This window comes from Azolla caroliniana, unplaced genomic scaffold (assembly GCF_043228905.1).
Source record: "Azolla caroliniana isolate FFs.n. ecotype wild unplaced genomic scaffold, voAzoCaro1.0.p SCAF_10, whole genome shotgun sequence".
In the NCBI taxonomy this organism is placed as follows: Eukaryota; Viridiplantae; Streptophyta; class Polypodiopsida; order Salviniales; family Salviniaceae; genus Azolla; species Azolla caroliniana.
Genome location: NW_028230445.1, coordinates 665,335 through 718,082, shown reverse-complemented (window position 1 = coordinate 718,082; position 52,748 = coordinate 665,335). Strand labels below are relative to the sequence as shown.

At 39.2% G+C, this 52,748-nt stretch overlaps 5 protein-coding genes across 8 annotated transcripts; 3 read left to right on the top strand and 2 right to left on the bottom strand.

Annotated features, from left to right (window-relative positions):
• Positions 1–14,041: 14,041 nt before the first annotated feature.
• Positions 14,042–20,689, top strand: LOC147858576 (uncharacterized). 2 transcript variants are annotated; one of them, XM_087325935.1, is made up of 6 exons: positions 14,042–14,160; positions 14,258–14,367; positions 14,491–14,575; positions 14,663–14,724; positions 14,803–14,894; positions 19,202–20,689. In XM_087325935.1, exons 1-6 carry the CDS (start codon positions 14,158–14,160, stop codon positions 20,248–20,250), a joined length of 1,401 nt encoding a protein of 466 aa, XP_087182061.1. In that variant the 5' UTR covers positions 14,042–14,157; the 3' UTR covers positions 20,251–20,689. The 2 variants fall into 2 exon arrangements, with proteins under 2 accessions (XP_087182061.1, XP_087182060.1); XM_087325934.1 differs by having other exon boundaries at positions 14,488–14,575.
• A 1,801-nt stretch (positions 20,690–22,490) lies between these two features.
• Positions 22,491–28,987, bottom strand: LOC147858575 (Peptidyl-tRNA hydrolase II (PTH2) family protein). Of its 2 annotated transcripts, XM_087325735.1 has the most exons (8): positions 28,873–28,987; positions 28,527–28,748; positions 24,738–24,798; positions 24,557–24,593; positions 23,152–23,229; positions 23,015–23,087; positions 22,892–22,931; positions 22,491–22,699 (listed from the first exon to the last, which is right to left on the bottom strand). In XM_087325735.1, exons 1-8 carry the CDS (start codon positions 28,897–28,899, stop codon positions 22,650–22,652), a joined length of 588 nt encoding a protein of 195 aa, XP_087181861.1. In that variant the 5' UTR covers positions 28,900–28,987; the 3' UTR covers positions 22,491–22,649. The 2 variants fall into 2 exon arrangements, with proteins under 2 accessions (XP_087181861.1, XP_087181862.1); XM_087325736.1 differs by lacking the exons at positions 24,557–24,593; positions 24,738–24,798 and adding an exon at positions 25,113–25,189.
• Positions 28,988–32,081: 3,094 nt separating this feature from the next.
• On the top strand, positions 32,082–41,014 carry LOC147858574 (histidine-containing phosphotransfer protein 1-like). Its single transcript, XM_087326117.1, has 6 exons — positions 32,082–32,209; positions 38,263–38,393; positions 38,473–38,541; positions 40,272–40,343; positions 40,440–40,512; positions 40,758–41,014. Exons 1-6 carry the CDS (start codon positions 32,150–32,152, stop codon positions 40,806–40,808), a joined length of 456 nt encoding a protein of 151 aa, XP_087182243.1. The 5' UTR covers positions 32,082–32,149; the 3' UTR covers positions 40,809–41,014.
• Positions 41,015–43,186: 2,172 nt separating this feature from the next.
• Positions 43,187–46,355, bottom strand: LOC147858573 (pentatricopeptide repeat-containing protein At5g27110-like). Its single transcript, XM_087326165.1, has one exon. It carries the CDS (start codon positions 46,337–46,339, stop codon positions 43,970–43,972), a length of 2,370 nt encoding a protein of 789 aa, XP_087182291.1. The 5' UTR covers positions 46,340–46,355; the 3' UTR covers positions 43,187–43,969.
• Positions 46,356–49,074: 2,719 nt separating this feature from the next.
• LOC147858572 (vacuolar histidine transporter YPQ3-like) lies at positions 49,075–52,360 on the top strand. 2 transcript variants are annotated; one of them, XM_087326497.1, is made up of 12 exons: positions 49,075–49,343; positions 49,450–49,492; positions 49,628–49,654; positions 50,137–50,298; positions 50,382–50,521; positions 50,843–51,065; positions 51,195–51,323; positions 51,424–51,528; positions 51,622–51,642; positions 51,714–51,772; positions 51,875–51,965; positions 52,108–52,360. In XM_087326497.1, the coding sequence occupies exons 1-12, from the start codon at positions 49,090–49,092 to the stop codon at positions 52,192–52,194; spliced, it is 1,341 nt and encodes a 446-aa protein (XP_087182623.1). In that variant the 5' UTR covers positions 49,075–49,089; the 3' UTR covers positions 52,195–52,360. The 2 variants fall into 2 exon arrangements, with proteins under 2 accessions (XP_087182623.1, XP_087182624.1); XM_087326498.1 differs by lacking the exon at positions 49,628–49,654.
• Positions 52,361–52,748: the final 388 nt, after the last annotated feature.

Here is a 52,748-nt window from a genome sequence, read left to right as displayed (position 1 = left end):
ACACCGATAATCGGCTACAACCGATTGGGCATTAACGTCTTATAACTGAATTTAGGTAGGAAAGATAGCTAGAAATGAGACAGATACAGAGAGTGACCCACAAGTATATATGTATTCGATTACCAACATACAATCAAAGGATAGTACAATAACCCAGTAGAATCGGTATCGCTCATTCACTCCGCACTAGTCTAGATCTAAGCTTAGTCGGTTCCAAGACCATTAATATATATTCTGATATATAGCTTCCTTCCCGCTCAGCGCGTTCCAACTACTTCCTCATGATAATCAACTTCTACCTTGGGCTGCATTGATTGGTTACTTTCTTCGATTGTTAGTGCTTGGCTTCTTTACATGTTTTCACACTTGTCCTATGTGTCCCTTTCGTATTTGTCCTTCATCCCTTTCACACTTTGTTCCTTTTGTCCCACGGATAACACCTGGCATGCCCGTGGGACAGTGCCTTGCACGTCTAACTTGAAAATTGACCAAAAATCCCAAAACTGGTACATATTGCGACTTGAAAAAATTGAAAGAGTTGAAAAAAAAATTATAGTACATTATTCCTCCTCCAAAATGGATGTGATGCCCTCCGCCTATTCCAACTCATCTGGTTTGAGGTTGGCTGAGAGATCGGCCCTTTGCTCGCGTACTTCATTCTCCGGGATGGTCACTTGTGCTGATTCGTCCTGTTGTGGGGCTTCCTTGTCTTGCCGAACATTTTCCTCCTTAGATTCCCTTTTCTTATGCCAACCCTGTCCCTTGCTCTGGCTCTTTCTTTTGTTCTGTCACCGACTCTTTCTTGGAAGGCTTCATTGTTGACCTCAACTGAGGCTTCGAATACCGTTTCTTCTTGGAGTCGCTCCCACTCATACCGCTCTAGATCGAGGGCGACCTGTAGCTACTCATCCTCAAATTCCTGTAGTAATTGTTTGGTCGCCTCGCTATGTGTCTAGGTGAGTGTTGAGATATCAAGCTCAACTTAGTTTAGCCATTTAGTTAACCACGTAACTTAGTAGTTAATATCTCTAAGATTGCATGTGTTCTCAAATGCATAATATGCTCGCTTACCCGCCTCTAGGCGGTGTGTCGCACATTCATTTCATCTATGATTTGAAGGAAGAATAAATCATTGGAATATTTTAGTGTGGCCCAAGTTTGGGTCATTTTGCCACATATTATCAAATGATAAGAGATGTTATTATGAATCATTAGAATCTTTAGTAAGGCCCAACTTTGGGTCATTTTGCCACATATTATCATACTTTTATAGTTCCTCATTATGGAGAGACCCATATTGGATGAGAAATTTACTTGCATGTTGAAACTAGATTTTGTATAGATTCCTTTTGATCACTTGAAACAACTCATGCATGCAAAATTGTCCATATAACCTACTCATGCAATCTACTTGATGGGTTTGAACACACTTTATGATGTTAATGCCTATCACATCTAACCATAATATAAACGGCTTAATTTTCAATATGTTCTATACTTAATGTAAAGATTATATTTAGAAAGATCCCAATCCAAGTCAAAGTTCGAATTGGTGCCGGTAAATGTGATAAGAATTAGTATAAGTTTATATAGTACATAGAGTCATAGTACAAATATGGACATTCTCATTGGCAAAGTTTTTGATAAGGTGCGGATATACGTAGAGATTCTGCAAAAACCATAACATTTAATGAAAAATTGACAATTGTCTTAGTCTATCTCTTAGTCTTCATAGTCCATCTCATTGTTCGTGTGTGCATAGTCCTAATTACAAGGTTCATTAAATCAACCTAGAATGACCATCAATAATAATTTGAAAGGAAGTCCCATAGCCATCTCTCTTTCTGTTCTCATGCTATACCATCTTCATGAATATACTCAATTCTTTCATAGTAATCTTTTAGATGCCACTATCCACATCCCATGAGTGCCCATATATTATTAAGATCTCTGAAATATAGAGTGCTTGAACATGAATGAAGTAGGCATCGATACTTGGTAGTACTAGATGGATACTTAGAATCATGATCATATTATTTGAGCGTTATTACACATTGAAGGCCAATATGGTATGTTGACGACGATGGTGAGATCCACTAAGACAACTTCCACATTCCATGAATTCAGAGATTGTCACACTCTAACACTTTCCACATTTCACACTAATGTTACCTTTAATGCACTTAGCCAAAAGAGATAGACACTACTCTAATGAAGAACCTAAGAAAGGTCAGCCCACTTTTAAAAGCAAAGGGTAAGAATAATTAGGGATCATGTTGTGGGACTTGTGTTAGAGATGGAACCAGCTCGTAATTGGGATTATGGGCTAGTTGGGTTTCTGTGTGTGGAGCTTTCACACAACTAACTAACTAACTAACCACTTCACTTCTCTTAGAATCTAGGGGTAGGAGAGGGGCTCGAAATAAATAGCCCTTTTTAAGACGGAGAAAAGAGGGTAGGTCTCGTGGACATGATTAGATAACGATTCCATCTTGGGATGGCAAATGCCAAAGCCCCCGAAACAAAAAGCTAAGAAACGAGTGTACAAATTCAGCCAAACCTCTTCCAAGTTTTCTTTCCCATCACCACTTCAAAACCAAAGGAAACACGCGCGCGCACACACACCACACTTCTTCCCTTCCGCTTCAGCTGCCTATACCTAGAGGTAGACTGTAGAACCAAAAATAATAATATATATATATGGCTTTATTTACATATAAAAATCTATCTACTTATCAATCCTCCTCCACCTTAAACAACGTTTATATCTCATCGAAGGACATGTCAGTCATTCATTCAAAATTTGGCTTTTCTTTTCAAGATGAAACCATCAATCAATCAATCAATCAATCAATCATCCAATGTGGACCGCCAGTACTTTTGAATCGAGCTGATGTTATCCTACTACGCCACACACCCAAGCAAACTGAATGTCGATTATTAAAAAGAACCAGTACTCCTACACATATATACATAAGAATACTACTGACTGCTACCTCTACTGCTACACACACGCACGCACGCATATTCGTTAGTAAGAGTAGCTATGGCTCTGGCGAATAACTCGCAGAGTTGTTTTATGTAATTAATCCGAAGGTTGATTTCAACGGATATATATACATATATATATACCAGCAATAGGTTAGGCAACTATAAACACTGCACATCAACAATATACATTCACAGATGATATTATTATGTGGAAAAAGGATCTGATGGATGGATAGACCGATCAGTGACAGTGGGGCGCGCATTAGGAGGTGGAAGTGGGGAATTAATGATTTACCTGAGATTACTAATATATTATACCAGATTTAGGGAATTACAATGTAATTATCGCCCTGTGCTACATATTTAGCTATACAGAGCGAGAAAGAGACAGAGGCGGCACGGCTGCAAAGAGTACAGTTATACTGATCTTATATTGAGCTTTATTTGCTAGCATCTCTACATAACTCTCTCTCTATATATATGTATGTATAATGTATGTATGTATATATTTATTAAATAGAAGCGTCAGTCAGTCCGGACTCCGGATAGATCAGAGTTAGCACACCACCAGCATTACTACACGTAGTGGTAGTTGAGTGATCAGTCAATAAAAGAATATATCTCTTTTTTCTTAAATTAGTATTTGGTTTCTGCTACTAGTATTCTATACATATATTTAGGGCATATAGAGAGGAATGACCCTGCTTAGATACGAGGGCAGGGTACCCCCTCCCCCAATATTCCAGTAGCCTTACAAGTCTTAGTGTGTAATTAATTTAGTGGGGGTTTGAGAGAAAATAGCCCGCACGGGGGGACGTAGCGGCCTACTCTCTCGTTTCACACTTGGTGTCGAGGACGGATCTCTGCGGCAGCTCCTCCTCTATATTTATTTATTCTATCTATATTTCTTCTAAATTATAGTATCTAAAAGAGGAAGACCGTCCCACCCAACCTAAGCTGGTTAACCCAAAAGTTACCCCCCCCTGCCCCCTTCAAAACAAATATATATATATACATATGTATGTATGTATATATGGGTGTTGAGTGGTACAAAAAATCCTTGCACGTGCTCATGAAACCCAACTTCAAAAGGAAGGAAAAGGGTCCATCAAACGCCCAAATATCCTCCCTTCCCCAATACATTGCTTGTCATAGCCCCCCCCCCCCCCCCCCCCGCACACACCTTGCACTGAAGAAACCCACAGATCATATAAGAAACAATACCCTCAGCAGTTTAGTGTGGTTTCTTGAGTGCGTTCTTTAGCCTCATTGTGCACCCACAACACTCATCCAAGAAAGACACACACGCGCACACGCACGAAGCAGAGAGAGAGAGAGAGAGAGAGAAAGAGAGGGATGGCGCGTGCACAGCGATACCGAGGTGTACGTCAGCGCCACTGGGGCTCGTGGGTTTCTGAAATTCGCCACCCCATTCTGTATGCTCCTCCCCATTCCCCCACCAATTGCTTCATTACTACCGCAAGTGTTCCATGATCTAGTTAGCAGTCCTGCAGTCATTCATATTCCTAATTCTAATTACCTCCTCCTTGTGTGTGTGTGTGTGGTGATGCAGGAAAACGAGAGTATGGTTAGGGACATTCGAGACGGCGGAAGATGCTGCACGAGCGTATGATGAGGCGGCGCGGCTGATGTCCGGCCCCAATGCTCGCACCAACTTCCCACTGTCCTCCACCACCACCACAACAACTGCTGCTCATCAATATCATGATGAGCGTGGTGGGCCGGCATCCAGTGGCAAGAGCAGTAGAAAGGCCCCCCTTCTGTCTCCAGCTCTCATAGCTAAGCTCCAGCGCTGCCAACAGCTTTCCGCTAATAATACTCGATATAGCGGCACATACTCCTCCGCAAAACTCGGCGCTCAGAGCAGGACTTGCACCGATACTGCAACTGCAACTGCAACGTCCGAACCTCCTCCCCAGGATCCGACCACTGTATCTACCGCAAGCAGGTTCAGAATGTCTCAGCTCTACCAACCTGATGCCTTGCTGGATACTCAGAGCACTTCCAGTAGTAATAGTAGCAGCGGTAGTTGTAGCAGTACTTCATATATGATAAGCAACGCCTGTAACAGTACTACCACGGCCTTTTCCGGAGGTGTAACCGTGCAGGGGAATATGTTGGATGGCCGAGGTGTCTGTTATAATAAAAAACAACCTCAGGGAGTCGTGGGGGATGCATGTAATGGAAAGGCTAATATTCAATCTCGCCAATCTCTTACCTGCCTCCGCTTGTCCAACTCCTCCGGAGAGTCAGATGAGCTTGGAATTTGGCACATGTCAATGGAGGCAGTTCCAGGTGGTCACGACTTCGCCAGTATTCCTTCTACAAGCTGCAATAGGCTCCTTTCTACTCTCCGGCTAGGTCATAAGCCGCGCCAGTCAGATGAAACGTCGAGTATGTTGAACTCGAATAGTACACATGATGGTCTAGTTGCCCTTCAAAGACAGCAGCTACCGAAACGTCGTGCAGGTGATCCCATCAGCACAATGTTTGCAGGAAATGCGGCAGGGTCAACTGAAAATCCACATGAGATGCAGCCTTGTACGACCTCCTCCATTTCGAAATGCGATGATAATCAGTCCAGTAGTGTACAGCTGCCTGTCTACAATATTAAGAATGATCAGTCTAACAATTCATTGACAAAATGTTTAGTGACTGCTACGCCCCATGATGGAAGCACCTTTTATACAGGGCTTCAGGCTCTGCAAGATGGTGATATCAAACATATGTCCCTCCCCAGCAAACTGGACAGCTCGAGAACCTTTCTTATGGATGACTACAGGGGTATTGTATCTCAGCGTCCTGATTATGTATACGCAGATCCAGATGTTGGATCCATTTATTCGTCACGTATGAATGCTTGTGGTCAGGAAATTCTGGACATATGTTCTGTTGAATGGCACAGGTCGCCTGGGATTTATGGTAACTGTTCCTTGAATAGAGTTGAAGTGGCTGGCACTGGTCAGGATATGGACATACTGGTCCGAGATGACAATCGTGGCGTTCATGTTGATGTTAATGTTAATGAGTTTCCTTGCAGCGGTACTTCTCATTTGATGATAGATCAGGACACTGTGATGGCTTCTCAAATGATCGAGGAACTTCTCCAGCGCGATACAGTCGTTTGTAATGTTTCACTGCCACTGCCAACCACTATGATGGCTACCCCCCATGTGGTTGCCACTGGTCCGGCTTGCTCTTCATCCTGTGCGTGTGATTCCAAGCTGGGGAGGGGCAGTATCTATGGTGCGCATGCAGATAACGGGCACGGCAGTGGTGATTACAGTGCGAATTCTACAGAGAACAGCTGCAGCAGCTCAAGTGTTGAGAGTAAGAACTTCTCAGCTGGCATACGTGACCCCATTTTACATGATCATCAATATTTTGTGCCGTCAATGTTTTGGGGTGCGATGTCTAGTTCGCCCATCTCAACTGACAGTAGCTTAAATCTCATAAGCTGCAGGTGCGATTGTAGTGCGATCCTTAGTGAAGGTGCGGTAACAGCTCCTTCTGGGCAGTGTCAATCAGTAGCTGCACCCTTTATAATGTCTGATATGGATAACGTAAAGAGTATTGACACTTATGGTCATCAGCCACCGTGCACCTCGGCAAGTCCATGTGCTATTATATACCGAAATGCTTGTCATGACCTATCCCTCCCGCAAGCGACCTTGTATGAGTCGTGTGTGCCAGGTAATTCTAATGCTACGCAAAATGGTTCAGATCAGGTTAATGTGAATAACAAATGTAGGGTCATGTCGCTGAAGCAATTACGTGCTGGCATGAAGCGGAGTGACGCCGATCAATCACATACTATTGCTGCGCCACCATTATCGTCATGCAGTTTTCTTTCGTCCGCCTCTCTGTTGTACACGTCGACCACTTACTAATCCCTAGAGATTTTTTCCCCATAGTAATGTTTGCTAATAAGAAAATAAAAGTATAGGCACTTAGTCGGCTGTGATGCAGTAAGTTTTTCAAATTGCTACGCGTCCATCGTCTATAAGTGGAGACTGAGATGATCATTCGACCGATGATCTCAATAAATACGACCAGAGATGTTTCAGGCAAATCCCTATTAAATTGAAAGGGCATGGTACTAAAGGCAACATACAAAATGGTGGTACATATATGTCTGCTGTAGCTCAATCAACATCTCTTTAAGTGAAAGGAAGTAGTAGGAAAGGGAGCTGGTCTTTATCCTGATAGCTTGTTCTTGTTGGTGTTTTCACACAGAGGGGTGTGTGTGTGTGTGTGTCTATGAAGAATGAGATCGAATTTCGTATATTCAGAGTGCCATTGTAAAGGTATCGATGGACTACCTGTTTTCCTCCATCTCTCTTGTGATGGTGTTGAATCTTTTGCGGAAGTGCCAAAATAAAAAGAGGTTTTTTATTGATGATGCATGCTTGCTTTTAATATTCAAGTTATGGTGAGTGAATCAGTGATAATAATATAGTTAGTAGTAGGAACTGTTATCTTATGTTGAGAACGGCCAAATAAAATAGCCTACGTTCTGGGGTGTGTGTGTGTGTGTGTAATGTCCTATCAATCTTTAAGAGAGAGCTAGAAATAAAATATCGGCGAAGAGCTGGTGAATTCTGAAGAAGCTGTTGGAGATCATCTATTTCTAGTTAGATGGGATGTGAGAGGCTTGGAGTGTGTGTATGGGAGAGATTGTAGGAGTAACGTTGCTCATGGCCGTTTTGAAAATCAGTTTCGCTCTTATAAATATGTATATATAATATAATATGTATGTCTGTCAAAGGTTTTTGCTGTTTTGGGTTGGGGAGGGGGCCAAATATATCTATCTAACCGACTGAAAAAAGACTGACCGACTTAGTTTAATGTCTAAGTCTAGCTGAAGACCAGGTCTGCGCATTCGTTTAGCATATGCTCGCAGCTCCATGAAAATGATGATACACACAGCCAAGGACCGTAGTGTCACTCCTGAAATAGCCTTGCTATTTACACAAACAGTCTTCCTTTCCTTACAAAATGAAATGGACCAATGTGAAAGCATAGGGATGGAAATTCATGATGATGCGGAACACCATTCCAATAGTGCGTGCCCAAGACGTGGGTTGAGCTCTTTGTGTGGAAGCTGCTTTGGAATTTTTTATAGTGGCATAAAAGGTGTATTGTATGTCTCTCGAGATACAAGCACTCACCTATATCCATGTACATCTACACTCATGTATCCATTCGTAGATAACAAGCTTATTCATCGATTATCTTGTTCACACCCAAGTACACACTTGTGAATATGTAAATAAATCACTTTCAGGTAGAGATAGGTAGCTTGGGTGTACACTACAAACCTGCTAGTTTGGGTTAGTAAACTTCAACATATGTAACCTCGAGGTCATTGGTCTTGTGGAGGTTTGAAGAAAGTAATCCTATTTTTAGTTACCATGTGATTGTAGACAACTTGGGTGTAGACTTTAAACTTACTTGGTTGGGTTAGTAAACTTCAACATATGTAATCTTTCTTGAGGTCATTGGTCTTCTTGAGGTTTGAAGCAAGTAATCCTATTTTTAGTTACCATGTAATTGGGAAAACTTCTTGTTCCAATTGAGTCATACATTGCAACATAGTATTATAATAAAAATAAAAATCTAAAAACAAAAAACCATTAAACTGTTTAAACGAACCGTCTAACTGTTGAAACCCTTAAGCCATGATTTCGCGGTTCGGTTGGGTTCAACCGAACCATTGTTGAGTGTTATGAATACCTTTGCACGAAATGTCAAATGGGAATGCCAACCACATTGCAATTTTTGCCACCACCTTGCATTTAGCTTACATTACATTCTACACATTTTCTACTTGAGGTGGTAACTAGTGTAATGATGTCGTTGTCTAATGATATAATATAATTGTAGTGGCCTATAACAAGCATGTACCATCCTTTAATTGTCAATCCAATCAACCCAAGGTGTAACATTTGTTTTGATTAGTAAGATCTATGCAACAATGTCATATCTTGTAATTTCTCCCAAATATATCCAATTTTTGGGGGAATACATCTTCAAATTTTGACAATCTTTGAGAGTTATTATCAACCACATCCCCCAATTCTACAATCCCCAAAGAATATAAACAATTGAACTGAGATGTCAACTTCTCTTTTCCATATCAATGCAATAATTGAGAAGAAATAGAAAAAAAAAGATAAAACATCTTGATTGTGCCTACTCAAAAAAAAGATAGAGCATCTTGCCACAACCTTACCAATTGTTGAGCATATATATAACGTTGAACCTTTAGAAGAATACATCCATTGGGCAATGGCCACCATGATGCATGAATCTTAGATTTCCCATACACCAATCCTTCATGCTCAAAAAAATATTGCATCATAGATATCCATGGTTCATCTTATTGACACATATTCGTAATAATGACAATCTATAGGTGATCATCAAATGCATCTCCAAATTTAATATTGTAACACCACCCAACTATTTTGGAGAAGTTTCTAAAGAATCGGGTATGATTCTGTTGTAGTGGAAGAGATGTGTGTTATGTGTATGTGTGAGAGGAAAGAGAGAAGAGAAGAGAAACACAAGATAGATTAGACAGAATGGGAACACAATGAAGTACTAAAGAAGAATATGTATATTCACACGTAAAGTAAGAGATACAAAAATGTAGCATTACAATCATAGATTGACCCATGCGTAATATTCGTTGCATTCGACATTCGTGATATTCGTGATATTCGAGAATATAAAACGGCCCCAAGAATATTATAAAACCATTCGTTTACATATACATGTACACACATACATATGTATATGATATATGTATATATATACACATACATATATGATATAACATATACACACATACATCAATAATTAATTAACTCACTAATATCATAATCAATTAATTCACTTAAACATTAATTGATTCACTAATATCATAGTTAATTAATTCACTTAAACATTAATTGACTCACTTATATTATAATTAATTAATTCACTTAAACATTAATTGACTAACTAATACATTAATTAATTTACTAATATTGTATACATATCTTAATTCATTAAATAATTAAATAATTAATTGAAAAATATTAGTTAATTAATTAGGTCTTCTACTAAACTTAGCTAAACTTAGGGTTTTAGTGAAAGCCTGAGTTTGGAGCTGAGAACAAGATGTAGGATTAGAATAGAGCATGAGAGGGAGTCACGGATGCGGGCTCAAAAGAAAGAAATATTGTCGAAATTAGGACTATTAGAGAGATTAGGGTTTTCAGCCAAAACCCTAATTTTTTGGCTGCGAACAATGTGCAGAGGGAAGCGATGGCAGCACGCATAGGGAGGGAATAGGGTTCCTCACTCGCTCATAGGAAAAAAACAATTTTTTATTTTTTATTTAAAAAAAAAGAAAAGAAAATGAATACATTTACATGCATTCGTATTCTTATTCGTATGGATTCATGGGGCAAGCCCCACGAATATGAATATGTCAATATATGATTACAGTGTGTCACAACCGACTTAATATGAAGTAGGAGAAGGGTGCTTTATATAAGGTCACCCTCTCTCTTCGTTAACTCACTACAACAACTACTCTCTCTTGGGGAATGTGAAGACTCATATTCATGGGGAATATGTAACTCATTAGTTATGTGTCATATAATATGATTCTATGACACATAGTTAATGTGTAGAGAGTAGTGGTGTGACTCGTGACCTTTGAGTAATCATAGATTCTCAAAAGGTGTGTTCACACGTTGCACTATGTTGAGTTTGATTCTCAACATAGTCAAATGATCTCATGAAATCCATGTAGCTTTGACGTTTTCTCCATTTCGGCACAACATGAACAAGAAGAGGTTGCAACAATGTTTGCAATGTCTTCTTAGTACAAGGGAGGCCAAGGGAGTAATGTTAAAAAATATTAGAGCACATGTATCATGATACATTGCAACACTTTGAGTTTTACTTGGAATGGCCACAATCGACAAGTCTTCATTCCAATACATAAATTTGTCCTTCAATTTACTACCAATGTAGTCAATAAGTCGAACATTCGCAACATCACGGATACCCCAAATGTTGATAAATCAATCCTTGTGTAAACATTGACCCTTGTCATCCAAAACATTACTATTAGTACAAGGAATAAGGTGAGACTTACTCTGATTTGTATATAACCCTGAAGCCTAGGCAAATTGATCCCAAGCTTACATACTCCTTTCAAGATTTTCTTTTGAGGCCTATAGAAACATATAAGAATCACTAGGCAAGGCTTGTATCACTAGTTGTTCACCATAAGGAATATGCAAACCCACAATATCACTATTGGCTAATAACATTGTTAAAAGCGTACATGATCACTCTCACAAGTTTATAACCCAATAAATCAACCACAAGGTGTACAATAAAGAGCTTCTTGCTATTATCAACGCATTGTCCAAATGGCCCCACTAACTTACATGTGCTCAACACCGAGTGATTATTGTCATGTTCATAAGAACCTTCAATGCTTTCTAACCACTTGCAATGTGAGTCGATGCCATGCTTGTTGGTCTATTTTTTTCGTGAACTTCAGTTTCAACATCGCCTATTGCTTAGGAACTCTTTAAGGAAGAGAAAAGGGTCTCCTTGTCTCTATTACAGTCATAGCTAAGAACAAGAGAGAATGATAAAAGAGAATAAGAGAACAAGAGAGAATGATAAAAGAGAATAGGAGAACAAGAGAGAAAATAAGAGGAGAATGTAATATTATATCAACAAGAACAACAAAATTACATGAATTTGTCGAAGATTAGCATTGACCCGAAAGGAATTGTATATATATATCATGCATGGTTGGACCCATGCATGCTTGCCACCTAGTGTCCATACATGATCGCTACTTAATTTTCCTGAAAACGTGTCGTTTGGTAATCATGGATTAGCATGTACATGGTGGTGAGATCTCATAATATCACATATACAACCAATATTAGCTATCACAAGGCATTTGTGAATGAAGGGTTTGACATGTATATGGTAATGGAGGTTATAGGTCAAGACTCCATATGGCATTCACACTATAATGACTATGGTTTATATATAAGACACTCTTGTCATTCTACATTTGAACCTAAAAAAGGGGATGATGCTTACAATCAACAATTCGAATAACATTGTTGTGTCTCGAACATTCTTGTTTATTAGCAACCTTTGCCCTTCAAATGAACACTTTAAGACTCCATTGTTTGTCAAGAGTCCATTAAGGAGGTATTTGACTCTTAACACTTTTGCCCAAGAAATTTTGACGAAACTACAAGCTCCCAAATAAACTTGTTAAGAGTCAAGAACAATAAAACCTTAAGATCTTTGAATTCAAAAGTAGAGTTCTGAAATATCTACAAAACCTCGTGTGTGTGTTGGAGTGAGAGCCTTGCCTCAAAGTTTTGGAAGATTGTGACAATGCATTGCTTTTCACCATTGTGGAGTCAACAAAACACTGGAATTAACATCGCGCAACTATTGGTGGCTACAACCTTGGATGTTTGATAAGAAATTCATAGCATTTTTGTGATGTCTATGCTCGTTCCCAATTATTCGGTTCTGGACCGTTGGTTCCCCCTTTTGCTTTTCTAGAAGTGTCGGCAATTCTTCTGGAAGTGCCCTGACTTTCTGCAATAAAAGCAAGTGGGCCTCCCCCTTGACTTCGATGCCTAAGAAATAAAACGGTTATTTGTGGCAAACATTATCAAGCTCCATGGGATCCCTGATGACATTATCAACAATCGATGCTCTACCTTTATATCCAAGTTACCAAATGCATTCTTCATGCTCTTGGGAAAAAATGCAAAATAGACGAACAAATAGAAAGACTAAACCAAACGTTGGACCAATACCTATGAAGCTTCACCAATTAACGACAAGACAACTAGCCCAAACCCCTTCCCCTCATAGAGTTCATATGCAACAATACCATCCATGTAGCCATAGAGAATTAAAAGAAGATTAAAAAAATGTACAATGTTATCTTTGGTGAAATTTCAACCCTTTTCACACTAGGGTTCTATCAAATCTTGTTTGCCCTCTTTCTCTTGAAATTTCACCAAAGATAACATTGTACATTTTTTTAATCTTCTTTTAATTCTCTATGGCTACATGGTAGGGTTCTATCAATTCTTGTTTGCCCTCTTTCTCTTACGTCTGCATGCTACACTTGCATCTTTGAAATTGAACCATCGTTCATGACATTGAAATTAACAATGGGTACTTAATAGTTCTTTGACCTTATATACTAGAGAGTCGAGACAACTAAACCTTATTTGCTAGGGACAATTCACCCTTGGGCAATAAAACACTCATTATAAGGTACAAGTTGGTAGAGTATCTAAATAATAAACTTTGTCCTCAATCCCTTACTACGTAGTTTATGTTGTAGTTAAGTTGATGACCTGCCAACTATTCAATGTGAGATAAGAAAACAAAGTAAAGGTTATAATGGAAAAGTTAAGTGATATTCAACGTGATTAAAAGTAATAATATGAAATGTTACGGAAAGAAGATAATTAATTATGCTCAAATATCCTAAACCAAAATGTTATTGAGATGTTTTTAACGTTCTCTCGAGTTATCAGGCTTTTGGTAGCACAACGCATGCCATGGAAATGTACACAAATCTTCTATCTAAAGCTTTGAGTGTCAATGGAGTATTCCTAGCAATGGTGCCAAAACATATATGGAGTTTTAAGAGTTCTTCCCAAGCACACATCTTCACTTGTGGAGGTCCGATTGAACCCACATTTCTTTAGTTTGGCAAAGAGGAGGCAAATAGACGTGCTATGATTTTCCATCTCAAAAAATGGCGTCCATCATGCACGGACAATCGGGATGGACCGGGGGTGGGGGTTATCCGTCCATCCACGTTGGGTGTAGCTCAATGAATTTGTGTGTTTGTGGGTGTGTTTATGCGTGAGAGAGAGAGAGAGAGAGAGAGAGAGAGAGAGAGAGAGAGAGAGAGAGAGGGAGAGAGTCTGTATGTATGTATGTATGTACCGTATGAATACTTGCACAGCTCCCCTCCTCTTCCTCTTCCTCTACGGAATTGCCCCTTCTTATGGAAGATAATGACTGTGTAGTTTGTAAAAGCTGAATCCCCTCCTCTCGGCTTCCACAGCCATGGTTTGAGAATTCTCCCACTCTTTCTTTCTTTCTTTCCTCTTTTTCTTCTGCTTGTCAATATTAATCTTTTTAATTTCTGCGTTTTACTCTTAAACAGGCTGAAGAACTGGCTTGGCTTGTGAGAGATAACCTCTCCTGTAAGCATCTCATCTTGGCTGCAGAAGAAGCTTTTGTTAGCTTTCTAGATCCAGATCAGCAGAGACTCAGGTGATCTCCAACAAACCTTCTTTTGTTCAGAAATGGAAAGAAATCAAGATTTCAGTTAATAGTTCTCATTTTAGTTTCTATAATACTTTGGACGAATCAAGTAAACACTCCTTTGTGCAGCAGTGAAGACGTATTGGTGCTGGAACCTATGGTGGCATATCACAGGATGTTGCTTCATCGGCTTGCAGACATCTTCAGGCATGAAATTCTTGATCTTCAGAAAACAAGAACAGAATTCTAAGAAAAATAATGGTCTCCTTCTTTCTAAGATCTTATTCTTAGCAGGCTTGGGCACGAGTCCATTGGGGAAGGCAGTGGTAGACGTCTAGTTTTGGAAAGATGTGAAGATTCACGAATGTAAGTAGGTCATTGGTCAGCATTTCTGTAGAAGAGATGAAGCTTTGACACCTTTCACATGCTTTTGCTCTTTCTCAGTCCTGATTTGCTCGTAAGCGACGTCTTGGATTGCAGGGAGGATGGCACCCTCCATGGCACACCACAGCTATTAAAGCGTGCTACCCTATCAGGTATGTTGAGATATCTAAATTCTAGAAGCTTCCAATATAAAATTTCCCTTTAAAGGTAAGGATATGGTTACCAAAGAAAAATTTATGTGAAAAAGAAATATCTTCTAGGTAGAAGAGAATGTGTCAGATAAATCCAGTTTTGGATCCGAGAAATGTATATTAGCATCCCCTCTTGATGTGCATATCTTTATATTTCAACTTGTAGAGGTGAGTGTGGCTCATAGGCATTGTTCCTAGACATATTGAAGACACTCAAGGGACAAGAACTATTTCTATAAGTCATCCACAAGGCTGGAAAACATGAGATTTGCAATGTGATTAGATGATTGTTTTTGAATTCTAAATGAACATCGCAAAACAAGCATCTATGATTGAATTCGGAAGACCATCCTGGACTAGCCTACTTCATGATCAATATTTATTCTAACATTTCCGTTCTCTCAAAGATCTCCCGTCATTATGAATCTGTTAAATAATGTGAATTTTAAAGGATGAATATTCTGTAACTAGAAAAAAAACCAAAATCAACCACTGAATTCAAAGTTAATCTAGTGATGAAATGCTACACAGCTGAAAGGGATTGGAGGAAAGTACAGCTGGCTATAAATTATGTTTGATTGAACATAAGTTAAGTTGAAAGTATCTGTTTTGGTGTTCATAACAGTGTTTCTATTGGTACCCAATGTAGAGAGATAGAAGAAATTGTAGAGCTGCATACAATGTCGCCAGCACTGAATTGCAGCAGTGATAAGGGAGGCTGTGTTAAATCATAGCATGTATTCGACATACCCAAGTTGTGTATACTGGCATCTTGAAATAGTTTATTTGAAGCTAGACCATAGAATAAGCATGAAATATAGATTATCTACTGCTAGGTATGTGTCTAATTGACAACTGAATGCTAATAATTCAATGCCAAGGTGTAACTATTATGCCATCGAAATCCTAGATGAATAACACACTGAACCAAGGTGTTGATGATGTGAGAAAAGCTGTTAATAGCAGCAGCAGAACAATTGTTAGAAAAAATAGACACAACCAAGTTGTTAGATAGCTGTTAGACAACAATAGCAAAATAGTTGCAAAGAGTAGAGACACAGCCAAAGAGCAGAGCCTGTTTGAAAGTAGCAGCAAAAATAAAGCTGTTACAAAAGAGGCTCGTATAGCCGATTTATACAAAATTGGGGAATGTGGGTGAAATGGTTATTTGGTACTACCAAACACGTACAATAGATAAGGAATAAGAGGGAATATCTTGGAAAAGTGGAAAAGAGAAAAGGCATTTAAAGACTAAAATGTAGAGGAGAGATAATAAAGATGGAAGAGAGTGTAGGTCTGGAGCTGCCACCCTCCAACACCTCCCCTCAACTCTAGAACTGTGGTCCAACATTGAGTCGACTGAGGATTTGATAAATGGCTTGCTTTGGAAGTGGCCTAGTAAACAAATCAGCCACATTTTCTTGAGTAGGTCAGTAGGCCAAGTTGATGACTTGTGATTTCACTAATTCACGAACAAAATGGTAGTGCACTTCAATACGTTCTGTTCTACCATGAAATGCTGAGCTATGTGCCAATGCACGGGTACTTTGGTTGTTAGCGAAAACTTGAACAGGAGAGTCTTGCAAAACACCAATGTGACAAAGCAGTTGCATTAACCAAAGTAACTTGCAACAAGTATCCAAATAGGCTCGATATTCAGCTTCAGTCGATAAAGTAGAAACTAATTTTGCTTCTTTGATTTCTGAGAAATTAAGCCTGAACCTAACACAAAACAATAGCTAGATGTGGACCTTCTAGAATCAATATCACCTTCCCAATCAATGTCTGAGTAGCCAACATGCTCAATGCCGCCTCTAAAAGAGAGACCATATTCGAGTTTGTTGGCAAAATACCCAAGAACTCGAACAATTGCTTGCCAATGACTTTGTCTTGGAGCACTTGAGAATTGGCTTATAATACTCACACTATAGGACAACTCAGGCCTAGTGTAAGTTAAATGAAGAAGAGACCCAATTAACCTTCTATATTTTGTGATATCTTCAAATATGGGAGAGTCATCCTCATAAGATAGCTTTGAGTTTGGATCCATGGGACATGAGAGTGGCTTGCAACTCGACATGCCATAGGTCGTAAGGAGTTGCTTGAGATACCTATGTTGATCGAGGAAGATATCACCATGTGATTGATAGACCTCCATACCTACAAAGTAATGGAGAAGTTCTAAATGAGTCATTTCAAACATGGTTTGGAGGTTTGTGTGGAGCTGCTCAATATTAGAAGCAAAGGACCCTGTAATTAAAAGGTCCTCAACATATAATATGATCAAGCATAACAAATCATCTTGGGAAAAGACATAGATATTGCTGTCAGGATAACAGTGCTAAAACCCAAGAGAGAGAAAGAATGCATCAATTTTGTCATGCCAAGCTTTGGGAGCTTGCTTTAAGCCATACCAAGCTTTCTGTAATATGTAGACCATGTTTTTCTGCTTTGAAATCTTGAAACCTAGAGGATGTTCTGCATAAACTCCCACTTTTGAGTCACCATTAAGGTGTTGGAATAAAGGCCCTTTAGGCTTCTCTAACCAAACTAGAAAAACGAGTTTATATTATTTAAGATTTTCTAAATTTCGTTAAAGTTGTACTGTCTCGTTTTTAGAGCTGCGCAACTTCTAAAAGAATATTTTGTAGTTTGAATGGGATCCTTGGACAAGATTCCACTTAGCATTATGTAGGTATATTTGAGGCCATGACTTAGCTGTCCCATCAGCATTCAAAGCTCTTCATCTAAGAGCATATTCTATGTATCTTGGATAGCATATATGTGTGTGTGTGTGTGTGTGTGTGCACTCCTACCTCCTATATTTATTTAAGCAGTAGGCTTTTGTTTTGTAGAACTGCTTCTACTTCTTTAATCCCTCCTATGTATTAAACTCATACTTGTTTTTAGTTTCTATATCTCTGCCTTTAGATATTTCTGAAAATTCTCATTCTATCTTCTACTTGCTTACATAAGGAACGCTGACTTGACATCCATTTGAAAGATAGGCCATTTGTTGTGAGCAGCAAGTGCAAGAGCACATTGAATAGAGGTGTACCTTGCTGTTGGATCAAAGTTTTCTTCATAGTCCACTCTTTCCACTTGTGAGTAGCCTTTTGCAACTAAGTGTGCCTTACGCTATCCAATGTACCATTAACATGGTACTTGGACTTGAAAATCCATTTCAATCCAATGACTTGCCTATGTTGAGACTGAGGGACCAGCTCACATGTGTGATTCTGCTTAATGGAATTAAGTTCAATTTCCATTGCCGTTTTCCACTTCGGGAGAACAAGAGCTTTTGTTGTAGTGGGTTCTTGTGATTGCACAACAGTGCACAATAAGGCAAAGTTGCATGAGTGAAGAGGCCGTTGTGACCTGTGTGTTCTTCACATGTTGGTAGGAGAACCATTTGTATACTCATGAAGTTCAGCGTTGGAGAGATGGGAATCACGAATGGTGGCTTGAAGCCACTTCGGAAGTGGTAGAAGCTGGTGTGTAGAGGGAGGGAAACAGTTGGAGTTGAGGGAGAGGTTTGAGTCGGTGGTGGAGTTGTTAGGTAGGAGTGGGAGTAGATGGGGGGCTTGAAGGTGAGACATCTTCGTCTGGAATAGAAGATTTTGGAGCAGCTGGAATTTCAACCGTGAACTAAGGTAGAATCCTAGAGTCATCCAGCTTAGACTCCACCAAATGAGCAATTGTTCAGGAAATTGATGTTTCTGCTGAAAGTTTGAGTATTTTATGCCAGTTTAGAAGGTTCTTCATGCAGCCTTTTCGCTGCTGCACCGCAAACTAAACATGTTCAGGGGGAAAGTAAGCACACCTTTTTTCTAACTTTAGATGACTGCCAGCAAATTCTTGTTTTTCATATCCTCATGCAGTATCTTTGTCATTCCCCTCCATTTGAAAGTGTCATTTTTCACCCCATGTGATTATGGTCATTGGCTCCTGTAAAATTGAGCACCATACTCCAATACAGGTGGGATATGGATTATAGTAAGATTGTGACAATTAGACTCAGACTACTTGGATTGATCCAAATATCATTTTATATGAATGGCTAGCAATTCTCGTAATTCTTCCAATTTCAGTTGTATATTATGCATAACAAATCTCATAATCCTGCAAAGGGTCAGGCAGGATTGCAATTGTTGATTTTATCTCTGCCGGTTTACATGTGTGGGTTTTTTTATGTACTTTTTTAAACAGATTATTTCAAATTTCATGGTCTCAAAACTTTTATCTGAGGTATGCACTGTTTTTTTCAGACTCTCCCAATTGCATACAGCTTCAAGCTCCTTCCTTATCCTATGAAGAAAGACAGGCTGCTTATTTAGCAGCTAGAGAACGTATATTTTCAGAAGATATGGCAGAGCCATTAAGCAAATCAGTTATGTCGAGACCCAGATCTGTGCCTGTTGTTGCACGTAGGATGATTGCACATGCTTTAGGAAAGCCTGTTTTAACAGAGCAGAATCCCAAGAATACTCCAAGTTTAGAATCTGCACCAGGACATGAGATTGAATCAGCATGCCACAGTCCCCAGAATGAGGGAAATCTTGTAGAACCCATATTGGCACACATGTCTCTCGCAACAGCTGAATCAGGAATTGAGGACGAATATCCCAAAGTTCCAGAAAACCTGCATGCAAAAGCAGCCAAAAGAATGTTTGCACATGCTTTGGGGTTTGGGCTTCCAAAATCATTTTGTAGCAGATATACAGGGATGAGAAATACAAAAGGGACATGTCTGCCAGAAAGATCAATCTCTTCAGATGTGAAAGAAGCTTCTAGTATAAGACCATCTGAGGGGTTCACCGAAGGTCAGCAATTATCCTCTTCTCGCCCTTGCACTAGTAGGTCTATAAGGAAGAACATCACAGGGAGATCATGCATGCAGCAGAGTGGGAAGATTTTAGATGAAAGAGAAGTTCTTAGTCCAAGATCGCCTGCAGTCTCAGACGGCCAAATGCCAAGTTCAAGGAATAGCCAGAAAGAGAGAAAGCCGACAGAAAGATATTTTTATCACAGTGGAAGTCCTTCAGAAGCTACTAGCTCTCTACAAATAACAAAAACTATGATGCCACCAAGTTCTATTTCTTCATTTCCTATCGATGATGGTTGTGTTAAACCAGAGCAAGAGGGCTGTGCAAACACATCACGTGGCATGAATAGGATATCACTTAATGATCAGTGTTTCCATCCACTAGCAAAAGCAGCTCAAATTGAACAGGGCAAATCCGCACAGAGAATGCTAGCACAAGCTCTTGGATTTCAAACTTTTCCAATTGGAGCAGATAGGAATAGAAATGTGTGAGTAATCTCTCGCAAAGATGCGGGCATCATTTGTATACTCAGTATCATTTGCACCAGTGGAGAAGCTCTGAAAAGGTAGTCGATATTGTTGTACATTCAGGATTCTTTGTAAGTATAGTCTCAACAAAAAATATTGTAAGTAGATCTCAGTTCTAACAAAGGCCTCCTCTTAGTTTTCCAAGAAATTTGATTTTTAAGCAGCGTAAGCTCGTGGTCAAAACTACATAGAATGATGTTGATGTGCAAAGAGTGATGAAAAACTATTGCTATAGTGAAATGAATTCTCAAGAATGGATGTCTTTCACTTACTGGACATTTATAAGATTATAACTTCTAATCTAGGTAGGTTATATTGCTGGTATAGACTTACGTAGTCTAAAACTGTAATTGAGATAGACTGTAGCATTATTTACATAATTGGTCCTTATATATTTGGAATCTAGGTGGTTTCTCCTCTATAAAGTTGTAATTTTCAAACTTGTGAAAGAAATCTTTAATTAGTATGAGGCTACGAAGGAATGTTCATTCTATCCTGAACTTGAGTAACTTGATGCACAAAAAGTGAAACAAGCAGCCCCAGCCCTACGTGAGCCTGCTAATGTTGCTAAAGATCACGGTCAGGGTGAAGAAAATAAAATATATGGATGGATATTCTTAAAATATTTATGTTACTTGCTTCAAGGACATCAACCAATATTGTGAGATGCAAAAGTAATAAATACAAGTTCAAGGCCATCCAAAAGATGGCGTATATTATTGACTGATTATTGGAGTGCACTTGAGGTACATTAGGAAATCTGTATTCTGTAACACATGTGAGGTAAGATTGTCATGGTTGTGAAATGTGTCATAATATTCATTATGTCAAGTTTATCTTAAGTAAAGCAGTCTTAGCCTATGGGCATGCCTCTAGACAATTTGTAAACTCTGTTCAAGCGAAAGTTGGGATGTATGAATCTACAAGTGTCTATTTTCATTCTCCTTTTGTTTTTATATGCTCACCCTCAATAAAGATTTGTCCATTTTATGTGTTTGAATGAAGTTTTACATGAGCATCTCATGGCATATCTACATGAACATCCTATGTTTTGTTGTTGCAGTTATTTGCTAAACTCCATCATGGGTATGGTCATTTATGGTGCAACATGCTAATATCCTGATTGGTTGCCAAGTGACCAGATATAACTTGAGGATTGGGAATTATACCTAGAATAGAATACTTCCAATCCTCTTGGGGTGCATGAAAAAGTCTTATTAGAATTATCAATGATAATATTGCCTAATCAGATTTCATAGCCCAACCAAAAGTAGTAGGCAAATAAATATGAGGTTCTTGAATAAAGGAAACTAACTATAGTCATAAATGTTGAGATCTCTATATTCAAGATTTGCAAATCTCTTCTATTGAAAATTAACAATGTCCACATTCATATATTGTACAGTCAAGAATCATTGAACTTGTACACTCAAAAAAAGAAATAAGTATGAAGTAAACAATGAACTTTGGGTGGATAAAAGAGTGGATGCAAGCTAGAGAGACATTATTATCACTTAAAGAATATTTGTGTGACTACAAATATCCATCATTGGAAGCTAGGATGTTTTCTCTTGGAATTCAATAATGGCCAAACAATGTTATCATACAGTTGACTGTACGTATAAAGCATCTTAGAGATTGAGAAGGATAGAGAACTTTTAGAAAGATTTTAGCTAGGATATATATAATGGTAGACAGCCAAAAAATGCATATGCAAGCAAAAAAAATCAAAAACAAAATGAATGCAAGTTTCACTACATTAAAAAAAGGTTCACGTGTTGGGACCTCCATACAAAAATTGACAAAGGACAGCATAGGATTGATTTGATATATTCTAATCTTGGAATAATGGCTGAAGAGTCAAGTTGGGAAATTATTGTTACCATATTGATTCTGAAGAGAAGGCAGATTATATTTAAAAAAACAAAGTCATTCTCTCCCATCATACTTTAAATATCATTTGTCTCTCTCATCCCTGCACCTTGGGTCTCATTCACTAGAGTTGGCCCGGTTAAGAGCACCCACCACACATGCAACATCTGTGTTTTCCCCAAACAAGCAACGTATACAAGTATTAACACTCATAGCAATATTACAACAAAATATGCTCTTACATATGTTTTCCTGAACATCATCCATACATTATAAGAAATATACCTATAAACATATATATGCATTCTTTTCTGGTCGTCTAACTCTTGCTATGAATCAATGCCTTGATTTTCAAATTGATGCCAGAAACTTTAAGTTCTGATTAGCATACTTTGAATGAACCCAAAATCCAAAAGTTGATACATAAAGCTTCAGTATTGTCGTGAGGGATGTCATTAGCAATTTAGAAATTACTTCTGCCAAGTGATTCCTCATAGAAGTCGCAGATGACGAGTTACTGCATCTACCGATGACTTGGAACCTGCAACCATAATTATTAAAGGCACAAAGCAACTGAATTACACACTTTTTCAATAGAGAACAGGCATTCACTAAAAGACTGAAAATTAATTAGGGCTCATCTATGTCATGTATCCCCAATTCACACAAGAAACTTGTACCACTTTACAATAACAGTAAATATGAATTTGAAAGAGACATTCTTGATACCAACCTGGACCAACAACCAAGACAGTTTTTGACCCTGCTGCAACCTTATCAAAAGAATTGTTGACAAAATATTAGCATAAATAGATTCATTTGAATATCAAATTTATGTAGACTTAGCCATATAAACCTGTGTACGACCGGCATCTGCAACAGTAAATGTTGGCAGACCAGCCTTTTGTGACCTTGCTCTTAAATCATTCCTGCAGGCACATATAAGATATAGTAGATTTAATCAAACTAAATTCAGCTAATTAAGGACCTTACATCTCTGATTGGTTTTTACATGTAACAACAATCTTAGGTTGTCCACATTGTTCCCACTTGTACAGGAGCTGTCTTTGACTGCCAGTGAAGATAATAAATTTCTCTTATTGATAGAGGTCATATGGAGCAAAAAAATGTTGAAATAACTTATTGAGTGCTTAAATCACAATATTATATCATAGAATACATGCTGAAATTAAGTCGCAACATAAGAAAGACTGGCACATCCACACAGAAGCTTTCATAGGCTTGTAATCAATAAGCCAAAAACATATAATGATCATTAACAATGTGAATAGTCAATAATTTGACCCCTTTAATGTTGCATATTCTAAATTTTTCCAAAAGGCTGTCTCATGACCAATCATCAATCTAACTGATGGTCACCATCATGCTCAGAGTCATTCATCTTCTCATTATCCTCCCCAAATGATTTTCTTTCTGAGCATAGGCAAATGAATATAAGTTCTCATCCTCTTGGGATGTATTAACCACTGTCGATGTAGATCCACAACATGCTAGATGGTCTCACATAAGTTGAAGCAATGAGCTTCTCATATAATATGTAGTAAATATCCACCTCCTAAGAGATGTCAGCATAGTGCAAGCTTCCTGCAGTACTCTAACTCAAGAAACCTAAGTTGAAATTATTTCACAGTAATTAATCACGCTAACTGCACGGAAGGGAATGGAAGTTGTCTAGAAAGGCAATACATCCTTGGCATTGACAATCTCAAGGCTTTACCTTAAAACTTCACTTCTTTTGAACCAATTATACACTAGGCTTTTGTATAAACCATGGACGCCTCAACAATACAGAGATTCACCAAAACTCAAACATCACTAGTGAATTATTTGTTCACCGGCATGATATTAGAACTAGAGGTAGTCATTTGAGATCAGCTGGGAGTAACCCCAATAGTCCCACAAACTTTTAAGGCCTGTGACATGCATATGATGACTATCAAACCTAACTAGAGACTAATACCAACAATTGGCTCGTCTCATCAATACATCTAAAAACTCAGTTTAGTCAAATAGTGCGTTAAAAATAACAGACTCAGGTCATGTCAAGGTAAAGGCGGTCACCGTTTTTCAAGTTAAGTCATGTCTAAAGCAATCAGGACCATTTTTCTGCAAGTAGGTCTTGCACATTTTAATACAACTGATCTTGGTAGTTTCTCTTGCTCAAAGCTGATTGTGCAAGTTTTTATACTTGAGTCATATAAATATGATTCATTTTCTCATTATCATGTCCTCAAGACTTCAAGGATTCCTAGCTTTAGGGATTTCTCTCATGGTATCCATGCAAGTTCCAATCTCACATACCCTCAGTTCTTGCATTTTTTATGTAAAACTGTTCTCTTATTTATTCGAAATTTCTCATTATAATATGAAAAAGAACCTTTGCAAAAGTTCCTCATAAATACCAACAGCTGCATCTGCAAAGACCAACACACATTGTTAGGTAAAAGAGAGAATCTTTGCTCTTGACAATACTATAGTTCTCAATTTAAATAGAAAATCGGATGAACAAGGCTGTATAAGAATGATATGAGGGAAAAAATGATATTCATATAAATTACGTGCGCACTGCGAAGCTATTTTTCCACTTCCCATCTTAAGATCTTGGCGAACAACAAACACCTGTTATGAAGAAGTAAACAGAATGTCATCCTAATAGCTATAATAGAAGTGTATTGTAATCAACATAGCTATTATCATACTGTATTCCTTGCAAAGGTATAATGCAATGAAATGCTTTTCATTATCTTAATTCTAAGACACTTTAATTGTTGCACATTTTTAAGAAAACAATAAGTAGTGTCGCATTCCAGACATGTTCTTTGTATTTAATCCATTCTTGGTTACTACAGTTGCATATCCTCCTTCAACATGTCTTAGAAACACCAAGACTTTCATTTGTACAATTCATTTTTACGCTACATTACAGCCACTACCTTTTTGCTGGTGGAGAATCCCTCCTCCTATGGCCCACTTCTAGATTGTGTTCAGATCTCCTCCAAACTCCGATATCCTGTGAAGTTTGCCCTTCCTTCTCAGAACATAATTTAAACCGTACCGCAGATTTTGTCAATGTTTGGCATAGTGTAAGACCCACATAGCCACGAGCTAGAATGGTCAGATACACGAATGTACAAAGAAAGAGAGTGACAGAAAATTTTGACCAATCACAAGAGAAAATAAAATAAGTGGTAAGAGTGACATGTGATTCTCCATGAGAAGATATAGATCATGGGGTTGCTTCTGCATGCTTATTGCCACCATGCTCCATCTACCTTCACATTGAAACCAAAACAATCATGCTTCTTCACCCCCCATTATCAATTTGCCAATTGCAAAATTTTAATCAATTGATTATGAGTGAAAATATAATGATTGGTAGACTAATATATCCTCCAAGAGAGGATATCGGTTATTGAACTCTCCTTTCATAAAGAGAAGTGGTTGCTTCTGCACATTTATTTTCACCTTCCAATTAATTGTAGCCCTGTCCATGAAGCTCATTGATATGGAACAGGAACCCCAAAACAAGTACATCATCTGCACAAAGTCAAACTCTGGGTGTTAACACTCAAGTCACACCTAGACTGCAGCCAATGTACCTAGTGGGCATGGAAGATATCAATACCGGTAACAAGCTTCGACAGAGACTCCACACCGAAGCCCAGGAGTTGGGTATCCAGGACAACAACTATTACATTCAGGCAGCAACAGCAGAAGGGGCACTAAAGAACAGCCGGCCTGAGCTAAAAGTGCTGACAGCCCGGGCTATGGCTGTTGAGGAGAGTGCATGGAGCTTACACCAGGAAAACATGGAGCTCAAAACCACCATCAGTGAGACGCTAGCCATCTCTCAAGCCATTATTAATGCAACTGAGCAGCTCATGCCCAAACCACCCTTCTGCTTTGCACCATCACACACATCTGTGTGGTCAGTTCAAAGCTGCCGCAATCTGTACAATGGTCGGAGAAGCGTGGGTACCAGCTTCTGTTCTCACAAAAGCAGGAGCTGGGGAGCATAATTAGACTCAACCATTATGAACCTCCAGCAGGGACCATCTCCCGCCCCAAATCCTACAAGATTCAACGCAGCTTTAGTTCGATGCATCAGATGGCCAAGCAGCTTCATGCTGGAGCAGAAGCACTGCGGTAGGAATGGACAATAATTTTGGTCAACCTTCACCTTATCTGGGTGATCAAAATGCTCAACTCCAACAAAGTAAAGAAACATACTTCCTGGATGCCAAGACAGTAGCAGAGATACATGCTAGGATAGTTTAGGCATATCACAAACTGGCGGTGGGCGTGACGAGTGAGGTTTGTTGTCTTGTGTTCAGATGGGACCAAAACAGCACCAGCTACATCAATGCTCCACCCTTGGTATTCTCCCTTTGGCCACACCCAACGAAGCTTCAGGTGCTGCTTTAATAACTCCTCCCGCAGCCATAAATCTCACCCCTGATCATCAAGCTTGCCAAAACTCCTCCATCACCAGATACATTTGTAGAAGATGAAGTCATCCTGGCTAATGCCAAGTTCTCACCCCGCCCCCCTGCCATTTAGCCCCCTACCCTCCACTGCCCCAATGTCACCTGGGATCGTTCGGGGATTCTGATGTCCCATAGGCGTACCATGCATTGGCCATTTGGTGGTGTGTACATGGCCGGAAAACCATACACTGTAATATAAGGTGCAAAAAAAGGAATAATAAATACTCCTTAAGTAGGCATAGTACAAGAATAGGATGACAATGATTGTTGTTCAATTGACGAACGTCTATGTAGCCAGAGCTTACTGGGGAACAACAACCTGCCAACTGTGTGTAAAAGTCACCTGAAGGGCAGCATGACAGAATTTTATAGTAATTATTCACAAAGATTGAACAAGATTATAAATCATTTTGAGATTAAATATTCTCATAATCTAAGTTATTCCCAAGCATTTTGTGTAATATCATGTTAACCAATATACTCCCATTTCGATCTGCGGCCTTAGCTGCTACTGAAATCACGCATTATCTAATTTGTTGGGCAACGTAACCCTGAAGAATAGCGATTCCCAGACAGGAAGCAATTTTATATTCCTATGATCAATATCTAGTTAAGAGCAAGTAGTGCAGTGAGAGGCAGGGGTAAGAGTTCTGAGCACCATCTTTGGGTAGAATGCCACTCAAGGGGCCTTTGCACCCCTCCTAGACATATCACACATGATTGTAACCATTGGGTAACAATCTTGGTCTTGTTATCTTTAGAGTCTTAGGAGATCAGAGGATAATACACAACAGATCGGCATATTCCAGCTCAAACTCACTGCATCGACCCAAACAGGGCCGATAATATAAGCTTCTATGCTCACAGTTCTATCGCATGCAATTCCATACCAATAGATCAATTCCTGGATAACTAATAATCGATGTTTGATTCATTGTAGAGCTCTTCTACCAGCAAACACAGTGGAGGATCATGTAAAAGACATGCTCTAGATTCAAGTAGTTATCCTTAAGATGCCATAATAGTTCAGCTAGAATGGGTTGGAACAATTATACTTATGTGATGCTATAATAGCCAATTCTTTCGTAATCAGAGTGAAGATAACCCAGAGAGGAGGATCAAATTTGACTCCAAGATCTAACATTCTCATATTGAGAATTACATCAATTTTCATATGGCTCTTACCTAATGTTCCATCAATAATTTCTCGCAGGAAGATAGCCCCACACTCACGGAACTTTGATCTGTGTCTGTTACTTCACCTATGACCATCTGATCTTTTCTAATCATGTAAGCTTCCAACGCATTTGGAATCCATATTTCCATGCAGCGTAAAATCAAAGTCATTTTAAACATGCTATTATCATTGAATAACAAGTTCATCACACGTGTTGATTGCCTGTACAGTGAAGGCAGCACACATCACAATAATCACCTCAAACATTTTCTTTATCTCAAACATTCTTCTATGAGGTAGAAAACCACCAATGTAGACACATTATCGCACTTAACCCTAGGCTCCACATAATACAAAGTATGAAATGATGTTTCTGTTGGCCTTGATGTACAGTAGGTGATTAACACATGCATAGAAATTTCAAATCCTTTTGAATCCTGTTACGTGAAGCAAATAAAGTAGCTATCACCAAAAGAATTGCTTCCTCTAAAAGTGCCATAGAGAGACAGCAAAACAACACAATTAACACAAATAAAGACGGTAACTTTATCTAAAAATAGTCCAAGCAGCTTTTGTATGACTAGATACTCAACTTCATCTTCTGGAAAACTATCTCTGACAGTACATTAAATGTTTGAGAAAATATAAGATTAGGTTAGGGAACACCCAATCCTTTCGCCTACCATTTTGAGTTCTTCAGTGGTGGTCGATGATGATGATGATGAAAGAACAGCACAGTTATCCCGCTTGGCCTTGCGGGCAGCATTGTTTGGTGGCCTTGCATTAAGGCGTTTAGGTAGCTCAACAAAAAGGCCTAGAAAGAACCCCAGGATCAGACCCGGGATCAGATTCTCTGGACGGAACCCAGACGAGAGCCAGGCAGTCTGCTTCTCCTTCTGCTTCTCCTATTCATCATCAGCAACCAACGAACCATAATCCGATGATTAGATCAGTGGTGCTCTAGTGGGCCTATATGTTCTGAGGAAGAGGCAAAGTAAAGACAATGCCAAGCAAAGAAGAGATTACTACCTTAGGCGATAACCAGGCCATCCTCATCTATCTATCTATCTATCTTCTGCAACGACAGAAAGCCCAGCTCTAGCTCTACCCTTCCGTTTCCTTTCGCCACTATCTCTGATGCCTGTCATACATATACATACATATATGTGTACATATGTACATATCCTTTATTATTATGTATGTAAGCACATACATAATAATAAAGGATATGTACATATGTACACTGTACACATATATGCTTGTGTTTTCGAAACAACGTACAATATCTATGTAAATAGGGGGGTCGATGAAGTTGAGGCCACTAATCATGCCATAACGAACATTTAGACTATAATTAACAAAACACCAAATCAAAGGCCATAGGGTGGCGGGTACCCAATCACTCTAATCAATACTTGTAATCATGTACATTGTGTGTCTAGATTAGTAAAGCTAATAGAAGTCATTGATTATCAAACTTAGGCTTTTGACTTAACCATTTGGGTTGCCTTACTTTCTCCTTCAAGAGAAATTGGTAGTTATTAAAGCCTTGAAATTTGCATAGCTCATGTCTTATTTATTGACATTCCTAACTATTGTAATTAACCTGTCTTAAGGTATAACCATGTAATGACTATACTATTAGGAAATAATAATCATACTTCACATATACTCCTAATAATCATACTTCACATATTGCTGCTATAAATAAGCATACTAATAATCTCGTGCTAGTAACTAAAACATAAATTTTAAAAAATAACAAACACCACCAACATCCTCGACACAATCATTGCCGACAACAATGACCACTACTACCTAGCCCATCGTTCCTCAACCACACCTTGTATCACCTCTTCTCTAATATATCACTCCTCACCTTCTCATCACCGCACTACCTCCTCGCCAATCCTCTCGTAACTTTTTGTTGAATCTGCTCACCGACTCCTTATGGGTTGAACTCCATTGACATCTTCACTTTTTGGACGCTTGGCACAATAACCTCCCAACCTACAAGGGTTCGTGAATGATAAATCACACATCCACTTGAATCTTATCTACTACCTCCTCCCTCGGTGTTACCCATGGAGTCGTCCAATCACCTTGCCCCCGCAAAGACCTCAACCATTCTCTTTCATTGGTCAATCTTATCATGTTAGTGCCACCATCAACATTCAAGCCACAATGGTCTATGTCAACCCACCTATTGTGATCCCTTTCTAAGCACCCCCAACAACCCCTCGCCACCTGATATTGTTTCAACTTCTCCTCTCCATTCAACTTTCCACCACCAATCCCCAATTTTGACAGCTCACTAACACATGAAACTTGAACCAACCTCCTCACATACTCCCTTTACCCCCCACATCAATCACCCCATCCCTACCTTCACTACACCACCCACCCCTAACCCTCCCATTGAAAATCACCCTCAACATCTTCCCCTCCTTCTCCTGCCTTGATAATCTTCACCCATTTCCCTTTCCTCTACGAACTTCTTTATCCCCCACAAGGCCTAATACTCATCATATCGCGTGGTGTTTGACTACCTTAGGTATCAGGGTATGTGGTATAACTAGTGCATGAGAAATGGGTTCTTGTTTGATGAACTTCATGGGCTACGACAACAACTTTGTAGGTTGAAAGGAAAGTTGATTTGACAATTTTTGCAAATATGTTGTATGGGCATTGGGGACATTGTCCCAATAAGAGATAGATTTATGTCATATAGTATTACAACACTTTAGAGGGTTTGCCTTGCCATATTGCCACTAATGAATTAATTGCGATAACATGGGTTGTATTATCATATTGTTTTAATACAAACATAGATTTACACTGAGATAGATAGATTATATTATCGTCTTCAGAGGTCAAATATGAGTAGCGACCCTTGATGTTCAAGAACTTTACCAATGAATGTTTGCAATCGAGAGTACACATTGTGGTTGTCAGAGAAATTCATGCAAGGATTGGGCTTGGTCGAAGATGTGTGGAAACCATGGTCGTATATGATGAAAGGCAGAGAATTGTATCAAAGTGTGATACTCAGACCCTCCAACTTGTTTAGGGCAAAGTGTACATGGTCGACCACACTCATCACTTGTGCCCCAACGCCCCGTCTCACATCGCAATGCATGTGATCTAAGTCACATGGAAACAATGGTTCGAATGGCAGATAATGGGATGGGCTCTAACATGTATCGATGTGTACGGTTTCCCCGTTTGGCGAAGAATATGGTTTTGTAGTTAGGTGCAACATGTGTAGTATAATGTGTGAAGCGTGAGCCTCCGCATTTGTCCCATGTCATGATACATTGGCGTTGCAAAAAGGCCTCATTTAGAGAGGAATCTAGTGATCCATCATGAAGCAAGTGTCTTGTATCCCATCTACCAAACCATTTTTTTATATCTTGCATCAAACTGCTCCGCATTTGTCCCATGTCATGATACATTGGCGTTGCAAAAAGGCCTCATTTAGAGAGGAATCTAGTGATCCATCGTGAAGCAAGTGTCTTGTATCCCATCTACCAAACCATTTTTCTATATCTTGCATCAAACTGGAACACACAAATTTGTTTTTATGTGTCTTTTGGATCATGGAACTTGCTGAGACAAGGCTGAAACTTATATATACGTTTTTCTTTAGAGAGAGAATCACGTACAAAGACAAAATACGTGCATGTATTAGCAATAGGAATATACAATGAATCAACCAACATAATACGAGAGGAGTTTTTTTATTTATAGAGTTTTTTTTCATTTTTTATGGATTAATGACAGAGAAGAACATCTTGATTAGTAGTATGTACCGACACACTATGTTGCTATTCTAAAAATGGTGTGGAGAGGGGAGAGGTGTCAAGTTTTAAGGAATTCCTCTCCATTTTAAGTATGTAAAACTTTATTTAGGTTGCATTGCTGCTTCCTATCAATGACTGCTGCTGCTTCTTTTGCTTTTGCTTTTGCTTTTTTCAGGCGCGCGAAGAATTCATCGTCTTGATTGCGAAGAGCAGAAAGCAGAGCAGCAGCGGCGGTGCCCTCTCCCTGTCTCTGTCTCTCGAGTTTCCTGTCGACAAAAGTGCAGAAGTGAACGAACGCATGGAGTGATGACCAGAGGAAGCGACCGGTTGCAGTGAAGAACAGATATATGTATCTGTGTGTGTATTCTGGAGTTACTACATAGCTGGACATCCCCTTTTTGTTTCTATAACCACCATCATCCTCATCTTCCATCATATTGCACCTCTCCTGGCACCGTGACACCGCACCCTGGGTGGGTTCATCCAATTCTCTGGTTGCAAGCATGGAACTGAGCAGGTTGCAGCAGAAATTCATAGACCTCACAAACTCCATGTTCCAAGAGGCAAGTCCTTACTTTTGATTCCTCTCCATCTCTCCCTTTCTTTGTATGCATTTAATTTGGAGTTTCTCACATGCGGCTCAATACTTTCGATCCATGAGCTCTCTTAGAAAACAAAACGCCCAAATGTGCTGCGTGTATGGTAATGTTAATAACTAACGTAACGCCCTCAAAAGGCGGAAGGAAGGAACCTATGAGACCAAAAGTTACATCCATTAGTGTGAATATTTTTACAAGAAGTCTAGTATAATAAAGCAACATCAAAATTGCACCTGGATTAGGTAGCTGCCCAAAATAACTAGGCGGTTATCAATGTATAATGATATAGGACCATGAGTCGACTGATGACTTCGCTGGGAGAGATGGTGCATCGAAAGAATACTTTTAAGAGAGGTTAGTCTGTCTGTGCGAAAACCATGGAAGTCCTCAAACCCCAGCCTCATTTATACTTACGAACGTGTCACCCTCACTTGTCAATTGTCTGGAGGAATCCAAAGCCAACCTAGTTACTTATGCTGCAGAAATTTATCTGATGAGAGCCTCTATTACTGTCAGTGGTGCAGCCATCTCAGCCCTAATAATATCATGGGTTGCTGATAGAAACTTTATTCTGAATCATCTCGAGATCATGGATATCAGAGGTCTCTTCATAGATCTGCACTCATTAGAGATGCCTCCAGATCTGCAACAACGGTCCAAATTGGGCTCCCAATTCTGCACTTCATATAGAATTGTAGAGGTAACGAGGGTATCAAATAATGACAACATATCCCAATTCTGCACTTCATATAGAATTGCAGAGGCAATGAGGGTATCAAATAATAACAACATAGTGCAGGGACCTTGGAATCGAGTATGTGAACACATCCTCTTTAGCCACATAGTGCTGCATACCTCATAGTTATTCAAGCATATGCAACTCCTCTTATGGAGAACATAGGTCCATGAACACTAAATCAAGGTACATATATGAGTCTACATAATCCACCCCATCTCGTCCATACATGATAAGGCATGAACCTCCTCATCAAATGGCACGCAGTGTTAAACATCACCTTGAATTTTCCAGGGATCATTGAGAGTCCGCTATCTTGTGCAAAAGAACATAGGTATCCAAGTGTCTCTTTATACTCTCTAGAGAATCTGCGATGAGTACAATATCATTTGCATATAACAGAATAGGTATCCAAGTACCTGCCAACGTAACACTTCTATCTTTGGAACCTTCACCACATAACTACTGGTACATATCCCTCCAACTGAACTAGAAAAACCCTCTTCTCCCTAGAAATGAGATGACAAAAGACAATGTGAGTCTATCCCGTGGGTGTTGAGGCCCAGGGTTCTCTATGAGCTCAACATCATACCAAACGTTCTGAGACAACAAACTTGAATACAACCTCTCTATATGGGTAGGACATTCAAAAGCTGTAGCCATAGTTCCAATCAAGAAATGTGTCAATTCTCCAGAGGTCGTTGTGGATCCTCTCCACCAGAGAGTTTGTAGATCTCTCCCATGGGTAGCATGGTTCAGATCCGGTTGGTGAGGTTCACTATCCAGTGCCAGCCAATTCAGGTCAGATGATCTCATGTGGGGTGGTGGCTTTGTCCCATATCTTCAGTGACAGCAGCATAACTAGTGGATTCACTATTTGTGGCCACGTCTAGATGGGGAGCCCTGGCATCCATATGTCTGCAGGGCGACCATGGTATTGAATAACCATACTCTGGTATGAGCTCCCTGGTGGCATTGACACTGTAGGATGGCCAAAACTGCATAGTCTTGAGTAATTTAATTTCTTGGCAGCTTGGATCATTGTGAAGCGCCCACTGATGCTTGTGAATGTAACTCCTAGATGACATAGGAATTCACTACTTCAACTTGTGCTCATCACAGGGTGAAGACAACTCGTTGGTAAAATGGCATGAATATATGGAAGATCATGGCCTTATTCTTTCCCAGGATCACTGTCAATTATCCAGAAAAACCATCTAAGGCATTGAAATGATGTTATATGCCTGCTTGAGATTCAGAGACTAAGGTGTAACCATCTCAACCATTCTTGTTTCTTTCTGCATGGGCATGGCATTGTGTTAAATGTCATTGGCCAAGAAAAAAGGAAACAATTTTCAACATCCATCCATCTCCTACACCGTTTCATTGTGCCATGCATGGGATATGTACGTGTGAATCCTGTACCTTTAATATGATTGAATATTTTTGTTGACTGTACATCTGCTTCAGATTGTGGAGGTAGTTGTGAATCATGCACATTAATGGGATGGTATATTTTCTTTGAGTTAATGTGATAGTCATTTACTTCAGGTTGTGGCATGGTTGTTATGGACATAACTATTGCCACTTTATTTAGGATGCCATTATTGATGTTCCTTGCTTATTTTTAACTCTACATTAGCACACAAGTATTCTGCCTGCACCCGAGTTTAGGGAAACACCGCCTTGTTTGCATTCTCTTAATACCACATTTTATTGATGTCAAGTGACAATAACCCCTATATATAACTTTCGATTTTGATTCTTGTGTGATTCAGCAACGAGTAAGATTACAAGCACATCACCATAAATTGAGTAGTTAGAATAGAAGTGGTGTGAAGTATAAGTCAAAGGTTTTGATACCTTGGGTACAATAATTCTTGCATTATTTTATCAATGTGGAATGTGGACATGTATACAAAATATGTTGATTTCATGATGGATTGGGTGGTGAACACTTTATCTATGCTTATGACATCTTGCTCCCATTGCTAGTAGACATCTTTAGTAGAGCTATGTGTGAAGGTTTCCCTACTAGAAGGACAGAACATACCATGTGGAGACCGCATGATGCCAAGCAACTATGGGACAATCATGATTGGCCATTGCTTGGCTAAACTATATTGCTCAATCCTAAAGTCAGAATTGAATATATGGGTAGAGTGAAATGGCTGCCGTTCAGCAGGACAGGCAAGCTTTTGGAAGAGGTTCACAACTTTGGATCACATATTGATCCTCTGAGCCCTCATTGAGGAGGGCAGAGCCAATGATAAGAGGATTTATTGCTGCTTTGTGGATTTCCGAAAAGCCTTTGACACTGCTGCGTCCTCTGTTTATGCAACGCCTAGAAGTCCTTGGTGGCCCTACAAATATGCAATTGGGAATCTATGCACTGTATGAATCTGTGTCAGGAAAAGCTAGGTCTCCGAAAGGTTTTTTAGAGGCAGTGGCTAGTGCAATCAGACTAAAAGAAGGATGCCCACTATCGCCCACTCTCTTTGGTCTCTATATAGATGAGGCATCACATTACATAGAGATTCAAGGGTTCGGGAGCATGCCTAGCGGGTATAGCTATACAAATATTACTACAGGCCGAGGATATTGTGCAGATTTTCAACTCTTTGGAGGGACCACAAAGACATCTAAATGCCTTTAAACTATGTTGTACAGACAATGTTTTGTCGATAAACATGGATAAAACTAAAGTTATGGTGTTTAACACCTCTCAAGCATGGGTAACAAGATCAGAACCAGAATACTTCTTCAAAGAGGAAAAGTTGGCATGCACACGCTCTTAGACATACCTGGAGTAACATTTACATGGCCCAGGTTCTCCGTATGGGATGCTGTGTGTGCCTAACTTTTGCGTGGATATGCAGCCCTTCGGTGCTCTCGAAAGACAATGTGCACATTTGCATTTCCAAGAGCCATGAACTAAATTATATTTATTTGATACACTCATGACACCAACTCTTCTCTATGAAGTAGAAAACATGGGGACCGAATCTTACCTTTAGTTTCAATGATTGCCCTCACGATAAGGAGCAAAGCATCGGTGCCCCACGATATAATCTAGGCAGAGATGGGACCAGCCCCTATAATCATTGAGGCATTATTCTGATCAGTGACGTGTATCCAACGACTTTGGGAGCTCCCTAAAGGAAGGTACTCAAGGTTGGCACTTACGTCATCAAGATAACTTGCTGAACATCGGTGCCCCACGATATAATCCGGGCAGAGATGGGACCAGCCCCTATAATCATCGAGGCATTATTCTGATCAGTGACATGTATCCAACGACTTTGGGAGCTCCCTAAAGGAAGGTACTCAAGGTTGGCACTTACGTCATCAAGATAACTTGCTGAACATGGAGACAATCATTGTTGGTATGGTGAATTGTAGCAATAGTTCGAGTCACATGAGGGATAAGCATAAATGCACTATCCCCGTTACAATATAGCTTGGACTGTCCCCATCTAAACATGACCAAATTGGAAAAGCATAGAATAATCTGGACTGATATTATTCACTTGGAAAACAATAACGTGGATCAGCCCACAAATATCACTTGTATGAAGATGGGCCACTATAAGACTCGTTTTTTACACACATGGGAGGATGGATTCATCAGCATGCGATCTTATACAGACATACATCTATCCTATGTGCTGCATAGTGTGATAAGGCAGCTGCGAACTTCATCACATCAGTTAGAGATTGAGGTAGGCAGATAAACATGAATGCCACTAGAAGGAAGAATTTTCCAATTGTGTCATAAAGGAGTGGAATTCGAAGAACATTATGTTTGTCATTGTAGTGTCTTTTATGAAATAAGAGGGAGATACCATTGTTTCTTTAAACACACAATGCAAGGTAATGGAATATGAGGACAAATGGTGCTTGGGACTTTTCTTGCTAGAACTCAAGCGACACAGAGAAAAGTTGTTGAAGGACAACACTACATCCACAAAGAACAATCACAACTTTCTTTAGTCTCATCCCTCCTACTAATGCTACAAGTCAATCAAGGGCTACACAAATGGGCTGCCGACCAAGACATAACAACGGGGTTACAATAGATCAGGAAATAGTAATTTGTTGTGCACGTTAGCCGTGGCCCCATGGACCACTATCTCACCACCCTTGTCATCAATAGATAAAGGCCATTTTCTCCTGCGATTGTAGGGCGCTTCCCTTGCTTCGGAGACCTCTCTATTCTGAATTGACATATGCTAGAGATCTTTTGAAGAAAAAAAAAATAATATAGTTGACTTGAGAATCTTACATGTGCTGATAACAAGATTCTTTTCTCTTTTTATCCTGTTTACTTTTTCTTTTCTTTACTTAGTAACATTTATTTATTTTGGTTTGTTGTTCTCAAAGACAAGACCACACTTGAGATGTATCTCTTATTTTGTCTTATAGGCCATTTTTGCCTCATAAAAGCCGTCAATATACCTTTCTTTCGTCTTTCTTTTTTGCCACCTCCACATGCATTGTAGTCCACTACCTTGTCGATGTAGAGTCTGAAGTTGGGGGAGAGTAAGCATCCTTGCTTCACACTGATAGTGTTTGTGAAAACCTTTGTCAAACCCCATGTACACTGAACTTGTACCAATACTTGCTCATATAGTAATTTATCACCCACGTGATGTTAGAAGGAACATAGTACATCGAGTCTCTAGAGAAGACGTTCCCTTTGTACAGTATCAAAGGCCTTGCAGAATTCGTCAAAAACATCGATACACTGTTATCTTTTGTGCCTTTGGTTGGTTCACCAAATGGAATGTAAAGACACCTAATTAAAATGACTATTTCTAATTTTGTGTCATCAAACTCAAAATGCCAAATTGAATTTCCTGGAACAGTAAAGTGAAAACAGAACAAAGAAAGATGCTTGGTCAGTGGAACTGAAATTACAGCCATGGCCAAGTGTTCCAATATGAGGATGTCCTTCAAAACAAAGAAAGAGCTTCCATTGTGTGAAATAGTGTTTTTTTTGTCTTTGAAAAGTGCATAAACTTTTGAGTCTTTTATTTAGCTACTGCAAGACATTTGCTATATTACATAGATTGATATTTCACTTATGACATTAAAAGCTTGAATCATACCATCAAGCAATATCACATAATGTATGGTGTTATCATGGTCATTTGCTCTCCATTTATCATCATATTTTGGTTAGTCCATTTCAAGTGTTGGTCTTCCACCATATGATAACATTAAAGGAGAATGCATACTGAAAGCATTAAGTATGACATGACTTCCCTTCTGGATGTAGGGTTTTCTTGACGATCAGTTTACTCAGCTTCAAATGCTTCAAGATGCTAGCAATCCAGATTTTGTCACTGAAGTCATCTCATTATTCTCAGAAGACTCAGAAAGACTCCTAACAGAACTCACAAAAGCACTGTAAATTTTTATTAGTTCTTGCAAGAGACAGTATTATCATACATTCCATTTTGTTTCTAACATTAGCTCTTGTTTGCAGTGAGCAAGATCCAACTGACTACAATAAGGTGGATGCATATGTGCACCAGTTCAAAGGAAGCAGTTCTAGGTTTGTTTCTTGTGGTTCATTCAAACAATTTAACATGTTAAGTGAGTGCTTATGTCATACAAAAGAATGTAACGTAAAGGAGAGGAGTTGATCATTTGGAGAAACTCGAAATTTCTGTGCATTCAGTCCTGCTGAAAATCAAGCATCTGCAGAGACAGAAGGGAAATAGACATATAAGCCAATGCATAAAAACCCAAAAACATGGAGAATGTGGAGAGAAGCAAAATCATGAATCTGACTCCTGAGGATATTTTAGAGGATGGCAAACCCTAGTGATTGGTGCAGCTACAGTATAACACTCAATCCTAGGATGGAGTCTACAAAGAATGCACTTCAATGCAGAAGAACTTGGACAGGTTGGTAAGAGAAACCAGGGAACTGAGGAATACTTTAGAAGGAATGGGAAACCCTAGGTATTGGGCCAACTACAGCATATACTAGAGACACTTGATCCTAGGATGGAGTATACAAAGAATGCAGAAGAACTTGGCTGAGTTGGTAGGACAAGGGAAGGCAAAGCCGCAATTTAGAAAGCCTGTGAGTACTATTTATTATTAATGGAACTGGCAACTCCAATGCTCATAGATGGGATAGCGAATGGAAAATCATTTTGGCAGATTGTGGCCACTATCAGATAAAAATCATAGCAAAGGAATTTCACAAAAGTAGAAATATGAAGTGAGAGATGAGTTAGGGCTTAGGTTTTGTCATAGAGTGCCTTTGTATATTTATGCCAAACCTAAGGTGAAGTTAATTGTGGGTTGGGTTTCTCATTAAAAGAACACATTTACATCATCGTAGGAGGCAGGCTGACAAAATACGGTGGAAGACTTAACTGTTGTTTGTGTATCATCTTTTCTTCCAATAATTTCCTCTTACCAATAATTATTTTGATCATCTTTTGGAAATGTGGTTCGACAGAGATTTGTGAGTTGGTATTTTTTATTTGATCACTGATCCCAATATTGTGTGTTGTGAGTTTATTCATATTCCAAAGAGTCAATGGGAGTTTGCATGTCCTTCTAGGGAGTTCTGCATACACAATAAACTTGCAGAACTCTTTTGGCTTTGAAGAATGATACAAGTTACAATAATAAATCAAGTTGTGAGACCCCAGCTTGCCGACAAACTATGGCAGCACCATGATCAGATAATGTTGCTTGTGCCATGCATGCCTCATACTTAATATAGTGTAGGTTTGAGTGGATTCATGCCAAGATTTTAACATGAAGTGCCAATGGGTACACAGGACAGGACTTACAAGTGTATAGTGCCTACAGATCTCGTGTTGGGGCTCATGATGTTATACCATACAATTCTGGGCCGAGTTCGAACAAGGGATGGAGTATTAGAGCAAATACACTCCAATGAGTTCTTTCTCCTATGAAGCTAAGCGTTGTAGGAATTTGGATGTATTATCCACAATTTTCTATATGGAGAAACAATTATAATAAACTCAATGAACACAAATTAGGGTAGATACAGTATCTTTTTCGTATTTCTCGCTGATCCCAAAATGATGTTTCATGGATAGATCAGTTTATGGAATTTTGAAATTATAGAGCTCTCTGGTGTGGACAATTCCCAAGATCCTATTATTGTCCAAAGTTTTCTTGGCAATATTGTTCGTGCCATGTTCAGTTTGACTTTTGTTTGGAGAAAACATTGATTTGAAATTACTTTACTTTAAAGATGGAAAACAGTTTTGTTTGCTTGCCTTATGTTTACAGCATAGGTGCTCAACGAGTGAAGGTTGTATGCTTGGATTTTCGAGCATATGCAGATGCAAACAACAAAGAAGGGTGGGTACACCTTTTCTTGTAGTTAGCTATGGTCGCTGCCATGAAATACTCTTAAATGATATGTTTTGTCTATGTAAACTATGAAAAATGCTGCAGGTGCCTGCAGGCTCTACAGCAGATAAAACAAGAGTTTTATCTTGTGAGAGGAAAGCTTGAAACTTTAGTACAGGTAGATGTGTTGTGATATCTGCTAGATGTTTCTGTTTTATAGACAATTTATGTTGAAGCATTTTGACTTTTCATAGATCTCTACTTGTAGCTCTGGAATTTTTTGCATTGGTTGATCCAGCATTTTTGCTCTGTTTACATTTTCAAAAGAGATACAAGCAGAGATCTATGAAAGTTCAAACTGCTTCAAGATAAACCAAACAACAACATATTGCTTGAAAGAGTATATGTATTATAATTTTGCAGCTGGAAAAGCTAATCCTTGCAGCTGGTGGTGCTGTTCCGGTGATAGATTAAAAATGATCATTCCAAGGGCTGAAGAATGTAAAGAGGTGCTTCAGTCCAAGACATTTAGAATGCTGACTACTGACATGTGATGTGATTGTTTTTCTAGGTTTTGGATGGATACATATGTTACTATTGACTCTCCATTCTCTGAGTATTTATATTGAAATTGTTGGTACTTGTTAATATTAAAGGTATACATCTCTACTTCTGAGGAATAGATTGGAGTATCCTGAAGTCATTGACCCACATCAATGACCAGTTAATTATGAAATGACGTGTGATGAGGCTTCTGAAAGGGTGTGTTTGAGGATACAGATATGTAACACGTGTTGATTTCATGATCGTTCTCTATGTACTAAAAGTTTCTGGCTGATGTTTACACTTGGTGAGTGCTTCCCTTACAGTGGAGACTGATCCTCAAAACATTTATGCTCAGACGTACTGAACTTCCTAAAAGGATTTAATTATATTGCTTGGACTTCAGTTATGAAGGAGCTAATTGCAACTAGTAGTAAGATGTGACTTCAGGAGAATTTGTTTTGGAAACATTTCCATCTCTTGGAGAGAGCATTGCTTGTATATCAAGGAGTGATTTTTGTTTATCACAATGGGGACATGGGGAGATGCTACTCTATCCAACCATGCCATGATATGACTTTTCATTGATGTGGTAATGTGCTTGATCCTTTCCTAGCAAGGTTTCGGTGAAATTGTAGACCATGTTGCTAGTGATCATGGATGAGAGAACGTGTGAACATGTTATGGCCGCTTGTAAACTTTGCAAAGATCTTGACATTGCTGCAAATACGTTATCAGGGATATACATGAGATGAATTTTTGCGCATAAAATTCTGATGGATTGGTAAGAGCTATTAGAAATTGCAGTACATAATCATGATCTTTCTTGGCCACTAAGGGCACGTTGGAAATTACTGGCTAACATTAATACTGATTATTACAGATGATTCACTTTCTATGGTAAAGGAGTATGAGCAATATTTTTAGACCTTGACAGTTTTAAATCATTTATCTATTATTTGCTTGATCCTACAACTACCTTCTCTATCTAGTCTGATGGTGGGGGGGCGGGTTTGGATATGCCATCTATTAACATTCTACTTGTATATATGCCTACGCCTACAAAGAGGCAACACAAATAGCAATGACAAGCAAGAGTACATTTGGAAGCACAAGGAGACTGTGGTATACAACAACTGTTTAAGAACATGATATGCAATACCATTAAGCATTGTTACCATAATAGATAGTACCTACCAATTGGTGAAGATATATAGAATGAATTTGTTATCAGTACACTCACCCCAAACCTATACGGACTATCAATCCAGCCAACATAACCTTCAAGCATTCCATGCATTTGGAGTTCAAAGGGCAAGTGTAGTGTATTATGTGAAATATGTGTGCATTTGTAATTATCAAATCAAACATATGAACTTAAAAGTCAGGATACATAAAAAGTAGTAGTTGGAAGTAGGAATCAGCAACAGCCCAGCTCAAGCCTGAACCGAACCATGAAACTGTTTAAAACTGGTTTGGCGGTTCAGTTTAGGCTTGAGATCGATTTGGGATGGCTCAAACCGAATTGAATCAAACTGATTTGGGCCAAACCGCTTAGTCCTAACCAGTTTAGGACCTGGTTTGGTTCAGGTTTGGAAACTCCCAAACCAGTTAAGGCTTAACCGGTTTGGTTTGGAGAAGGGCGATTGGTTAAGCCGAAACCAAATCGTTGCCGATTCCAAGTTGGAAGATTGCAACTCTTCCAAAGATATAGCCATACATATTGATCCTAAGAATGAAAACATTCAATGAGTGAGACCTCTCTTAGTAGATGAAGATAATCTCTTGGCATCTTCAGCAGGTGGATACCTGTAGACCATGAACATATACAGAAGTTTACAGCCTTACATATGTAACTTAGTATATATTCTGCCTCACATGAGAATACCCAGCAAAAACCTTCAGAGGCATCATTTAGCAATGTAACTTTTGATTTACCTTGGGGTCAAAGTATATGTTTGCTGATGGTCTTTTTATGGAGGCATGCACGAAATATGAAACTGTTTTCATGATGCACTATCTAGCATTTTAGTGAATGTACTCAGGTTTGCATGAATAAATAAATATTCTGAAAGGCTTCAATCAGACGCATAAGCTTCAATCCTTGAGACAGCTCAAAATGTGCCCATCACCAATGGTCATTTTAGATTGACCTGAGCCTGAAGATAAAGAGAAAACCTCTTGGTATCCTGAAGCTAGCACATAACTTGAGAACTAACTTTCAACCATGTAACTTTGATTCAACTTGACAGGTCAAAGGATATTTGCTGATGGTCTTTGTATGGAGGCATGCATGATTATATATAATATTCATGATTCACTATCAAACGTTTTCATAAATGTATTCAGCCTTGCATGAATGCACAAATGTCCTGAAAGGCTTCAATAAGACTCACAACCTTCACTTTGACAGCTCAACGTATGTGTACATCATCTCCAATGGTCATTTTCGATTGGCACTTGCCTGAAGAACACCCCTTGATATCTTTAAGCAGGAATATGACTTGAACCCTAGCTTTGAACAATTTACCATTCGATTCACCTCAATATGTCAAAGAATATGTTTACTTATGCTCTTTTATGTGGAGGGATGCACAAAAATTTACAGACCGCTTTCACAATTTACTATCAAATATTTTCATAAATGTATTCAGCCTTGCATGAATACAAAAATGTACCAAAATGCTTCAATTAGATATATAACCTTCAATCCATTTTGAGAGCTCAAAGAATGAGTTCATCATCACCAATGGTCATTTTAGGTGCATTCCTTGCCTGAAGATACAGCGAAGACCCCTTGGTAGCTTGAACCAGGTGCATAACTTGAGGCCTTGCTTTCAACCTGAAAATAACTTGCTCATTGTCACTAATGGACATTTTGTTATGCCACAAATTGTAAGTGCCATTGTGACCAGAAAACAAGGGAATCTTTGGCATCTGTTGAGCACTTGTAATGGCCCATAAAGAATACAGCTGCCATCATGATCAGAAAACAAGAGACTCCTCTGGCAGATATTTCACATTATAAGCAATCTGCCGAAAGTGGCAAAAAACTACAATATGTTCAATATGCAAATACCAAACTATTCATTTTATGTTATGCCTTCTATATATGCCAGCATCTCAGGGACTCCATCAACATGACTCTCAGCTGATGCATAAATATTCGATAATATAACAAATGGTACAGCATTACATGGATCCATGTGGAACATGTGCATAGTTATATATTCCCCTCTTCCAACATCATTCAAAAATCTACAAGCACCTAACATTGTGGCCAGTGAGATTATATTTGGTGTACATGGCATACTTTCAAGCAAAACTCCAGCCTGAACCAATAGTCCTGCCCTTGCAAGCAGGTCAAGCAGGCAATTATAATGTTCAACCACAGGCTCCACGCCATGGGCTTGAACTATATACTGAAAATAAGAGAAGGCCTCACTTACAAGGCCTCCATGGCTACACGCAGATAAGAGCACTGAAAAGGTTGCCATTCCAAGGTTGGTGATTTGTGTTTCCATTTGGTGGAAAATGTATAGGGATTCCTTGCTATTGCCATTCTGGGCATATGCAGCCATCAGGGCATTCCAAGAAACGTCATTCTTCTCTGGTATCCTGTCAAAGACCTTGTGTGCCTCTTCTGGGTCACCACATCTCCCGTACATGCTCACAAGAGCATTCCACAAAAACACATCACGCTGAAGTTTAACATTTTGAATGAAGATTGCATGTATCTGATTCCCTAATTGTAAATCCATCTCAGCACCACAAGCAGCGATGATGCTGACAAAAGTGACTTTGTCTGGCATCACAGCTTCTTGCTGCATGAACCCGAAAAGCTGGAGTGCCAAATGGTTATCTTCAAATTGACTGTAACTTGCAACCTTAGCATTCCAAGCTAACACATTATGTTCGGACATACTGTTAAAAACACGCTCAGCATCCTCGACACGCTTGTGTTTTGCATACATCTTTATGAGAGCAATGCACAATGTTTCGTCAAAATGAGCTTGGATGCGAGCATGGACTTGTTGACCTTCTCTAAGCATCTGAAGATAAGCACAAGCATCAAGAATGCTCACAAAGACCGCTCTGTCTGGAACATTGCCTTCTTGTTGCATCTGCTCCAAAAGTTGCATAGCTTCTTTAGCATGTGCATAGTGTGCATACATTGCAACCATGGCGCCCCAAGTAACCATGTTTTTATGATGCATACTATAAAAAATTGTGCATGCTGATTTGAATCTTGCACACCTACCATACATGCTGATGAGTGCAGTTTGTACAACCACATCCAACCGCTCCTGAAAGCACATGACCTGAGCATGCATTCGCTTTCCTGCACATAGTGCTACTCGACTAGCACACACATCCAGATATTTTACAGATGTCACGATGGTTGGTGCCATACACTCCTGTTGTAGCTGCTCATAGCATTGAAAGGCCTCCTCAACATTGTCCTCGTGCTCAGCATGAAGTGTGAGAATAGTTGTCCAGGTGATGATATCACGCTCGACCATGCTATCAAACACTTTTAGTGCAGCTTCTGAATTCCCACACTTGCCATACATACTGAGCAAAGCATTATTCACTGCCACATCATTTTTGCATTTGCTTCTACATAAAAGGTTGTGAACACTCATTCCATCTTCTAGGGCCAATTGGCTAGTCAAAGCAGTGAAAATGCCAATGAATGTGAGCCTGTCAGGTATGAAGCCTTTGTGTATCATCATTTTAAATACTTCCATAGCCTCAGTCCACTGGCCCTCACCCGAGTATGCTGTGATGAGTGCATTCCAAGAGACCACATCCCGTGATTGCATGTGGTCAAAGATACTGCGGGCATCCTGGATGCAGTTATGCTTGGCATACATGGAGATGAGAGCATTTCCTAGGACAAGATCAGAGTCCAAGCTTCGGATGAAAGCAAGGTAATGAACCCTTTTCCCTGCATCCAGATAGACTTGCCCCCTTGGCCTGTTGGAGCACAAAACAATAAGAGTGATGAAGGTGAGTCTGTCTGCGACAACAGATTTAGCCTGCATCTCTTGGAAGAGGCGAAGCGCCACCTCTCTACTAGTACTAGTACTAGAACTACTATGGTCAATATCTGCATGAGTGTACGCAAGGATCATGATCCTCCATGTATATTCATTTCGAGTTCCTTCCTGCATTTGATCAAAATGGGACCTAGCATCACTTAGCGCCCCGCAAGCAGAGTACATGTGAAGAACAAGGTTCGCGAGATAGGTGTCACGGTCCAGCTCTCCTGTAATGAGGCAATGATGGGCAGTCCTGCCCAGCAGAAGAGCCTTCTCTTGTGCGCACCATCGCAGGAGATCAGCGGATGAAGTGATACTACCCTTCGCAGTGGTGGTACACAACCACCTCCATATCTCCTGCTCGCGTTGGTCTTGCTTCTTCTTTACCGCTGCTAACATGAAGCAGCAGCAGGGCATGCAGCGGCTAAACGTGTGTTATACATATGTTCATATGTTGCCACTGCCAGAGGATTTCCAGGGATTTCGCACCAATCATACATACATAAATAATGTACAACATATAACTCAAGACGCAAAAGTGAACGAACGAACGCATTGGTTGGGTTGGGTTGGGGGGAAGGTGAAATGACTCCAAACATCTTCCTGTCCCGGTCCCAGTATAGCTTCGTTAAGACTAACTTATCCATAACATTTGTAAATTTAGTAGTAAAGTTAAACATCATGAGATGGTGTGCACTGTGTAATATTAAACTTCTACTTTCCAAGTCAAGCCTTGATGATTGTCATCATGAGATTGTGCACACTTATTACACAATCATCTTAAATAAGTTTTTTTCCCACTTAATTATTTGCGACTATAGTGTGTTTTATATATGTACATACATATATCATAACTCTTCATATATGTTGTTTGACATTTGCAATGCATTTAATACTATGGCATCATACATCAATCGTTTTGCAATACTATTGGAAGGAGTGAGGATGGTAAACCATAGGTCTCCTTCATAGTGCAGACTTGCACATAATAAACTATGAGCTACAAATGTGTTAAGACAAGGTTGTGAAACTCACATACCCTTACTCTTATGAGATTTCATTCTTTCAAGCTCTTATGGGAAAGCTTTTCACTCTTGCCGGATAGTTCAACAAATCAAGTACCAATTCATTTGTTTGAAATATCTTTTGTAAATTTGAGAAACTTAGGTGTCCAAAGTGAGGATTCCATATCTTAGCATCCGAAATGCTCTTGCACACTTGTACTCACACATGTCGGATAGTGCTCTTGCACTCTTAATAGTTTCACACTTGTCGGGTGGTTCAACAGATTGGGAACCAACACATTTGTTTGCAATGGCTTCTCTGAATACGAGAAACATAGGTTCCCAAAGTATGCATGCCATAACTTAGCATCCCATAGGCGCTTGCACTTTGTACTCGACTATTGCACTCAATTGGAACATATTGTCTTTTGTATATGTGAACACAACTACTAATCTTGTGTTGTCGACGTTCACTTCCCTCCTTTGACATGTTTGCTTGTGTTCCCATTTCGATGATGAATACACCATTGACATATCTCAAATTACAAGAATAAACTCCTTTTACTTGTCTCAATGTTGTATGTCTCTTGATAGATCCATGGTTCATGGTATTTCCGCGAGGCTTGGCATTATTTGCTTTGTCCACATAGAACCTTTGACCACAACACCGTACACCTTAAACTTGTTATTTGCAATAAACGAGGTCGAGCGTTGGGATCAAGTTTTGTGGAAGGGACAAAATCACTAGGCTCGCTATAATTAACACTTGTAGTGTATAATAAGGGAATGCCAACCCGTAATTAATTAAGTTGGTAATAAGCCAAGAACGAGCATTCCATAATTACTAGTCATACATAATGTGAGGTGATTAAGAAGCTTCATTACTTTGTGAAGCTTCAGGGTATCTTAGGAACTAAAAACATGTCGGGGTATTCCCATTTTTGGGTACAAACTCAGAGGTAGTTTAAAGTGGTAAGGAGCAATTGCTAATAGCTATATAAATAAAATGGATATTATGCCACTTAGACAAGATCATACATAAAAAAACATATTTAATAACAAGACATAACGTCAGATAGGACAACAAACAGTCACAAGATAATCAAACATGATGGATGACATGGGCAACATCACGACCTCCTTTCTTTCCAAAGGACTTTAATTGGATGTTTCCTTCTTGTGTTCTTTGAACATAGAAACGTAAAAACAACGTGGAATTTCAGAGTTACCCCTCTCACCAGCCACACCTGTGTTAAGTGCGTGCCCATGGGCACTATTCATTTTTTTGAAGTGACATGGCAAGTGGGGTAGATGCTGAGTCAGCTGGAGCTGCCACTTGATCGATCAACCCATTAGGATTCACATGCCAGCACATATATAACATATACATGCTATATATATATATGTGTGTGTATATGTATATATGTATATTTATATATGTTGTATATATATGTCAAATTCACGACGCGTACCAGCACCACCATCTATTTACTTCATCTCCAAATTAGCAAGTCCCAGAGGATCTGGACAGAGTTATATATATATATATATATATATTATCTGACCAAAGACAAGCAGACAGTCTCTCTCATACATACAGAGACATAATTTATTTTGTTCAAAAAAGCATCGGAGGGAGTAACAATATTATGTATCGATTATTATTTATTTAGTTTTTAGTCGGCACATGTGGGCGGGGGCTGCTGCTGCTGCTGCTGCTGCATGAATGTTTGTTTGTCTATACATACATACATACATACATACGAACGTGAAGGCGAAGGCTAGGTGAGAGAGCGCTCTCTCTCTCTATCTTCATGTTCTTCACAAGAAGAAGATGGTGGGGTGTTTTCTTGGAGAGACGACACGACGTAATAAGGGTGGTCGTCTAACGTCGTCGTGGGGGCAGCAGTCGCTGTCGCAGCAGCATCTCTACAGGACAGCGCTGACGTCTCTCTGAGAAACTGGCCTTTATTTTACTCTAGTCTCTAATAATAATAATAATAATAATCTCTTCTGAACCTCAGGATTCTCTTCTGCGAATATATATATATATATATATATATACACATATCGCTCCCCCCCCGAACAGTGGGAATGCAAAAGAGCCAATAAATACACACACTATATATATATAATTTTTGATAGTGATATATACAGCAGAAGATGGTTATGAATACGTATATTAATGGTGAGGCCCCCGCTGTGTGCAGCCCATTAGGCGGGCAGTCATGCCTGGAGTGGGCAAGGAGATACCTGAGTGCATGTGTTTGCAGCCGGCGCCAGGAGGCGTCTTTTGCCCTGGGCCTCATGAGTGTCTTCTGCTGGGGTGTGGCAGAGGTCCCTCAGATCATCACCAATTTCCGTGAAGGCTCCACAGAGGGGGTCTCCCTCCTCTTCCTCATCACTTGGGTTGTGGGGTATGTTTACGCTTTTGCATTTTGGCTACGTATATTTATTGTTCTGGTAAATCTCTCTTGTCCATCGTGGGCTCCTTGTGTAATGTTCTCCTCTGCATGCTTGCAGAGATGTTTTCAATCTTGCTGGTTGCTACTTGGAGCCATCTACGGTATATTGATTGAAAGCTGTTACTTTGACTTCTACATATCCTTTTGTCATTTATCTTTCATTTTAAAGCATTTTAAAGACAGTGATTTCAGGGAATCTATGTTGAAATCCCCCTTTTTTTGTGGTTATATTGCAGCTACCCACACAATTCTACATGGCACTGGTAAATATATCATTCGTTTCTCCTCCTTCAGTTAATGGCAGTATAAAATATTTTCTGAATTTAAGTGGTCAAATGGGGTGTCATAGGATGTATAATATGGGCAGCTCTATTTTTCTCAAAAACTTTGTGAATGGGAAAGTCCAAGAAAATTGACCTATTTTTTTATTCTGCATGCCATTCTAGTTCTAGTTAGTTTTGTTTACTATGGCAGTTCGGATGTCCTGATTATGTTTCTCGTACAAGCTTGAGCGAAGAGTGAAGCTTGAGATCGAATTCATAAGCATCAGATGATGAAAAACCAATAAAGAGATGATTGTGTGCACTCTAGTGGCCTCAGTAGAATCCTAATCATATTGGAAGTAGCACAAAAATTTCAGTATATTCGGATGCCAATATCTGAACTTTTAAAACTCTCATTTCCTATTTCCTAAATCATATGTTGAGATCAGTGCACCAAATCTCAAATTTTGTAATGGTGACAGCTATATACCATCACCACATTGGTCTTAGTGGGCCAAGTAATGTACTATGATCACATTTCGAAGAAGGTTGGCCAGGTCAATCAGACAAAGGAGATCATGAGGTGGGAGAGAGACATGCAGAGGGATGGTGCAGTTGCTGGAAACGAGCCAATGGAATTTCAGGTTTTGAAAAAAATATTATCAGGCTTTTATGTTGCCATTTTGTTTACACTAGATGAATGTATTATCATAATACTTTTACCCAGGCAAAAGAACCGTCCAAGCCTACGCAAATTATTGCTGATCTGGGAGCACCACTTCTTGCGACCCAAGTTAGCAGCCCAATTGCTTATGCTCGGAGTGGCTCACCACCTTTTGTTCCAGGAAGAGATGGACTCTACTACACGTAAAATTCATCCTCCATGTGAAACTGCCATTATAAATTGCCTGTGAATATAAAGAGGTCATTTTAAACGTTTATATACAGAAGAGGTTATGATGATGTGCTGAGTAGTAGTACTAATAGTGTTGCACTCACACACCCACTTGTTCATGAATGGGATGTTGTTTTTCACACCGCTACATGTGAATGAGCATTTTGTCTTGACACATGCATGCATTGTGATAAAGTATACTCACTTCAGTGAGGTATGAAGTGTTTTTTTGTATCTCTATAATTTTCATGATAATGGATGTAGTTGTTTAATTTGCATTCCATTGCACGCAGGTCTGCACGGTCTCTAGCAAGCAGTCGAACACCAACGGCAGGGTCATATCTTGCTGTCTCTCGTGGTTCTGGGGGTCATGGTACTACAATTTACTCTCTTCTTAATGCAGGAAACAACTCACTTGATGAACCAGGCTACAACTCCTCTCACATACCCATCAGTATTAGCACTTCAAGGTCTGCCCCTGGCCCGGCTACTGTTGGGTCGCCTGTTCTCAGAGGAGTGAGTATCTAGTTATTTTATGTGTTATAATAGTTTGGATTGGCCTGGATCGAATTATTTTTCTTTTTCTTTTACCTTGGCAGGCATTGTGTCTTACAGTTAATTATGTGTTTTACTTTCCTGATGCAGATTTTTACTTTTGCAATGTGTATCAGCGGGCTTAATATTGGGAGAAGTTTTAGAAGTAACCTTTATAGTGGTGAGGTTTCCATTAGCCATGGGAACCCGAATATTTTTCTTGGACGAAAACTCTTCCAAGTAAGCCATCACTGTTAAATGTTAGCATGGCTTTTTTATTATAAATTGGATTAATATGTTTCTTAATTGGAATAGACTGTCGGCCTTTTTTGAGTATCAGACATTCAGTGAAATGAATGAGATGGGGGGCACCGCAGGTGTATGGTGTGGATGGTCGATGGCAGTCATATACATGGGAGGACGACTCCCTCAAATCTACCTCAATGTAAGATTTTTTGTTTCGAACACTTTTCACTGATGAGATTTGTGTTCGATTATGATTTTCTGACTTAAGATGCATGCGAATGATTTACTGCAGATAAAGCGAGGATCGGTTGAGGTAAGTAGTGCACTTGAATCCTAGTGTGCATATTTTATTTTTAACTTTTTAAGACATTTAACGGTGTCCAGGGATTGAACCCATTGATGTTCACTTTTGCTGTACTTGGAAATGCGACATATGTTGGGAGGTAAATGTTCTTATTGAGCACACACAGATACATTTACCATGCGAAATAGTATGAGACGGCACCCACATTTTCCTAAACTCATATAATTTCCGTTCTTATCAGCATTCTGGTAAATTCAACTGAATGGATGAAGATCAAATCAAATATGCCATGGCTTGTGGATGCGGGCGTTTGTGTGCTACTAGATTTCTTTGTATCCTTTCAAAGCTGTAAGTTGTTTTTTGTGGTAAAATAAAATATAGCTATTTGTATTGACGAAACAAATGCTACTTGGGCTTTCAAAATGAGGGGCAGTTCTTTCCATAGTCTTCTTAATCCTTAACCATGTTAAAAAGATCCTTTGTCAGTTTCTCTACTACTATTTGAGAAAACCGAGATACCACAAAGAAGCTGTGTCCGGGGACTACAAGTACCTGGAATGAGGAAGCTTGTCCGTTGAGTCTTATGTGAATGAGAGCATATAATCTGAAGCTCCTATGTATTACTCGAGAATTTTATTATAGAAACATTGGGATTTTGTGATCAGAAATTTAATTGGGGATACAGGCAGAGAAGCTTAATCAAGGAAAATAAATTTAGCGGCAAATCTGTTTTCTAGTCTTTTTACTCCACCCTTTGATGTCAAAGGTAGCACTAGTTACAATTGTGGGGACAAATCTCTCCTGCACTGAGTTATTTTGCTTTATGTTTATGGATTTAAAATATCTTGAGTTCTGCCTATTCTGAGTACTCCTTTTCCTGATTCGATCTTATCTTCTTCCTGCTTATGCTGGTGAACTATCATCTGTCTGAGATCCGCTGTTTAGTTTCTATTTTTTTAAAGAGAATATGAAAATTGTAAATTTAGATTTGGTATTGGATGTTGGCTCTACACATATTATTAAGTACATCATGAGTGTTGCGTTGTCAGGGTGATCTATTGCTTTTTGTTTGTCCGCGCCATGATAATAATGATGGACAGCATCAACTAGCTGGA

Bases quoted from the DNA above. Each gene is read 5' to 3' on its own strand.
- LOC147858574 (XM_087326117.1), top strand. From the start codon at position 32,150: ATGGAACTGAGCAGGTTGCAGCAGAAATTCATAGACCTCACAAACTCC. The intron at 40,344-40,439 runs GTGGGTACACCT...AAAATGCTGCAG, and splicing joins GATGCAAACAACAAAGAAGG to GTGCCTGCAGGCTCTACAGC. The intron at 40,513-40,757 runs GTAGATGTGTTG...ATAATTTTGCAG, and splicing joins AGCTTGAAACTTTAGTACAG to CTGGAAAAGCTAATCCTTGC.
- LOC147858576 (XM_087325934.1), top strand. The intron at 14,725-14,802 runs GTAAGTAGGTCA...GCTCTTTCTCAG, and splicing joins AGATGTGAAGATTCACGAAT to TCCTGATTTGCTCGTAAGCG. The intron at 14,895-19,201 runs GTATGTTGAGAT...TGTTTTTTTCAG, and splicing joins AAAGCGTGCTACCCTATCAG to ACTCTCCCAATTGCATACAG.
- LOC147858572 (XM_087326497.1), top strand. From the start codon at position 49,090: ATGGTTATGAATACGTATATTAATGGTGAGGCCCCCGCTGTGTGCAGC. The intron at 50,522-50,842 runs GTAAAATTCATC...CATTGCACGCAG, and splicing joins AGAGATGGACTCTACTACAC to GTCTGCACGGTCTCTAGCAA. The intron at 51,966-52,107 runs GTATCCTTTCAA...CATGTTAAAAAG, and splicing joins GTGTGCTACTAGATTTCTTT to ATCCTTTGTCAGTTTCTCTA.
- LOC147858575 (XM_087325735.1), bottom strand. From the start codon at position 28,899: ATGAGGATGGCCTGGTTATCGCCTAAG. The intron at 24,799-28,526 runs GTAGGCGAAAGG...TCTTCATAACAG, and splicing joins CCACTGAAGAACTCAAAATG to GTGTTTGTTGTTCGCCAAGA. The intron at 23,088-23,151 runs GTAAGGTCCTTA...ATGTGCCTGCAG, and splicing joins TGTAAAAACCAATCAGAGAT to GAATGATTTAAGAGCAAGGT.
- LOC147858573 (XM_087326165.1), bottom strand. From the start codon at position 46,339: ATGCCCTGCTGCTGCTTCATGTTAGCAGCGGTAAAGAAGAAGCAAGAC.